Source organism: Spinacia oleracea, chromosome 1 (genome assembly GCF_020520425.1).
Source record: "Spinacia oleracea cultivar Varoflay chromosome 1, BTI_SOV_V1, whole genome shotgun sequence".
NCBI lineage: Eukaryota > Viridiplantae > Streptophyta > Magnoliopsida > Caryophyllales > Amaranthaceae > Spinacia > Spinacia oleracea.
The window spans coordinates 68,550,533-68,622,621 of record NC_079487.1 but is presented as its reverse complement, the minus strand read 5'-3'; positions in this window follow the sequence as shown (position 1 = coordinate 68,622,621).

The following is a 72,089-nucleotide window of genomic DNA, read 5'->3' as shown; positions in this document are numbered from 1 at the left end:
AGCCTATGATTCATCCGAGCACGGCCATGCATTTCACAGTTTCTAGCTCTCCGAGTGGCCTTGTACAACTTTTAAGCATCTCATCCCGATTTATGGGAGGACAATCCCAATCTTGCGATCTTGAGATTAGACTTCGTTTGATAGGTGATTACCTGAGCGTTGCCTTTATAGCCTCCTTTTACGGTGCGACGGTTGGTCAACGTCAAAGCAACCAGTTCTCAAACAAGCAATCTCAAATCACTCAGGTATTGAGGATTTAGTGTCTAATAATTTAATGAAATTTACTTATGACAGACTTTCATCTCTTACAGTAAAGTTTCATAGGTCTTGTCCGATACTAGTCTTCCCAAAGTAAGTATCTATGCAAATTATTATGACATTGCCATGTCCACATAGTTCAAGAAACAGAACTACTAGTCATCTTGCATTCTAATCGTCTAACGTTTTCTATGCGTCCAATTTTATAGAAAACTCCGATTAGGGACCATTTTCAACCTTTGACATTCAAGTTCACTTGATAGACATTTCTTAGTCACAGGACTGGTCCTGACAGTCTATCTTGAATATATCGTCAAGTTGAAGGGACTCATCATTTAATAAACCACAAATTAAATGGAAAAATGAATTCCTTTCATTTATTGTGAATGATTAACCAATAATGTTTTACAAAGATTTAAACTCTAAAACTTTAAAACATTAAACAGAGACATCAAAGCCATTCTCCAATATGCTTGATTCCCATAGCTGCAGTGTGCGAGTTGTGCTTCGCTTGCGGCAGAGGTTTAGTTAATGGATCTGATATGTTGTCATCAGTTCCAATTTTGCTTATCTCGACTTCTTTTCTTTCAACGAACTCTCGTAGAAGGTGAAATCTACGAAGTACATGCTTGACTCTCTGGTGGTGTCTAGGCTCTTTTGCCTGTGCAATAGCTCCGTTATTATCACAATACAGGGCTATTGGTCCTTTAATGGAGGGGACTACACCAAGTTCTCCTATGAACTTCCTTAGCCATATAGCTTCCTTTGCTGCTTCATGTGCAGCAATGTACTCCGCTTCAGTTGTAGAATCCGCAATGGTGCTTTGCTTAGCACTTTTCCAGCTTACTGCTCCTCCGTTGAGGCAGAAGACAAACCCAGACTGTGATCTGAAATCATCTTTGTCGGTTTGGAAACTTGCGTCCGTATAGCCTTTAACAATTAATTCATCATCTCCACCATAGACCAGGAAGTCATCTTTGTGCCTTTTCAGGTACTTCAGAATGTTCTTGGCAGCAGTCCAATGCGCCTCTCCTGGGTCTGACTGGTATCTGCTCGTAGCACTGAGTGCGTACGCAACATCCGGGCGTGTACATATCATAGCATACATTATTGAACCAATCAATGATGCATATGGAATCCCATTCATTCGTCTACGCTCATCAAGTGTTTTTGGGCACTGATTCTTGCTTAGAGTCATTCCATGAGACATGGGTAGGTAGCCTCGCTTGGAGTCCGCCATCTTGAACCTATCAAGCACCTTATTGATATAAGTGCTTTGACTAAGTCCAATCATCTTTTTAGATCTATCTCTGTAAATCTTGATGCCCAATATGTACTGTGCTTCTCCTAGATCCTTCATCGAAAAACATTTCCCAAGCCAAATCTTGACAGAGTTCAACATAGGAATGTCATTTCCGATAAGCAATATGTCGTCGACATATAATACTAGGAAAGCAATTTTGCTCCCACTGACCTTCTTGTATACACAAGATTCGTCCGCGTTCTTGATGAAACCAAAGTCACTGACTGCTTCATCAAAACGTATATTCCAGCTCCTGGATGCCTGCTTCAATCCGTAGATTGACTTCTTTAGCTTGCATACCTTTTTAGCATTCTTTGGATCCTCAAAACCTTCAGGCTGTGTCATAAACACAGTTTCTGTTAAAACGCCGTTTAAGAAAGCAGTTTTGACATCCATCTGCCATATTTCGTAATCGTAATATGCAGCGATTGCTAACATTATTCGAATAGACTTTAGCATTGCAACTGGTGAAAAGGTTTCATCGTAATCCACACCGTGGACTTGCCTGTAACCTTTTGCAACCAATCTAGCTTTGAAAACTTCAAGTTTCCCATCCTTGTCCTTTTTCAGTTTGAAAACCCATTTGCTTCCAATGGCTTGGTAGCCATCTGGCAAATCGACCAAATCCCATACTTGGTTTTCAGACATGGAGTCTAATTCAGATTGCATGGCTTCTTGCCATTGCTTGGAGCTAGGGCTCGTCATAGCTTGCTTGTAAGTCGCAGGTTCATCACTTTCAAGTAATAGAACGTCATAGCTCTCGTTCGTCAAAATACCTAAGTACCTTTCCGGTTGAGATCTATATCTTTGCGATCTACGCGGGGTAACATTTCTAGATTGACCATGATTCTCACCAGATTCTTCTAAAGATCTCTGAGTTTCATCTTGAATGTCATTTTGAGCATTCTCTAGAGTTTGTTGTTCGACTCGAATTTCTTCGAGGTCTACTTTTCTCCCACTTGTCATTTTGGAAATGTGATCCTTCTCCAAAAAGACACCATCTCGAGCAACAAACACTTTGTTCTCAGATGTATTGTAGAAGTAATACCCCTTTGTTTCCTTTGGATAGCCCACAAGGATACATTTGTCAGATTTTGGATGAAGTTTGTCTGAAATTAATCGTTTGACGTATACTTCACATCCCCAAATCTTAAGAAAAGACACATTTGGAGGCTTTCCAAACCATAATTCGTATGGAGTCTTTTCGACAACTTTAGACGGAGCTCTATTTATAGTGAGTGCAGCTGTATTTAGTGCATGTCCCCAAAATTCTAATGGAAGTTCGGCCTGACCCATCATTGACCTGACCATGTCTAGCAAGGTTCTGTTCCTCCGTTCTGACACACCGTTCCATTGTGGTGTTCCAGGAGGAGTCAATTCTGATAGAATTCCACATTCTTTCAGATGGTCATCAAATTCATAGCTCAGATATTCACCGCCTCTATCAGACCGCAGTGCCTTGATCTTCTTGCCTAATTGATTCTCTACTTCACTCTGAAATTCCTTGAATTTGTCAAAGGATTCAGACTTATGCTTCATTAGGTAGACATAACCATACCTACTGAAGTCATCAGTGAAAGTGATAAAGTAGCTGAAACCACCTCTAGCATTTGTACTCATTGGTCCACATACATCTGTATGGATTAAACCCAATAGTTCATTTGCTCTTTCTCCAACTTTAGAGAAAGGTTGCTTTGTCATTTTGCCAAGTAAACATGATTCGCATTTACCATAATCCTCTAAGTCAAATGGTTCTAGAATTCCTTCCCTTTGAAGTTTTTCTAAGCATTTCAAGTTTATATGGCCTAATCGACAATGCCACAGATAGGTGAGATCTGAATCATCCTTTTTGGCCTTTTTGGTATTTATGTTATATACTTGTTTGTCGTGATCTAATAAATAAAGTCCATTGACTAATCTAGCAGATCCATAAAACATCTCTTTAAAATAAAACGAACAACTATTGTCTTTTATTATAAAGGAAAATCCCTTAGCATCTAAGCAAGAAACTAAAATGATGTTTTTAGTAAGACTTGGAACATGGAAACATTCTTCCAGTTCCAAAACTAGCCCAGAGGGCAACGACAAATAGTAAGTTCCTACAGCTAATGCAGCAATCCGTGCTCCATTTCCCACTCGTAGGTCGACTTCACCCTTGCTTAACTTTCTACTTCTTCTTAGTCCCTGTGGATTGGAACATAAGTGTGAGCCACAACCTGTATCTAATACCCAAGAAGTTGAATTAGCAAGTATACAGTCTATAACGAAAATACCTGAAGATGGAACGACTGTTCCGTTCTTCTGATCTTCCTTTAGCTTCAAGCAATCTCTCTTCCAATGCCCCTTCTTCTTGCAGTAGAAGCATTCGGATTCAGAAGTGGGTTGACTGACCTTCCTCTTTGCAGATTTGGCGCCAGTTTGCTTAGTTGGGCTGGCCTTGTTGCCACCTTTCTTAGCATTCCTCTTCTTTCCAGATTTCTTGAACTTGCCCCCACGCACCATAAGCACATCCTGCTTATCACTTTTGAGCGTCTTTTCAGCGGTCTTCAGCATACCGTGAAGCTCAGTGAGCGTTTTGTCCAGACTATTCATACTGTAGTTCAGTTTGAACTGATCATACCCGTTATGAAGAGAATGGAGGATGGTGTCTATAGCCATTTCCTGAGAAAATTGCTGATCCAGCCGACTCATATTCTCAATGAGTCCAATCATTTTGAGAACATGTGGACTTACGGGCTCGCCTTTCTTAAGCTTGGTCTCAAGAATTTGCCTATGAGTCTCGAATCTTTCGACTCGAGCCAGATCTTGGAACATGTTCTTCAACTCACTGATGATTGTGAAAGCATCTGAGTTGATGAACGTTTTCTGCAGATCCGCACTCATGGTGGCGAGCATTAGACATTTCACATCCTTGTTGGCATCAATCCAACGATTGAGGGCTGCCTGAGTGACCCCGTCGCCTGGAGCTTCGGGCATCGCCTCATCTAGGACATACTCCTTTTCTTCCTGCATAAGAACTATTTGCAAGTTCCTTTGCCAGTCAAGGAAGTTTTTCCCGTTCAACTTCTCCTTTTCGAGAATTGATCGAATGTTGAATGAATTGTTGTTTGCCATATTAAAAAACTACAATTGAAAAGAATAAACAAATAAATAACCATTCACAGTTTCTCTTAATAAACTTAAATTCTAGCATACATGCATAATTCAATGTTTATTAAGCATTTTATTCAAGTTATGTGTTCCGGCAGGTGTGAATAAAATGATTCCAAGATCCTAAAATCATTGAAGAACTAAGCACAGTTTGTCGACTTAATCCTAGAACATCTTAGGTAAGCAAAAGCCTTTTGCTAATAGTCTAGAAACTATTCTTGGTTGATAGGTACGTCTAAGAACTTATTAGGTAAACCTATCGAATTTGCCACGACATAAAAGGACTCCTTACTTATATCGTTGAGTTTCACCAAAACTAACATGTACTCACAATTATTTGTGTACCTTGCCCCTTTAGGACCAATAAGTAACACCTCGCTGAGCGAAAACTATTACTAGATTGATGTAAAGGATATCCAAGCAAGTGTATATTTTGGCATGGCACCTTTTAACTCAATTTTTAAGTTTGGAACTTAAGGCTCTTACTATGTTGGTTAGATTTTAAGTGAACTAAAATCCTTAATCATGCAACATAACCAAGCTTTTGATCTCATGCATTTTAAGACATATTTAAAGCAATAAATAACTTAAAACATGCATAAGATATTTGTGATCTAGTATGGCCCGACTTCATCTTGAAGCTTTGACTTCAAAGTCCGTCTTGAAAATCTCCGTGGGAGGCACCATTTTCTTCAAATAGGATAAGCTATAACTAATTACAACTATTTGATGGTTCGCAGACCATATTTGAATTGAAAAATAACTTTGGTTCTTTAGACCAATTACATTCAAATTAATGGTACGCAGACCATATTTTCTATCCTATTTGGGCCATACTAGTCACTTCATAACCTGCAAAACAGTACATATACAATATATACCATTCACCCATTCATTATCATGAATCACTAGTGGAAAAACAATCATTTGCATCACCACATTTGCCTCGCACATTTAAACATGTGACGCAATTGACAGTTCTAAGCTTTAAAATTAGTCATTTGCGTCGCAGAATTATTAATCTGCGACGCAAATGACTCTAAAATGTTCTCAGAGTCATTTGCGTCGCAGATTAGTAATAATGCGACGCAAAATATTACCTCCTTTGCGTCGCAGAATTACTAATCTGCGACGCAAATGACTCTTTAAGTCACCTGCGTCGCAGATTAGTAATTCTGCGACGCAGAGGAGGTAAAAAAAATTCGGAAGTTTTTATATTCCTCACCCACGCGTACTGCACCCTAATTTGTAGAAGAACAAAACAAACAGGCGCAGCTACCTTCACGACTTCACCCTCATCCTCCATCGATCTTCGATCTTCTTCACCCTCATCCTCCATCGATCTTCTTCACCCTACACCAGGCGCAGCTACATTTAGAGAGAGTTTCGCTGGAACCGTAGGCCACAGCCGCCGCCGCCGCCGCCGCCTCCATTGGAGAATGCCCACTGAATAGGAATCGATCCCTGTCTCCATCAGGTACACTTACTTACCCTCAATTTCCATCTTCTTCACCCTAATTCTTCAATTGATTCCCTTATTTACTCAATCAGGTACACTTTCATTGAATTTTGTGGTTACTTTTTTGTTTAATTTGAAAGATTTAGGGTTTCTTTTTTTGGGTTTGGGATTTGGTGAGAAATTACGTGAATTAGGTCACTAATTTCCAATAATTTAGAACAATGAGGGGGTGAGTGTGCGTAATATTTTGCTAGGGATTATGAATTTGTTTTTGTTAATTTTGCGCAGATTTTTTTTGTTCTGACATTGTGTTCATTTGAATGTTCTGTTGCAGTGGTTTGGCTGAATTGAGTCTCGTTTGGGAGTAAGAAGATTTACTCCGATGGTAAGTTTCATTCCTCATGTTTCCAAAATGTATGAGACTATAGTAAGACTTTGAATTATTGTTGTTTGTTCTTGATTAAGCTATACATTTTGGCTTGCAAATGTTAATCAGCTTGAAGTTGTATGAATTCAGATAGAAGTTTGTATCTTTCTTCTTTACTTACTGACTTTGAATAACTCTCTTTGTTTCCTTTTTTTCTTCTTCTTAATTTTAGTTTTCATCCGAAATTTGCATTGTTTGTTTTAGAATGATTGATTGTTGTGATATATTGTGATTTCTTTGCTAGATTTTTTTACTCTTTCCCCCCTTAATTTCCTGGTATATTTCTTGTTGATTTCATAGATGTTTTTATTGATTTGGATTGGTTAGTTAGTGTTATAGTTGAGAATAATGGTTGGTTATTGATCTGGTTAGCGCTTTTAGAGTTTTGTTGGAAAGTTGAGAATTTTTGGTTTAATTTCTGAAGTAGACTAGAAATGTGTCATGAGGAAGGGGAATAAGGTGCAGTGATATACAATGTCCTCTTAATAGTATCAGTTAATGGCGACCAATTTGACCATAGACTGGTCGTTCCAGACTCCAGAACGAACTTGCTTAAAGTTATAGTAAAAAGCCTAGAACATCAGTTAGGACAGATTTGTGGCTTAGTGTCGCACGAACGCTGTAAATTCATAATTTAGTGTGCTTCAATTTTAATTTCTCGGCTTTTTTTTTCTCGGTTCAAATTTTTATTTTTATTTCATATTGTAATTTGTTTGATTTTGGTCTGACAATGGAGTTTTTTTATGTAACAGTCGAATATGCCGGAGAAATTGAACCAGTGTAAGCTTGATGCTCGCCGTGAACAATGCCTTTCGCAAGGTCCTGCATTCATTTTCTTTTCTTTTTTTGATTTTTACAGTTCTGTATTTTTCTTGCATAAATTAAATTGGAATCTTGCATCCACTAATTATCTAGAGCTTGCTCTTTTTTTTTCATTCACAATGAATTTCCTGGGCCCTTTGATTGTATTGGCATATCTTTCCTTTTATATATTGTGACTGTCAGGAAGACGTAGGATAACCTTGGTTATTATGGGTGCTTCATATGTAACCATATCTAACTTGGATGTTGGATAACCTTTATTTTTGGTTGTTTCTGGTTGGTAGTCTTTGTGATGATCAGTTGGGAAGTGTATATATGCCTGCTTGCTATGGTTGTTTTATTATTAATGAAACTTCCAAGTGTCCTGAGGTTTGTGATGATCAGTTGGGAAGTTGTTTATTCTAATGAAACAGAGAGCAGGTTGCGTAGGTTGTACTATGGCTATCATGAAGAATGTTTTAAGGTGTCTTTCGGTGAGTTTCTATTGCTTCAACTGTTGTAGGAGCTTACAACTCCAATGTAATACGGGCGAAGTTTATTAAACTAGACTTTAAATAAACTAAAATTGTGCAAAAGTATATTACATGTCTATAAAAGTAAATTGTATCTCTTGATGCAAACTAACACTCCTCTGTATCTTTCCTTTTAACCTTAACTTATACCCACCAACCTCCTTTCTGGAGGAAACGTTGTCACTAATGCAATAATTATCACTCCATGATAATGATTAGAGTAGGATATTATGTGAACAATGATTATAATGATGAGCAACTAAGGGAAGAACCACCTCAGAAGATGATTATTGACAAAGTTCAGATGAATTTGTATTATCCAGATTCATTGTTTAGATTAGGAATTTGGGATATGGCTTGCACACAAATTTACATTTTCCTCCTATGATTCTCCTATTTTTAAAATTAGATTAAAAACTTACTAGAAATGAATGAATTAGCTAGATTAAAATCTGTTAAAGGAAAATTATACAAAAGCAAACTTAATCTCTCTTAAAGTAAACTAAATTTCTAGATGCGTTGACTCAGGTTTTAGCTTATTAGTTTTTAGTATTTGGGATCCGAGTTAATGCCTCAAATTTCAGATTGTTTTTAGTAGTTTTGACTTGTTAGCCATGTACAGAGGGGTTGGTGATGCAGACTTGCTGCCACTGTTGTCCTGTGTGGACTGCTGGACAGGTGAACTATTTTGTACAATTCTGAAGGGCTGGTCAATGGTGATGCAGGCTTGTTGCTGGGTAGCTGAGTTGTTCTGTATGGTTGCGGTCCTTACCTTTTATGTCAGATTGCTGTGTAGGAAATCAGGTTGCTGGGTAGCCATTTCTTGGACTGGATTTGGCTGTTGATGAAATGACTCTGCATCATATTGTAGGATTGCATTAAGTGCTTCTTGTACTAACTTTATGGCTGCAGTCTGTTGCAGTCCAAGTTTCTCTGTCTTTGCAACTTGGTCATCAACTTCCTAGAGATTGTTGTTGTTTTTACTCAGCTCCATATTCAAGTTACTCATCTCATGGCTATTGTTTCCATCTCCACTTTCTTTTTCATCTGCTTGAATGATATCTTGGGCCTCATTCGTTTATGGTTCACTTAAACTTTTATGTTAAAAGTGTAGTTAGGTTATCAACATGTTGGGTGATCTATGGTGATTTTGCCTTTTATTGGGTTGTAACTAAAATATTAAAAAACGAATTTTTTTTTTTAAAAAAAAAGTCATTTGCAACGCACATTTAACTAATGTGCGTGGCAAATGACTTTTTTTTTTTCGCCTAAAAGTCATTTGCGTCGCACATTTAGCTAATGTGCGTTGCAAATGACTTTTCAGGCATGGTGCTGAAAAGTCATTTGCGTCGCACATTTAGCTAATGTGCGTTGCAAATGACTTTTCAGGCATGGTGCTGAAAAGTCATTTGCAACGCACATTTGCTAAATGTGCGTTGCAAATGAGGTTCATTTGCGTCGCACAAATGTGCGACGCAAATGACTTTTAGTCATTTGCGTCGAGAGCTTTTGCCACGCACGATGTGCGACGCAAATGTGCTTAAAAGTGCGATGCAAATGACCCTTTTTCCACTAGTGAATGGCCCACTTAGCTGGTTAGTAAAACACATTATGCATCACGTAAACATTTGCAGCAATTAATCAAGGGCACCAATAATCTACCAATTATTCAGTCCTTATTAATTCTAATCAAGTTGTTTTAACCTTAAGGATTTGTAGACCTAATCAAGAGTTTATGACTAAAAAGCGCTCCCACTTAAACCAATAAATTCATATGCTTTACCAATTTTAAACATAAAAATGTATTTCTAGTCCAACCGGAAACATACAAATTTAATTAAAATTTAAAGCTCATATCAATTTATAATTGAATCCAAAAATTTAATTTAATTTCAGTCGTATTTAAATTAATTCATGATTTTAATTTTAGTAAAATAATTAGAATAAATAACATTTATTATAATTATAATATTCAAAATTAAAATCCAAGAAAATAATTCAAATTATTAATTTTAAAATCAATTAAAATTACGTGAACTGAAATTTTCAAATTAAACATTCAAAACGATCTAATCGTAACGCAAACACCCTACGCGTTGCACGCCCATGGACCGTACGCACACAGCCATTGCTGGCCATGTGCGCGCAGCCCATGCGCTCGTCGCATAGCTGCTGCTTCCCTATCGCAAGCCTCCGCACACATTGTGCTTGCTGCGCGCGCCAGCGCTCATCGCACGCGAGCTATCGCTCGCAGTGCGCGCGCGCGACATCGCTCGCTGGGCGCGCGACATCGCTCGCTGGGCGCGCGAGCCATCGCTCGCTGGGCGCGCGACATCGCTCGCTGCGCGCGCGAGCCATCGCTCGCTGGGGCGCGACATCGCTCGCTGGGCGGGCGACATCGCGCGCTGTGCGCGCGAGAAATGCTGGGCGCAGCGCTCGTGGCACGCGAGCTTGCGCTCGCTGCGCGCGAGGCTGCGCGCTCTTGTGCGAGGCAGCGCGCGCTGTGGCGCAGCTCGCTTGCTGCCCACACGCGACTGCCTTGGCTCGCCCTTCGCCCATGCCCATTCGTTCATTGCTCGTGGCACACGACACAAGGCAGGGCTGCTGCCTTGTGCTCGTGCACTACGCCCTTGCTCATTGCATTCGTGCCGCACGGGCGACGAGCTCCCTTGCTCGTCGTCGCATGCCCGCATTATACAACACCCCTTAAGGGTAACACGAAGCGTCCATTGCTTCGTGCGTGCAAGTTATATGAACGAATCGCATAAAAATTTAAAATTTATATTTAAAATTAATGACAAATTAATAAATATTATTAATTTCATAATTTTAGGGCGAAAAATCGAAAATTTATTATCCAATTGATTTCCGATTGTTATGGATTCAAGTCTAGGTCATAAAAATTTAAAATTTATCGTAAATTTACAATTTTTATGGTGGTTTTTAATCATAGGTTTCTAATTAAATTACAATTAATTATGAAAATCAAATTAATTCTAAATTATTCTAATTTTCAACAAATTAATCATAATTACAAATTAGATTGCATAATTAACAAGACTAGGCATTCAAACTTGTTAAACATATGCAGTAGGTCAATCAAAAATTCAAGATTTATCAACAAGAATCGCAAATATTTAATTTAACATCTTAAATTTACGAAATTTTGCATTCGAAAAACTAAAACCTTCGAAAAGTCATAGTTAGGCTTCGAATTTGAGAATTCTGGGTTCGGTAGAAAAATACTATTTTTGTCCAAATTTTAGAATGCCTTTTACATGCGGAATTGACACAAAAATCACTCGATTTGGATGAGTAACGAAGAAACTGCCGAAAAACTGCGTACGTATAATTAAATAAACGCAATTTGCAATTAATTAACAATTACGAAAATTAATCACCCCTTTTAATTCTTGCAAATTTGTAATATTTAACCATGTTCGTGCAATTTAGATTATGAAAATAATAAGGGGCTCGTGATACCACTGTTAGGTTATGATTCATATGACAGTTCATAAATCATGCGGAAAAACCATAAAGCCAGGAAACATATTATTTACACATAATCATTTAGCATAGTTTAGATGCATACTCTTTGTTGCGTGCCTTCCCTAGCTGCGCCCGAACCGAACAAGAACAAGTCTTTAGGACTCCAAGTGTCGTCCCTCCGTAGATAGTCCACAGCACGTCCGGATCCGCCTTAAGATTGACCAACTAGAATCGCCCTTAAGGTTCTAATATTTTCGGTTAGGTAGGCAAGAATATTGGCTGATTTTTCTGCTTAAAAATCTTAGTTTTGAATACTTAAAACTTGTGTATAAATTATGACCCCTAGGCCTTTATTTATAGAGTTATGGAAAAGGAATCGTAATCCTAGTAGGATACGAATTAATTGAAATTAGAATCCTACATGAATTCTATTTAATTAATTTATCCAATTAGGAATAGAAATTTAATCATACACTAACACTTGTAGATTTAGGAATCACGCATGAGCACAAACTCACACACACACGGCAGCCACAAGGGCTGCCCATGCGCGTGCGAGCAGCAGCCCACGCAGCGCGGCCCACGCATCCGTGGCCTTGGCGCGCGCTGGGCCTGCCTTGCGGTAGGCCTGGGCGCTGCCTTGGCTGGGCTTGTGGCGCGCGTGCTTGCAGGGCGATGGCCCGGCTTCGTGCTGGGCCTTCGTCCGGCAGGCCTCGTCCGATGCTAATTCGTACGATACGCTTCCGACTAAATTTCCAGTTCCGGAATTTATTTCCGATACGAACAATATTTAATATTTCCGATTCCGGAATTAATTTCCGTTTCGAACAAATATTTAATATTTCCGTTTCCGGAATTATTTTCCGATTCCGGTAATATTTCCAATTCTGACAATATTTCCGTTTCCGGCAATATTTCCGATTCTGGTAATATTTCCATTTCCAATAATATTTTCCGATACGTACCATGTTTCCGTTTCCGGCAACATCTACGACTTGGATAATATTCATATTTCCGATACGATCCATATTTCCGTTTCCGGCAATATCATCGTTTCCGGAGTATTCATTTCTTGCCTGTGACGATCTTAGCTCCCACTGAAACCAAGATCCGTCGGTTCCGAATATTCATAGATGGAGTATTTAATGCCATTAAATACTTGATCCGTTTACGTACTATTTGTGTGACCCTACGGGTTCAGTCAAGAGTAAGCTGTGGATTAATATCATTAATTCCACTTGAACTGAAGCGGCCTCTAGCTAGGCATTCAGCTCACTTGATCTCACTGAATTATTAACTTGTTAATTAATACTGAACCGCATTTATTAGACTTAACATAGAATGCATACTTGGACCAAGGGCATTATTTCCTTCAAATTCGACCCTACACCAATTGGAGTCATGTTGCTCGAAGATATGCAAGCCCAAGTAGAAAAAATGGCTACCACTATGGAACATCTATGCTTGGAAAATTAGTCCTTGGCGGCCCTAAAATTCCAAAATGAGCTCGATAACGAAAAGAAAATCGAGAAACTGGTCCTTCAACAGACAATGGGAAGCAAGTACTTCTCTCTCGATCAAAAACCCTTTTCTGGCAAACTAACTGAAAAGTTCAAGTCATCGGACTTACCTAAGTTTAAGGTGACAGATAACCCTCGTAACCACCTTTTAGGCTTTGTAAATTCCATGAACCTCAAAGTTGTGGACAAGTCAATGTACATGCCCACCTTCCCCATGTCCTTGGAACCAACTCCGCTTCAGTGGTTTTATCACCAGGACCCCATAACCTTCCCCACCTAGGAAGATTTTGTTAATATCTTCATCCAACAATAATCGTCTAACATGGACTTCCAAGTAACCATGCGCGAGCTTGAAGTTCTTTCTCAAAAGAAGAATGAAGGTTTCACAACCTACTTTTGTAGATGGAGAGATCAGGCGGCCCAGTTAATCCAAAGGCCCCCTGAAGCTCAGTTAGTCCAAAAGTTCATTGGAAACTCGGACCTAGCATAAAAAAACATATAAGATGCTTGGGTTTGGATTCTTTCAAAAGAATCTATATGCATCAAAATAGAGGATGAACTCTTCAAGAGCACCCAAGCTAACTATTCTACGCCTACCTACGCACCTAAAAATAATGCGTACAAGAAGGGTGAATCTCCCCAAGCAAAGGAAGTTCATGCCGTTGAGGAAAATCCTCCTCAAAGGGTAAAAAGATGGACCAAATATAGGAAATTCACCCCACTCGGGCCAACTCTGACTCAAGCCTATGAAAGGTTAGTCTCCCAAGGTAAAATGGCTCCAATTGGACCAACGCGTGACCCCGCAGTCAAGAACATGTTCTGGGTTGACGTCGCCTACTTCAAATATCACAGGGGCAATGGTCACGACACGAAGGATTTTTGGCACTTAAAGAATACCATCCAAGATATGATAGAGGATGAAATAATCCCTCTACCCAATGCTAGAAAACCTAGCAACGAAAAGAAGAATGCATTAGGCTCTTGTCACATTTCTTTAGACCACCCTGAGAGCGCAACATTTGACCTTACGGTCTACATAACGCCTCAATGCGAGCCTCTCGACAAGTGCCCACAACAAGGCACTCTACCTAGTGGTTGGATGCAAAGGTCAGAACATTCCACTAGGACTCGTAGATAATGGTTAGGCTGTGAATGTCTGCCCACCACGAACCGCTATACCTGGAATTGAATAGCAGTCCGCGCGACCTTCAACCCAAGGCATACGAGCCTACGATAACTCTAGAAGACCAGTGCTTGGAAAAATTCACCTTACCATTCAAACAGGACATGTAGCACGAACTACAAAATTTCAAATAGCGGACATCAAACCGACTTTTAACCTCCTACTTGGACGACCATAATTCCATGAGTTAGGAGGGGCAGCATCAACTTTGCATCAAATGGTCAAGCTTAACCATAAAGGAGTGACCATGGCCTACACGCTTCGCCCTTCGATGTCAGCTACTTTATGGTTGAAATTACCGGAGCTGAAGAAGACTTGTATGGATTCCAAATGAACAAAGCAGTACAAGTCATCGAAGAATATGATCGAGCATTCCTGGATCCACATTCATCTGGGATCAATACGAACATACTATTATCTCAGGGCTGCTTCCCGGGGATCCCACTAGGCCTAAGGGAGAAGGATCGCTCTTACCTCCCTCTACCTAGCGTATCGACTTCCTTTGGTTTGGGTTATAAGCCAACGGAAGATGATATAATTTAACGCTTATCTCAAATACGCCTCAAAAAGGCCAAGGTTAAGAACGGACACGAAACTCTCTTGCCACCTTACCAAAGGACTCTAAATGGTATGTTGTCGTGAAGGAGAAAACCACCCTTGCTATAGCTTTCTCGAACCGCTCTTTCAGGAAGGCATACAAAGCCGGGGTTTGAATTTTTCTAGGACTGTGATATGTTGGACGAGGCACCTCATCTTACCAACACTAAATCTAACACCCAAGAAGCTTTGGATGGCCAAGCTTTACGAGTACTTTTCAAAGAATTGAGGCCAATAGGAGATGAAGCTGATGTCGCCACCCCTAGCCTTATAAGATGAAGGATTCGATCCAACCCAGCTAATCATCCGGTCACCCACTATAGCGGAAGAAGTCAAGCACGGATGGTACAAATCATTCCAATGGATCAACGCAACAGGGATTGAGTTTAAGATGGTCACCGGAGAAGGACCAAAATTCTTCGAGAACCAACCCAAAGTCTGAGTCAAAGTCTAAAAGTAGTTAGAATACTAATCCCATGTTCTTTATGTTTTCCCAATAAATCCCGGAGGTCATCATTCGGAGAATTTTAATTTCCTTTTTTCGATGTAGTTTTTTTTTTATATTTTAAATTCAATAAAGGCAACAATTCTAGTCTAAACTATTTGCATAAACTAACGACCATTTGAACGCTTGCGAAGTAAGAAAAATAGTTAAGGGTCCACTCTAGACCCACCAAACAGAGACTTATTTAGTCATCCGAAGTAATTTAAGACAGCAAAAAAGCCAAAAATATCCAAAAGCCAAAAGTAGTCAAAAGCCATAAATAGCCAAAAGTCAAAAATATAGCCAGAAAACCATAAAAAAGGGAGAGACCAAGAAAACAGAAAATCCATAACCCTAACCCGTACCAACCTTAAGTATGGAAATAGCCAAAAAAGAAACAAAAAGGAAAGAGAAAAGAAAAAGAGCCATAAACCGTTGCCCGTACCTTCCTCAAAGCACGAGATTAACCGAAAATGACAAAGAAAAAGAAAAAATATCGAGTTGATCCCATGCAAAGATATATAAGCAATGAAAATGGGCAACAAAAGAAAACACCTCTTATCGAAAGGTTTCAAAACAACCAATGAAATAGACCTCCCAAACACCTGTAGAAAGAAATCCCTAGCCTGCCCATACTAATTTCGTCTCTGAAACTGTCTTAAGTCACAAATAGATAAATCAAATGCGGAAAATTAAGCATTTCACCAATTAAGCATTTCACATTTAAGGCATAAAAAGCTCCGCAAAACGTCTAAAAAGATCGTTGAAAAGACATAGTGCACGACAATGTTTGCAAATTAAATCATACGAAGTAACATGAAAAATGTAAAGGAACAACGCGCAGTACCAACCAGTGTGCGAGAAAAACCTTGCGGCAAACAATGTGCGTGAGAATAATCTTGCGCCAATTATTGTGTGCGAAAAATTTCTCGCACCTAAACTCTAACGTGAGAAAAGTTTAACGCCTAGAGTTAAAGTGTTCAAAATTTTCCTGCATACTTACGAAAAAATTCTGAACACTTGGGGGGTACGTATATACGCTATTGTAATTTTTTCGTGCAATTTTAACTTAACCAATTTTAATAATAGTTTCATCCAATCTTATTTGTTAAAATTCGACCCTAGAAATTTATTTTCTAGCTAGAACTACGCGCGACCTGATTCTAAATTAAGTTTACTTAAGGCGGATACTTAGGCAATTCAACCCGGATGCGGTCCAAATAGTTTGCAAATTTTTGTAAGTCAGCAAGCAAGAATAAAAATGAAAATTTTATTTAAGTATGCAAACGATGACTAAAATAAAAAATAACCCCTTTATTGAATTTAAATAAGTTTGCAAAACCAAACAAAAAAAACACTAAGTGCAAAAAAAAAAAAATAGCCAACATCGAAAAATTAAAAGGGCACATACACCCTACAAGTGCCTAAAATTACATTACTCTAATTCTTCGGTGTCCAAAAACAAAGTCTTGTAGAAATCAGCACTTGTAGAAGTCATCTCAGTTGGCTTCTCTACCGCTCGTACATCAATGTCCATGGAAATTATAGGCTCATTTGTACTTACTTCCATGGCCGGCAAGGCCTCAGTCACACTAGCAGCTTGGAGATTGATCACCAACTCAGTCTCGGGAACAAGGGTAGTAACTAAAACATGTGCAACCGCAATCAGAGTCTCAACCACCTTAGCAACAAGATCTTGAGCCTTCTTCGCCTACGCCTATTTCTTACTTTTCTCACGACGACAACTTTTAGCAGAATCTGTCACAACCTTCTTAGGCGCAGGTACACCACGCTCAACGGGCGCCCTTCGGGGCCTAGATTCAGAACGCCGATGGTCACCCTTACTCTTACGATTAGAATAGCCTGTGGGAGGCATAGAGTTAGCCTCTCGAGGCCTAGAAGTACTAGCACGTTCATATTAGGGTCTGCCCCTTGAGCAGAGTAACTCAACCGGTTCAACATTACGAGCTATATTCCTCTTAGCAACATCATCATAACGCATCCATATCTAGTAGCTCTTAGAAAGAGAAGGATTCCCATACACGGTAACAATCCAACGGGGTAAGTCATCATAATACTTTGCTCACGCAAGGATACGTTTCTGTGGGAAAACCATTGTAAGTGGTGGTGTAGTGTCCGAAAAAGGTATAGTCAGCCTCATACAGTATTGTCTCAAGACTTGATATGGAAAAATATAGGTACGATGTGTCAACCCGAGCAATCTGTTGTAAATGATGGTCTCTGAACCACCTACCATAGATCGCAGATTCCACCACGGTATCAACCACTTAATGGAGCAAATGCCATGGGTAAAATAAGAAGTCCACTCGGCCTCATTTTCCCCTTAGTGCAAGCATTTTTTACTGCCAAGAACCTTAGGACAGTAAACTTGGGGATTCGCGGGAACCTCCGACAATATCAAACGCTCCATAAGCTATATCTGAAAAAGGGTACACAGGAATTAATCGCACTATTCGCTAATCCCGTAAAAAGTAAATCAAATGATTACGAAAAAAAGAAAGCGAGCAGAGCAGCGTGTGCCAATATTCTCACGCACAAAAGTTAGCGCAAGAAATTTCTCGCGCATAATTGCATATAGGAAGTCCCAGAATATGCAGAATACGCGCAACAAATTCCTGCGTCAAGTTTTAGGCGAAATATATAAAAAAAGAGAATTATGTTCAACGCCAAAAAAAGAAAGAAAAAAACGTATATTAAAGAGATTGATTACCTGCAACGGTAGGGGCTTCCTCCTAAACCTTCAGATTTGGCATCCTTTTCCAAAACATCTGCACAAAGTATGGTTTCAGCAACAACCATAATCTTTATAGAGTGGAAACTCTCTATCCGGCTAACAATCGGGATCAGTCTGATGTCTCCCACATACTATCATTAATGTGAAACAAATAACAATTCAACAAGCAAAAGTAGAGAGCCCGCACATTAAATTTCTGATGGGTTTTGTTATTTGTGGAGACATTACAACGTTTAATGAGTTTAGTGAGATTGACATTCTTCTCTCCTAATATGTAATTAACCGGATCATCATCTAGACCCATCAATTTCCCAATGGTAGCCCTACCCTCTTCAGCCATAGCAGGTGTGACAGGAATATGATTAACCAGGTAACCAAGTATTGTAGAAAATTCATCAGGCAAAGGGACTATCTCACTATTTCTAAAAATAATGACATGTGGATTAGGATCCCAAAAATTTACAGCAGCATGGAGAAAACTAAAGTCTATTTTTTTTATGTTGTGACCTAAGAATGTATCTTGATTATATTATTTTAGTAGATATTTCTCAATGGGACTAAGTGCACTTAACCACTTCCCTAAATTAGACCTAAGAGACATTGTAGGAGCAGACATGATGAAACTAAAAATTGGGGGCTTGGGATTACTCAAGTAAGCAAGAAAAAGGTGGAGAATAATAAGCATAGCAGGTCGTTATTTATACATTCGAGTCGAGTACCTCCTACATCAACCTAAAAAAGGGAAAGAATTCAAATTATGCGGAAATTAAAATACTATCACAAAAATTTTCTCGCGCTTGGATCTGTGCGCGAAGGATTTCTCACACTGGCACAGCCGCGCGAAGAAAATTCTTGCGCCAAGAAACTGTTTGGCACGGGATTTGTAGTACCAAACCATGATTCATTGGAATTGTTTTAATTCTTTTCCAATGCAAATTCTTATATAATTCGAATTATTTTAGGACAACTCAGATTGTATATACCTAAATTTACCTGGACCCGGATTATTTTTAAAAAAAATAATCCGGATTATTTCTGAATTAATAAAGTAAATTGTTGACTTTTCAAACTTAAGTGAGCATTTTTCATTTTCAATGTTTTTTTAAGTGGGTGAATCAAGGTACCTCCGTTTGAATAAAGCAATTTAAGGCCCACGAAAACAGGCCTAAGTTTTCGCAGGATTGTGATTTAAGTCACACAAAGTGTAAATAAGTATATGTCTGACGGGCGAATACACATACAAAAATATAAAATACAAAATACACTCCACGTGTCCCGGGAGACCAAGTATCGGGTGCCGCGAGTTTCTAAATACTCCGATCATTCTACTGCAGCAAACATGCATGGCAATGAGTCCGTATAAGGCTATTCGCACAGTTTAATCATTGCTCCAAAAGAAAATGAAAGGAAAAAAATTAATTTGAGCAAGGAAACGAGCAAGAAATATTAAGGGAAAATATTGAGGAAAGCAGAAATAGAAATGACAAGAATTCAAACACAAAAGAAATCTTATGCCCGCCAAGTGAGCACGAAAACGCTTGCGCATAACTGTTAAGCATTGGAAAATGCTTGCGCATAAAGTAGTGCATTGGAGACTGCGCATAATGGAAAACCGAGGAACATTATGGAAAAGTGAGTACAATTTATTACTAACTTAAGTTTTTATAAGTTCTAATAAGTTCTGAAATGTTTAAATAAAGTCAGATAAGATATGTTCAGGGAAAAATACGTCAAAATCACATGAATAGACCGCACCATATCAAGTCCAATGAGTTCAAATAAATTAATAAAGAAGACAACAAAGTTCTTTTTTTCTTATGAGTTTCCTTATATATTACTACTCCCTCCGTTCCTCTAAGTTCTTCCCGGTTGGAATGGGGGGGAGAGAATTAAGAAAATTATTATCTTGGTTTGTTTGGGTATATGTATAATGATTGGGTGTAAGAGTAATGATTGTGTGTAAGATATTGGAATAAATAAGGGAGAGAGAAAATAATAAAGAAATAAGGTAAATGGGTGATATTTATGGGAAAAGAGCAAAGGGGGTGATAAGGAGAGGAAGTACAAATACATATCAGATATGTATGGGCAAATACATATCAGAACAAAAGACAAAATAGGAAAAAAGACAAAAAAAAATTAAATGGTACTTTTCTAAACACAAATGGTACTTTTTTTTACAGAATGGTACGTTTTTTTACAGAATGATACTTTTTTTTATATGAATGGTACTTCCTTTTTTGTCTTTTAGCTATTTGTCTTTTAGTTGATATGTGTGTTTCCACACATATCAGATATGCAAAAAAACGACCCCTGATAAGGAAGGGTTAAAAAGGAGGTGAGAGGGTAGTTTATGGGGAAGGGTTAACGAATTTAATATTGAGGGTTGGGAATTTATGTTAGAATATGGGTAGAATCTTTTGGTTTTTTGGTAAATAGAATAGAATATAAGGGTATTTTGGGAAAAAAAGTATGGCCAAAATAGTATAGATTCAAACTGGGAAGAACATTTGGGAACCCAAAATAGAAACGGGAAGAATATTTAGGAACAAAGGGAGTAGTATTTTACGCAAGCGATGAATGCTAATATTTTCAAAAATCTGATATGATATATATACGCAAGTAATGTTCCAACGTTTTATAAAAAAAATTAACAATTTTTTGTAAAGGGTATTGTCGATATCTTACGTGGACACCTAAGTACTAAGTTACTAAACTAAAGTTGATGAGAATAAACTAAAATAATACTTCAATGATCTTCTTCTCTAATTTGTTAATTAAAACATAGTATTGTATACACGCTATTAGACCTGTCAAACGGGTCGGTCGGGTCGGGTTGTAAAAATTTATTTTCGGGTTCGGGTTGAATCGGGTCGGTCACTTTCGGGTTCGGGTTTACAAATGCTTGTTCAAGACCCAGAACTTTCGGGTTCGGGTCGACCCAACGGGTTGAGAGATTTTAAAACGCGCATTATATTTTCATTAATTTAGGTGAAAAATATACAAAATATTGGCACAAGTTAACAAATTTTCCTACGAAAGTTTATATTTTGTCAAATTCAATCATAAAATGGCGTATAATTCAAATTAAAATCATATTACACAGAACAATAGTAAAAACAACGTGTCTTTTATGCTTAAATTTTCTCATAATCTCATTTATTACTATAAATACAATGATTTTCAATCGGTCGGGTCTAAAACGGGTTCGGTCGGGTTTTGACCCATTCCTTTTCGGGTTGTTCGGGTTCGGATAAAATCGGGTTACGGGTCACAAAATCTTGTTCAGGACCCAGTATTTTCGGGTCGGGTTCGGGTCGGTTTTCGGGTCGGGTCGATTTTTGACAGCTCTACACGCTATACATGCTTAAAAGTATGCACATTTGCTAAAACATGTAAGAAAATTTATTTAAAACAAAAAAAAAATTAAACATATTTATATATAACATAATCTATTAGAAATTAATGTAATAACAAATTAACTAAAATAAACGTAAAAGATTGTACTTATTTATTTATTTTTCTTTTTTTTCCGCAATGTCCATATAAAATTAGGGTGTGGTTAAGAGTAATACTAAGTTTAATTTGTAATAAAAAAAATTGAGATTAAAGGGATGAATTCCTTTTTTTAACTGCCTTTATACTTGCTTTAATGTTTGATAGAAGAATTCAATTAAATTGTTGTTGACTTTTGGTTGTCATATACATTTGGAATTTTTATTTTGCAATACGACATTTAATAATCAGTTTTTAGATTTATTACAATGAAGTTTTTAATTAATTAAACTAAATATAAACTTATTAAGGGTATTATAGTTTATTCCATAGAGGGACACCAAAAGACCATTTACTAAAATGATCTCAGGAGTTCCCTTATATAATAGAGATGCGTTCTTTAATAAAATGAAGATGCATATAATATCCATAAAATTAGTTGTGTATATATATATATATATATATATATATATATATATATATATATATATATATATATATATATATATATATATATATTGAATCTCAAAAACTAGTTCATAATAATCTAATCTTGTGAGGGGGTCGAAAAAGCACGAGGCTAATGCGTGACCTCGTCCCTCGTGGGTGTGACGCTTCTTTTTGTCAAATCAAGTGTAATTGGATTTCCTGTGAGTTTACACCCAATTGACTAGTAATATAGGAGTCGCCATTCAGTTTTTAACGACAATGAGAAAAACTGACAAAACCCGGTTATCGTGACATAAAGGGAGTGCAATTATGTTTGACCACGACGGTCGTAGGTTCCCTTGTGATCCCTGGTGGTGGGGATCGCTCAACGTACACCCGCAGGGTAGAGATTGAGGGTTCGGGGGACTGTAACTACCGAGAGGAGTACTCGCTCTTCGATAACTCCAGAGGCAGGATATCCTTACTAGCTCAGCATAAATAATTGAAGGGACATGCGTTAACTATTAAACTAATCTGAGTTGATTTTATCAATATGCAACATATAGTACTAGATCGAACGCGATTATCTGATTTAGATTGTTTTAAGGGACCTAGCATGATAATCCAATTTCCCAAAAATATCATATTTATTAAGCGTGATCGAACAATCAGATTTTAGTTAGTTTAACAGGTCATAAAAGGGCGAGGAAAGCAATTAAACCATGGAAAAGGGACACATTACGACGCACCCTTGAGAGGTGCGTCACGGTTCTCAGAAAACTAACCACTTTGACTTTGCTATTTCTCCTTTTATTTAACGAATCTCAAATTATGGGACGGGATACGTTCTGTTCGATTTATGGATCGATTGCGACAGAACGCGTGATCAGTTTTGCAGCGTGAGGCTTAGGCTTAGGGGTTTAGAGTCAATACTCAGAATATAATTGTGTGGTGTTGTTTTCACGTCGAACTTAAGGCCCTATTTATAGAAAAGAGTTCGTGGAAAGATAGAATTGCAGAACTCTAATCCACGAGGAATTAGGAAAAAACACGTACCAGGTATTTTCAGCGCCCAGGCCTGGGCGCCGAAGATTTCGGCGCCCAGAGCCAGGCGTTGGAAATAGGGCCTGGGCTGTTTTTCTTAGTCAGATTCGGATTCCTAGAATCCGGAGTATTTGAGATTTAATTGAGTCCTTTAGTGCGTATTAACCTTGTGACGGGATGCGTCTGGGCCCGTTACGAACTCTAGGCTCGTTAGGATTTTAATTAATACGTGACTCTTACTTTCGAATCATATTAAGAATAGGATTCTCTCGCAATTTCTATCTCATTTAGGATTTATGTTGGAGTGCAACACCTAATTCTGACAGGTTTCTATCTTTTATGACTTGCCACTTTTAACAACTACCCATTACGGCAGTTACTATTTTTAGCAGGTTTCCATAAATAGCAGGTTTCTATAAATAGCAGGTTTCGGGTGAAATGAAAAGGGGTAATGAGATTCGTTATTTTATAGGAGATGCGTTGTCCAGTGGAGATTTACGTTTTCATCAACAAACCTTCCCTTTCGGGAATGGGGACAAAAGTAGGTGTCTACAGTTAGCCCCCACTTTGACTGAGTCTTGGAATAAGACGATGGTCAAAGTACTAGACGGAGTGCGTCATACAAGCCAAGGTGACCTGTTTTTGCGAGGGTCTCACGAGCCCCCGAGTGATAACATTTGACTTAAGGGTCATCACTTGGAGTGTCGACATATCCCTCACGTGTCATTGGGATTTGTCAACGGATAGTATAGAAACTTCCTCACTTTGTCATTGGAAGGATCTAAAGAAGTGTAGAAACTCCCTCACTTTGTCATTGGGAGTAGCTACAGATGTTTTCGAAATCAAAGCTATAAAGTGTAATTGGGCCTGGCCAAGCCCAACCACGAGGTAAAAATGTTTTTAAAGATTCTCATTTTCAAGGCTAGTTAAACGAGAAAACCCCCTTGTTTTTATGGGACGTAAAACGAAGGAAAATCCAGCACATCGCTCTTTTTTGGAAAAAACGGAAAACCAATCACATCGTTCTTTTTTGGAAAAACGGAAAACCAATCCTTTAATTTTTGCAAAAAGGGAAAACCGATCCTTTAATTTTTGGAAAAAAGGGAAAACCGATCCTTTAATTTTTGGAAAAAGGGAAAACCGATCCTTTAATTTTTGGAAAAGGGAAAACCGATCCTTTAATTTTTGGAAAAAGAAAAAACCGATCCTTTAATTTTTGGAAAAAGGGAAAACCGATCCTTTAATTTTTGGAAAAAGGGAAAATCGATCCTTTAATTTTTGGAAAAAGGGAAAACCGAAAAAGTTATCGCTGCAACGACTAAGGACCTACGCGGCTTGTGACGTAGACCCCGCCGGCTAAAGATGGCGAGCCTGTCCGCTAAGGGTGGACGCCCCGTCCGAAAAAGTGGACGAATCTTGTTTTTTGAAATTTGAAAATAAGGACCTACGCGGCTAGTGACGTAGACCCCGGCGGCTAAAGATGGCGAGCCTGTTTTATTTTGAACTTTGAAAATTTCATTTTTGGAAAACTGAGGACCTGCGCGGCTAGTGACGCAGACCCCGCCCGTTGAAGGTGGGCGAGCCCTGTCCGCTAAGGGTGGACATCCCTGAATTCGTTTTTTCGATTTGGGAACTCGCGTGGTTTGTGACGCGATCTTGCCAACTTGAAGATGGGCAAGTTCCTATTTCTTTTGTTCTTTGTGATTTCTTTTGAGAATTTCTTTTTATTCATTCTTGAAAGAGCGAATTCTTTCGAGGGATGCTCGAATTTAGTTGTAACCTGAACGTGGGCTGACAACGTGTTCAGACGGATCTTTGTCTTGCGACCGTCCGCTTTTGTGATTTTGAGCTAGTCTTTATGGCTCGATTTTTGCCACTACTTGGTCTTTGATCAGAGGACCATGTACAAATATCAATGACGACCCTTTTCTGAGGTCGAACCTGTTCTTTTGAGATCATCCAAACATGGAGCGGCGTAAAGCGCAGCCCGGGAATGTGATTTTGATTGCGCGCTCTCTGTTGGAGTATACTTTTCGCGAGCCCCCAAGCACTCGGGCTTTGGTGGTAATTTTTCGCGTACTTCATAACGTCTTTTAATCATGTTTGGGGTCGAGCTCGTATGTGCGAGCGACCTTTCATAGTGGTGTGCTACTTTGGCGAAGTCATGGGGTGCGACTTCAGTCTTCGGGCGACAAGGTTTAATATCATTCGGTTTAGCTTGGCCCGATTTAATCCTTTGACAGACAAATTTTTTTTATTTGATAAACCAACAACTTAACAACGTTTTTTGGTGTTTCGAAGAATGACCTTGATATTTCATATTTGTTTTGAAAAGTGTACATATATGTTTCTTGAGACAAGTCTAAGTTTCGACCAAGTTTTACCATTCATTTTTGCTAATTGGGAGCTTAAAGGTGCTTTTGGGCTTGATCTTAATTGTACATAGGGCCTCGTGTCTAGCAACACGGTTTTAAGTCTTTTCCTGCTCCGCGTTTTGTGAAATCTGGGCCTTGGGCTGCATTTTCGGCGCCCAAGGCTGGGCGTTAAATATTTCGGCGCCCAGCTTCGGGCGCTGAAAGTCATTTCCTGGCGAATTTTGACTTTCGGATTTCTTAACGCGTTTCCGAATGGGATCAGGATGTCACTTGATGCGTTCAGCTATATATAGGGGCTAGATACGTCCCTATTTTCCATCACTCTCAATTTCCTTCTTTCTTTGCTGTGTTTTAATTACTCCTTGCTTTTGTCATGTCGATTCCCACTTTCTCACTCCAACGGGCTGTTAGGCGTTGGCTACGGGCCCTTAATCCTACAGAAAAGGCTTTGTTGAAAGAATACCACTTAGAGGCACTTTTAGGCTTACAACAAATTAACATTGACTATAATTTTCTGCACGCAGCCCTAAGCTTTTGGGATTCCGATCATCATGTTTTTGTCTTTCGGGGCAACGAAATATGTCCTTTGCCAGATGAATTTGCTGCGATCCTTGGTTATCCTACTAATGCTACCCCTGCCACTCCTGGCACTATTGAAGAGAGTAAAACAACCATAGGGGCTTTCCTAGGACTAGATGCTAATATGCTTGCTGAAGTTGTTGTAGGTGATGAGGTTAATTTGGCAAAACTTGTAAAACATCACTTTAGGCCTAGTAAGAATATGACCAAACAAAAATTGAATATTCGAGCCCTTGTATTTTGCTTGTTGAATCATTATTTGCTGTCCAATAACAATGGTGAGTTCGGTGACATAAGGTTGATCCCCTTGATTAGCCAGATGGAAAGTTGCTATTCTATTATGCCGTTGGTCGTTGCCGAGACTTTGCTGAGTGCGGATGAGCTGAAGAAGGATGCAAAATCTGAATATTTTAAGGGAAGCCCCCTATTACTGCAGGTAATCGATTTTTTTCTTGCGCACGTACACATTTTTTGCATACACATTTTTTATTCGTCCCGCCTTGGGGCTGAGTTTCAGCGCCCAGGGCTGGGCGCTAGAATTTTCGACGCCTGGTCCTGGGCGTTGAAACTGCGCCCCAGGAACCGTTTTCTTTTTATTATTATTATTTTTTGATCGTACCCGTTTTTTGCAGATTTGGCTCGTGGAACGGCTTAGACTCTTGGAAGCTCCTGCCGATCCTAAACATTATCGCCCTATAGCCTTGGGTAACCGAAAATACTTGCACCAAGGCCAGGACGAGGCCGAATGGGCCTCCTTTTTTACTTACGGCATTTTTTCTATGAAGTGGGTGGTACCATGGTGGGGTTTGACTACTATGACGGGGGGTTCTGATGTATCGGTTTATGTTTCTTTGTTGGGGCTATCTCGGCCCATTTATATTTTCCCTTACCGAGTCATGCGTCAATACAGTTTAAGGCAGACTATCCCCTTTTCTGATACGGTACCACCTAAGGTAGCGGCCTTTTCACAAGCACGGGTTCTAGCGTGGGCTAAGTATTATGATGGTCTCCCGCGTTGGGCCGTAGCTACAAATGGCTTTGTGGGTCTTTCTGAAAACTACAAGTTGTGGATGAGCTCCGATGATAAAGCTGTGAGGACCGAGGCTCGAAATGGGGAGCCGGCTGAGCTTTTGATACCTCGTATTCGTGTTAAGTATGAGGGTCCTGATTTTGCCAAACCTCGTACCCATGGTATTAAGACTGTGAAAGCTCGTCCTGATCGAAAGCGAAAGGAAGTTCCTCCCCGTTCCAGTTTCAGGCCTAAAAAGATGCCTAACATGAAGGGGCCTGCTGTTGTTAAAAGAAATGCAAGCTCTCGCGGAGATCGTTGCCGGAACAACGTATGGGTTAGGAAGGCTCAGCCGCCTGTAGAAGCAGTGACTAGTCTAGTTGATGATAATAATCCTTCTCCCACCATTGTCTGTGCCCTTGAGGCTGAGCGGGCTATAACTGAGAATGTTTCTGAAGCCCTGGCATCTTTGGTAGTTAGTGTCCAGGAGCCGGTTCTTATGGAGATTGATATTGGGGCAGCGCAGAAGACTGTGGGGGTGGATCCTGCGAACATTGCCCTCTACAAGACTTTATTTGATGATCCGGAAGAACCAGAGTAGTGTAGTTCTTGCTAGGGTGTAGGTGCCCTTTATTTATTTCAATTGTGTTTGTTTTTTCATTTCTTAGCACTTTGTTTTCCTTCTTATTATTTTTTAATAAAGGCGTATTCTATTTTTCATTTTTTGTTTCTCCCTCATTTTTTTTATATTTTTATATGTCTAACACTTTTTGCACAATTTATATACGTTTTTTTTTATTGGATCGAATCCTTGGTAAGGATTGCCTACGTATCTTGTCGGAATCAGGTCGCGCGTAGTTCTAGCTAGAATAAGTTCTAGGATGCCGGATTTTAATAGATATGCCCTGAGGTGGTAGCATATTACTTAATCGGTCAAATGAGTGAAGTATTATCATTATGTTCGCCTCGTCTACCGTTTTTTGCCGTAAGTATTTATGTAAAAACGAAATTTGACTTTTTTTGTATGGCTATATTTTTTGGTAAGCTTGTTTGGATACGTGCTATACCCCCCAAGTGTTCTTTATTTTTCCGTTATGTGAGGATAAAATGACGAGCACTTCTAAAAATTAGGCAGGCAGAGAGTTTCAACGCCCAGGCTGGGGCATCAAAGATTTCGGCGCCCAGCCCTGGGCGCTGAAAATGATTTGGCCGGTCAATTTTGACGCTTTGCTTCACGTGTTCTTGCATTTTTGTTTTTCTTTTTTTTTTGTTTTAGTGCTTTGATTTTTACTCGTATTTAAAATCAATTTTGAGGCTACTTCGGAGACTTTTTTGACTGTTAGCGAGAGATGCATTTTTGTCCGGATTATTTTTTTCTATTCGTGACTCGAAACAGTTTTGAGAATCGAGTTAGTGTGTGGAAGATATGAAGATTCTTGTATAGGCTTTTGGATGGGCTGAGGTGCGTGTTGATGCGGGGGGCGGTGTCTATTTTTTATGAGTTTTTTTCTTGAGCAAACTTTGTATTGTTTGAATTTGATTTCTTTTTTATTTCTTTGGGTTGCGTGGGTTAGACCCTCATGTTTTGGTAATATGATAATGTGGTTCTCTTTTGGGGTTTGATGAATTTCGATGTCACGATTCAAGGCCGAGTGGGCCTTGTTTTATTGGGCCTAGAGTGGGCCGCCTCTTTGCAAGTACGTTTGGTGCTTTTTTAGTGTTAGAAATAAAGTTTTTTAGGAGGAATATTACGCCTTTGGAAAGTAAGGAAAACACACTGAAATAAACTTGACCTATATTCTAAGGGGTCTTAGGACCATCTAAAGTCTTTATTATTTTTCTACCAATCTAAAGAACTACTAGGCGCTTTTTATCAAGGTGCTCTAGGTGGCTCAAGCCTTGGGTTTAGTCTCGTAAAACTTTAATTGGTCCTTCACCGGTACTCATCTTGAATTCTATTCCTTTTGCATTGACCCGCTGATATGTCTTCACCCATCCGTTCTCGATCTCTCCTAGTGTTGATGTTGGAGCGATTAACCGGGTTGGATCGAAACCTCCATCTTGTAAAGCAAGGGTAGTCATCACAGTCTCGTCCTCCATAGGCCTCGATTCGTTAAACAATGTCCATAAAGCATGGTTGTCCAATATTTCAGCTGTTTTGGTCTTGGTGAGGTGAGGTGCCTCATCCAAAGTATGACAATCATGGGAAATTTCAGATCTGGGCCAAGTCTCAGTAAAGAGGTCCTGGCCCGATATTTGAGACAGGTAGACATCTTCAGCATTATCATCCCACACACTGCACACTTCTCTCTCGATTTGATCCATAGGGACCACAGCGAGTGGTGCACCTTGAGGTGTAATGTACACCGTAGGGTCGAAGTTCTCATTTTCTGGTAGGTCGAGAGAGATGTGACAAGAGTCGAGTGGGCTCTTGTTGTTGTTGGGTTTGCCAACGTTGGGGAGAGGTGTTATTTCATCCTCTATCATATCCTGGATTGTGTTTTTTAGATTCCAGCAGTTTTCAGTATCATGCCCATTCCCTTGATGGAACTCGCAGCGAGCGCCCTCGACCCAGTATTTATTTTTGACTGGAGGGTCGGGTGTGGGGCCTATGGGCCTTAGTTTTCCCTGATTGGTTAGTCTTTGGAAAGCTTGTACTAGAGTCGACCCGAGTGGGGCAAACTTTCGACTTCGGGTCCACCTTCCCGGGCTCCTTCGGGTTACAGCATGGACCTTTTGGGCTTGGGGCATGGGGCCCCTGTGGTAGGTGCTACTCTTGTATGCAGGTTTGCTTTGTACTATTTTTGTGGGGACATCCTCGATCTTTATTCCCATATCATAAATTCTCTTGAAGGTATCAAGGCTCAAGTATCTAAGATGTTGTTTGTAAGTTGGGTCCAGATTGTCAATGAATTTTTGGGCTAATTCGGTTTCAGGAGGCCAAATGACCAGTAATGCAAAATGTTTGGCTTGCGCAGCCGCTAAGGATTCATTTTCCATTTTTAGTTGGTTCACGAGCAGGGTCATTTGGGTTATTTGGTTTTGTAGCTCTTCTATAGACATGTTTGAGGGTGCGAATCGAGTTTGGGGGAGCGGAGGTTCTTGAAATGGGGAATGACGGACGGAGCTTGGAGTCATTAAACCTGGTGTTGGCGATATATCTTCGAGACGTACTAACCTTTGATTTCCCGATCGGCACCAAGTGGCAGGACCAGTCCTATGCATAAGATAAGCTAAAGTTTAGGCCCCAAAGTTTCAAGTATTACTTAGTCTAGACTTCGACTCTCTCTATTGGTTTTTCACTCTTTCTTTTATTGGTACACTTTTTAGTTCTTTCTTTGGTCATTCTTTGGATTTTCGAAACACTTGCCCGTGTGACATTCATAATTATTAGCATGTTCGGTTTTGGTGCCGAACATTGTCGTCGTAGGAGGCCTAACAACGACGCAAAGAGTTATTCTTTTTTTTGAGTCGCTTTTAGAATCGAGTGCTTTTCTTACGCCCTCGTAGCAATTCTTTTTACGAACGGTTTTTTTTGCTACGTATTTTCCTTTTGCGCGGGCACCGAGGCTGCTCCGCCTGACCAGAAGGCCAAGCAGTAACTTCAGCGCCCAGCGAAGGGCGTGAGAAATTCTGGCGCCCAGCCAGGGGCGTTGAAAATGCGTCCCTGGCTGGTTCTCGTTTTCTGTTTGCGTCTACTTTGTTTATGCGACTTCGATTTAGCGTGCTTGCCTAGTAACGTCCTTGCGCGTTGTGCAGCGTTTGTGGGATTCGTTACAGGCCATCCCGAGCGTCGCTTATTTTTGTGGCGATCGTTCGGGTTTGCGGAACACGTATTTCGGTATAACTCTTTGGCAAATTGGTTTATGATTGTTTGGGCAATTTTTAAGGTCGTTGGTTTTTCTAGGATAGTTTGTCACACATAATCATATATTTCGCTACACATAACTAACATTCCATCATGAGCCAATAATAACATGTCATGTAGTTTATGATAGGCTTCTATGGGTAGTTATTTGCGCCTGGCTTGGTACCGCTTCTATCGTAGATCCAACACATGCCCCAGCCGAGGTAGTGTCTTCAGCAGACGAATTTCGCTCAAGAGGCCAACCCGCAAGTGCAAGCAAAGGGGGCATGCAGGCGAGAGGGACCTAATGAGTGAGCGATTGGGTTTGGGACGGGTGTACTACTAGCGAAAGTGCCGAGTGGACAACATTCGAAGCGTATGCACCCCCCGGTTGGCGATGGGTATCCTTAGTCCCAACTCCCAAGATGAAACACCAAGGGAGCCAAGATTCGTTATGCGGTTCTGTCCGTTAACATTAATATGCTGATTTTCAGGTCGTCCCAACTTGATTGGGAAATAAACGCGGGGTAGGATCGTTTCACCCTTCGTCTATTTTGATTACCTACAAGCACGAGTATTTCCTTCACTATCCCCAACGGAGTCACCACTGTGAGGGGGTCGAAAAAGCACGAGGCTAATGCGTGACCTCGTCCCTCGTGGGTGTGACGCTTCTTTTTGTCAAATCAAGTGTAACTGGATTTCCTGTGAGTTTACACCCAATTGACTAGTAATATAGGAGTCGCCATTCAGTTTTTAACGACAATGAGAAAAACTGACAAAACCCGGTTATCGTGACATAAAGGGAGTGCAATTATGTTTGACCACGACGGCCGTAGGTTCCCTTGTGATCCCTGGTGGTGGGGATCGCTCAACGTACACCCGCAGGGTAGAGATTGAGGGTTCGGGGGACTGTAACTACCGAGAGGAGTACTCGCTCTTCGATAACTCCAGAGGCAGGATATCCTTACTAGCTCAGCATAAATAATTGAAGGGACATGCGTTAACTATTAAAATAATATGAGTTGATTTTATCAATATGCAACATATAGTACTAGATCGAACGCGATTATCTGATTTAGATTGTTTTAAGGGACCTAGCATGATAATCCAATTTCCCAAAAATATCATATTTATTAAGCGTGATCGAACAATCAGATTTTAGTTAGTTTAACAGTTCATAAAAGGGCGAGGAAAGCAATTAAACCATGGAAAAAGGACACATTACGACGCACCCTTGAGAGGTGCGTCACAGTTCTTAGAAAACTAACCACTTTGACTTTGCTATTTCTCCTTTTATTTAACGAATCTCAAATTATGGGACGGGATACGTTCTGTTCGATTTATGGATCGATTGCGATAGAACGCGTGATCAGTTTTGCAGCGTGAGGCTTAGGCTTAGGGGTTTAGAGTCAATACTCAGAATATAATTGTGTGGTGTTGTTTTCACGTCGAACTTAAGGCCCTATTTATAGAAAAGAGTTCGTGGAAAGATAGAATTGCAGAACTCTAATCCACGAGGAATTAGGAAAAAACACGTACCAGGTATTTTCAGCGCCCAGGTCTGGGCGCCGAAGATTTCGGTGCCCAGAGCCAGGCGTTGGAAATAGGGTCTTGGCTGTTTTTCTTAGTCAGATTCGGATTCCTAGAATCCGGAGTATTTGAGATTTAATTGAGTCCTTTAGTGCGTATTAACCTTGTGACGGGATGCGTCTGGGCCCGTTACGAACTCTAGGCTCGTTAGGATTTTAATTAATACATGACTCTTACTTTCGAATCATATTAGCAATAGGATTCTCTCGCAATTTCTATCTCATTTAGGATTTATGTTGGAGTGCAACACCTAATTCTGACAGGTTTCTATCTTTTATGACTTGCCACTTTTAACAACTACCCATTACGGCAGTTACTATTTTTAGCAGGTTTCCATAAATAGCAGGTTTCTATAAATAGCAGATTTCGGGTGAAATGAAAGGGGTAATGAGATTCGTTATTTTATAGGAGATGCGTTGTCAAATGGAGATTTACGTTTTCATCATCGAACCTTCCCTTTCGAGAATGGGGACAAAAGTAGGTGTCTACAAATCTATTAGCATTTTTTTTCCAATATCATTTTATGGTTAGCAATATAGAGAAATTGATTTTTCAATTTTTAAAAGTAAATTACAGGAGGATATAAAAGGAAGCTAGTTAACCTTTTTTACATTGTTTCAAGTGTTTCCTTATATATTTCTTAATCTACACTATTTGTATGTCACGTGCATGTAATTCATACAACACGAACTTGGGAGATTTCCAAATCATTGGATAGTAGGTGCCATGTTATATAGTAGGAGCCTAGGACGGATTGACATGTGCCATGCTAAAATGAACTGAGGAATCTATACTAATAAATTAAAAGGCGTTTATAATAATGTATATGTGCCACATAGAACTCTCCTTATTACGCCACGTCATATCACCACTAATAAGTATAAGTATTATGACATGTCATTGACAACCAAAAAACATGTAACAAGGATTAAACAGTAGACCTCATGAATTAAAGGGTACTTTTTCTACCATCTTAGCTAACCACAATGTAAGTTATATCTTTCCATATAAATAAAATATAGTATTATTAAAATGAATAATGGTAAATTAAAGAAAAATGATAGCAAAAATATTAAAGGGAATAAATTATGTAACTTATAAATGTACAATTCTTCCCTTCTCATCTTAAGCTTAAAAAAAAAATCCTTGTGGTTATGGAGTGTAATTATGAGTGAAGTTGGGATACATTGGTGGAGGTATAATCGTGAAGAAGAGTATTCTACTTTATTTTGAGTTTTGGATATTGGGATTCAGATTGGAAGTTTGATCGGCCGCTGATCTTGCGTCACCACGGCGAGCCGATAATACAAAAAGTAAAACCCAGAGCAACGCCCGAGCCACACACTAGTTACATATTTAGATTAGGTTTTAATAAATCTCAATTCTATAAGGGAACTATTGAGCTCATTTTAGTAATTTATTTTTGGTGTCCCCTTATAGAATACGAAGTAGTTTAAAGTACCCTCATTCACAAATTGAATTAATCAAATTGTATTAAATAATATAATTAATGCCAAGATTTATGAAAAGTTTAATGCAAATTTGTAACATGTGCTATTTTTCTAAGAAAAACAATTTGATTGGATTTTTTTTCAAAATATGATTATTTATTGACAATAATTATTTGGTAAAAGAAAATAATTTCAAGATTCAGAGTAAATACAAAGTACTAAATGAATCAAATAATACACTAAAATTAAATGTAATATTCACTTTTCAAGATTAGCTCTCCCTCTGTCCCATATTAGTTTTTATACTTTTCATTTTCATCCATCTAAGATTAATTTTTACACTTCTATAGGAAAGACCCTATAATTATTTTAATACCTCTCTCTTTCCACTACAAAAAAGTAAAGGCCCACACCCTCTCAAATTCAATTAAAATAATACACCACTATCTCATTTCACATCTACTTTTTCAAAAATTTAATACTTAATAACTAAACAACAACTTATCTCCTAAAATTTTGTGTCATGATAAGTGTAAAAACTAATTTGGGATGGAGGGAGTAACAAACAATATGAGTACTAATTATACACAAGAGATTAGCTAGGAAAAAAACTAAGAGTTACTCGGTGGAAGATCAATCTTCAGTACAAAGTACTAAAAAGTATAAAATCATGCTCTATATAGTTATACACTAATTAAAGATGTAGTACCAATAAGAAAATATAGTAATAAGGTTGATTAATAATGTTGGAAGAATAATGAGTAGTTTAAAGTTCTATATTATACCAAAACGAAAATCAAAATACGCATGATGTAAGGTCAATACTAATATCTGATTTTTTAAGGGAAAATCAATATCTCATTTGGTTTTATAGGTTGGACACAGGTAAACTACATATTTAGATTGGACACGACCTTCAACCCATTTATCCCTTCCAGCTATGACTTGATGGTGTTGTTTATTGTGCTTTCTTTGGTAAACTACATGTTGTCTGTGCTTATCAATTGCATGTTGGCTGAGTGGTGATTGGGGCTGAACTTGGTAGGGAGAACCCGTGTTTGATCCCCCGCGAAAAAAATTGGGTGGAGACTGGAACCTAACCACCCAGAACTCGTCCCGAATCCGGATTAGCCCTAAGGGTGAACCAGGTGCTAACACCAAAAAAAACATGTTGTCTGTGTTTTCTTTGCTAGAGTACGTCTCCATAATGTTCAACTTGTTTTGACTTATTCAGACAAAATAAGTTCAGTTAAGTTCAGTTAAGTTCAAATAAATTCAGTTAAGTTCAAATAAGTTCAGTTCAGTTCAGATAAGTTCAGTTAAGTTTATATAAGTTTAGTTAAGTTCAGATAATATAAGTTCAACAAAAATAAGTTTTTTTTTCAGAGATTTTCACCCACAAATAAATTTATTTCAAACAAAATAAGTTTTTCAGATAAAATAAATTCAGATAAATCATTAAGTTCAGATAAATTAAGATAAGTTTAGTTAGTTTCAGATGAATTCATATAATATAACAGTAAAAATAAGTCGAATAAGTCAAAATATGTACCTAAAAATTAATAAAACTAAAAAAATACACACCTAAAAAGTTCGTAGGTAATAAAATTAAGGAAAATTCACATGATCACTCACAATTGTTCATAATATACTTTAAAAAGGTGTCAAATTTTGATTAACCAGGGATATGATGATCCTAACTTTAGCGAGTCTCTTCCCAAGATAGTCATCACTCATCAACCCTAGTTAATGGGCTAAACCGGTCAATAATATCATGTGTGGGGTATAGTCGTTAAATGTTATTAATCTCCATTAATGTATTGTATATTTGTATTCCCTTCCACGCCTTGCCAACGTGCTATTAGTCTATCTCTCTAATCAATAAATGTCCATAATTGTTTTGAATTCTCTGCCATGAACACCGTTACTCTCTAATGCATTTTCTTCATTGTTGCACTAATACCACAAGTTACTTCTTACGCATTTTAATGCATGTACTGCGTAGATGTTATATAGAGTGCGCGCGGGATTGTATCCTCAATCCTGACGTTTCAATACGGAAGACACAACCATTGTCCATTGAGCTACTTAATATTATGCGTAGTATGTCATCATTTCACAAAAAAATTATGACAATGTTAATATGATACAGAAAAGTTAATGGAAAAATAAATAAATTAATCATTAAATTCAACCATAATTTATAATAGGAAAAATTGACAATGACAGTCTGTTGTACACATTTTAAAACCTATCCTTAACAAGGGTGTGTGGTAGGCCAAGTGCCCTAAACAAACAAAGGCCCAATAATAAAGTTAGGCCCAATCGAGTCATAAGAACAAGAAGAGAAGAAGGAGCATCCGCAATAAAGGAAAAGCCCAAGAGATACGGAAGCCCATTAAGGTCAAATCTCCAGCGGCAGATGCAAGGAAGTTGAGAAGCGTGGAACAAGTCAAGGCTGACGTGGCCACGATCACCCGTTTTCTCTCCTCTGTTCAAGCAGTTATGGGGGTAACTCCCACTCTCCTACAAACCGCTCTTCATCCGCCTCTTACCAGTGGTATGTATACAACAAAAACTTACATTTAGAAAGACATCATCAACACACAAACAAAGCATTTCATATTGTTGTAGCTTTCTGTAGCTTTAGCCCTAGCGCTTCGTGTAGCCGTAGGCTTAGTATCCTAGCAGTAGCGTAGTGTAGCAGTAGTTCGTAATATTTCCCCCGTGTATTGAAGAATTTCCTGCAATTACGTTAGTGTATTTTCCAAGCATTCAACGATGGAGGTACATATCTTCATGATTTAATGTTTGTCCGGTTGTTTATTTTATTACATATCAATCAATATATGATATTTATTTAACTTTATGTGCCGTTTTCTTAAGTATTTCATTTCACATTAACTTTGTCATAAAAAGTGTTGCATTTAGTTATTTCTTACAAATTACACGTTCACGAGCGAGGCTTCTGCATAATAAGGTCAACCGTCATTTACGGGAAGTAGTACCCATAGGCACCTTTATTCTCCCTATATAATAAGGTGTTATTGCTTGTTCGCATATAGCGTCAACAACTTTTTGGCGACCACAGCGGGAGAGATATTCAACAATTTGATAAATCTCTTGTAATTATAACTACATAATTTCTCATCTAAAATTATGCCACCTAAGACTACGAGAAACTGTAGACACCTAATTTGTGTCTCCCCTTAGAGCCGATGACGAAACCATTAACCTAGCTTCAAGGTTGGTGCAACTCCGAACGGAAGTCCCAATTGCTAAAATATAATGAAATTATTCCAAGTCCAGATATCCAAAATCCAATCTCCAAGTCGGTTCCCATCCCGAAACTTGGTAAAAAAATTCAATTTCCCAAATAAAATTCCAAAATCCAAACACAAACTCTCGAAGCGGATATCTCCATTGGCCTCCGAATCATGTTTCCAATCAAAATGACCTTACGAAATCCAAATTCGATCGCCGACCCACAAAACCGAGCATCCCAGTCTCCGACCCGTAAAACCGAGTTCAAACAGTGCAAAAGCGCGAAGCGACGCATTCAAAATCGTGCAAATCACCTCCCCAAGCAAAGCATATTCCCACTACAATCCAAATAGCACAAATTGTACAAACATTACGCTACCAAGACACGCCTAAGGGGCGACACCTCGTCTTTTATTGGCAGCACTCGCTGTGCTAGGCGCCAGCAAGGCATATGCGCCAAACGCAAACCTTTTGGCATTTTCCCAACCATTTTTCTATATAAACCCCTCATGTTTCCAGAAATGAGGGGGAGGAAAAAATCAGAAATAATATAACGTCGTAATGCTAAAATCAATTCTCACTTCCTAAATTCTCCAAAATTCAATCTTTCAAAAATCACTTACAATTTCTAGTATTTAAGCAATTGGGAAATCATCTTGGAGGCTTCAACCTAGCAAATCTAGGTAATTCGAGTCCCTAAAATCTCATACTTATGCATTAATCTTCAATATTTTCTAATAAACCAATGATGTTTAGTGAGTTCAAATCTCAATAAAAACTAAGTTTCAACCTAGCAAACCTTCCTCAAACGTCCATCAAAGGTTCTGCAGTCTCTAACTTTCTGGAAGATTGCCCTTCCGAAGTCGAGGAAGAAAGTTATGACTTTCCAGACGAGTAGAGTGATGATAGTTGGTCACTACACTTTGACGGTGCTTCCAATCAGAATGGATGTGGTGTTGAGGTGATCCTTATAGCTCCTGACGGCACTCACACTCCAATCTCTGCAAAATTCAATTTCTATGTTACAAATAACGCAGCTGAGTATGAAGCCTGTATAATAGGTCTGGAAGCCGTCATAGCTCTTGGTATTCAGAAACTTCGAGTGTACGAGGATTCTTGCCTAATCATCAATCAAATTACCAACAAATGGAAGGTCAGAAGTGAAAGTCTGGCCCTTTACCAGTCATATACCGAAAATCTATCAGAGCAAGTCGAGGAATTTCGTTAAACATACCTTCCAAGGGAAGAGAATCAATTCGGCGACACACTTGAAAAACTGGCTTCAATGATCAATATTCTAAGAGGCTTGACTGAAATGCCCCTTATCATTAAACTCGCCAAGAAGAAGCATATGTCTATGATATTGACGGAGGAGAACTTGAAGAAGAGAGACCTAGCTTGGTTCACAGACATCCTAAAATATTTACAAACTTCCGAATATTCGCCTCACTTTTCAAGCAAGAACCAAAGAGCTTTGCGCCTCCAAGCGGCCAACTTTGTCAGTGAGAGACGTATTTTGTGCAAAAGGGCTCCTGACAGACTAAACCTTTGATGTGTTGATAAGTACGAAGCTTAAAGGTCATGAAAACTGTACATGCTGAGGTATGTGGTACTCACATGAATAGGAGGATGTTAGCTCTCAATTTCATAAGGGCTCGGTATTTCTGTACCACACACGAAAGGGACTGTCACTTCTTTGTCAAAAAGTGTCCCACATATCAAATGTGCGCTAATTTGAGACACATTCCATCATCCCTTCTATACTTGCACTCTTCGCCTTGGCCCTTTTAAGCCTGGGGTATCGATGTCATCGAAAGATCACTCTAACATGTATCAGAGGTCATTAATTCATACTAGTTGCTATCGACTACTTCACCAAATGGGCCGAAGCCAAATCCTTTAAAATACAGGGATCCAAACAGGTGGTTCAATTTATCGAAGAAAACATCATATGTAGACACGACGTTCCTCATGAATTCATCAGTGATCAAGGAACCCACTTTCAAGGTGAGTGTGAGGACTTATTCACGCAATGCAATATTTGAAGGAAATAATGCCCTTGGTCCAAGTTTGCATTTAATGCTAATTCTAATAAATGCGGTTCAGTATTAATTAATAAGTTAATAATTCATTGAGATTAAGTGAATCGAATGCCTAGCTAGAGGCCGCTTCAGTTCAAGTGGAATTAATAATATTAATCCACAACTTACTCTTGACTGAACCCGTAGGGTCACACAAATAATACGTGAACGGATCAAGTATTTAAGTGAATATATCGTTCATTAAAATACTCTATTTATGATCATTCGGAGATGACGGATCTTGGTTCCAGTGGGAGCTGAAATCGTCAAAAGGTAAAGTAAAGAATATTCCGGAAATGAAGATATTGCCGGAAACGAAAATATGGTTCATGAAGGAAATACAAATATTATCCAAGTCGTAGATGTTGCCGGAAAAGGAAACATGGTTCGTATCGGAACATATTATCGGAAATAGAAATATTGCTAGAATCGGAAATATTGCCGGAAACGGAAATATTACCGTAATCGGAAATATTGTCGGAATAGGAAATTATTTCCGGAATCGGAAATATTAACGGAAACGTAAATATTTGTTCGAAACGGAAATAGATTTCGGAATCGGAAAAGGAATCGGAAGCTCGACGAGCGAGAAGCCGGCAAGCGAGCCGACCCATCTCTCGACAAGCAAAAGGCCGAGCGCACAACCACTGGGCGCGAAGCCCAGCACCAAACTCCCAGCCTTGTGCGATGGGCCAGGCGAGCAATTGGCCGCGGCAGGCCGTGGGCAAGCAGCGACCAAGCCGCACCAAGCAACGGGCCAAAGGCCAACTGCAAGGTGCGCTTGAGCCTGGTCAGGCGCGCACCAAACGTGGGCCTTGTGGCTGCGTAGGGGCGTGCGTCTTAGCCTTGTCCGTTTACTTAGCCGCCAAGTAACTTGGGTGTTAAGTTTAGTTTTCCTAGTCCTACTAGAATTGGATTATTAGGAGTTTAATTATTCCTATAACTCTAATTGATTAATAACTACAATCCTAATAAGATTGGTAATTCTTTTCCGATTGGGATTCTAATTCTTATTTCCTATTCTATAAATATGAGGCTAGCCCTCATAATTTAAAAACCCATATCATATTCTTTACTTAGATTGTGTTCAAGGGAGAACATAGTTTATAGCCTAACCCGAGTGCATAAAACCTTAGTGAATATCCTAGTTGGGTTAACCTAAGGCGGACCCGAACGTGCTGTGGACTTTCTACGGAGGGGCGAAACTTGGAGCTCTAAAGACTTGTTCTTGTTCCGTTCGGGAGCAGCTAGGGAAGGCACGTATCACATTGTATGTAACCTAAATTATGCTAATTGACTATGTGGAAATTAATTTGGATTCCTGGCTTTATGGTTTTTCCGCATGAATTATATTGTTTGTATTATTCATAACCTAACAATGGTATCACAAGCCTCTAATTAATTCCATAATCAATTATGGTTAACATGGATTAAATTTTATAAATTTGCAATGAATTAAAGGGGTGATTAATTTCGTGATTGTAATTGATTGCAAATTCGTGCGATTATTTGATTATATGTTCGCAGGATTTTCGGCAGTTTTGTCAATAATGGTCGAAATCTTATGTTTTAATAGTGAATTTCGCATGTAATGGCGTTTTAAAATTTTGACAAAAATCAAAGATTTGATGTCGAACCCAGAATTTCCAAATTCGAAGCCTAACTATGACTTTTCGGAGGTTTTAGTTTTTCGAATGCAAAATTTGTAATTTTTATGATGTTAAATTAAATATTTGCGAATCTTGTATGTAAGTCTTGAATTTATGATTGACCTACTGTATATGTTTAACAATTTTATGGTCTAATTTTGTTAATTATACAACCTAATTTGTAATTATAATTAATTTGTTGAATTTCAAATAATTTAGAATTTGTTTTGATTTTCATAATTAATTGATAATTTAATTAGGATCTGTTAGGTTACATGAACAACACAAGAGGGGGGGGGGGGGGGTGAATTAGTGTTTGTAGATGTTGGATCTACTTTTTCGCGGAATTAAAAACATTAAGAGATTGCAAGAGAGATTTTAGCGTGGAAACTTCTCTACCCTAATAGAGAGGAAAAACCACGGCCCCTTGGGGACTTAAACCCTTTTACTAGTTAGGAAAAACACAGTTCCCTAAATACAGTTCCTTAGGAACAGTCCCTCAGCTGTTCCTTCTCACTGATCTCTCTACAGATCTTCTCTCTGATCTCTCTAGAGATCTTCTCTCTCAACTCTTCAGCCTGACTCAAGCTGATTCTCTCAATTACAAGGTTCACTCAAACCCCTTCCCAACTCTCAAGTATAAAAGATAGAATAACAAATAGAATCTAGAATTCTGCTGGAACAAGAACTACGTATGTGAAGCAGGAACTGACGGTACTGACGTGGGTTATAATGTAGATTTAACTTAAGCACGTAACACCACTAAGTCAGATAATCTTCCTAGACTTATGAATGCAGTATATATAGTGATGCATGCTACCTATTAACCCTAGAAGATATATTTTATGTTTATCTTTTATTTAGGAATCCTAGACCTAATAGAACTCTATCATGATACACTTTTATCCTAAGACTCTAACAACCATATGATCGAATAATAACTCTTATGCAGTAGATATATTAATGAAAACTCTATCTAAACGACACTCCTTTCCTATCATGACTCTTAAACAAGATAAACATTATTTAACCATTAATTAATGCAATCCTAATTACTATCAAACACATAATCCTAACTATACTAAAACTCCTTAGTACATGACTTAGTATTATTATGTTTAGACTTCTATTAGGACACAAACTCTAAGGTAACGTGATCTAAAAACTATACTCATGCAATCCTATATACTACGCGCAGACTAGGACCAGTACCCTCGTCATTGACACTGTTCCACGTACGTTGTTCCACCAGCTCCGAACTTTTAGTTTCTAAAACAAATCTATTAAGCACACTAATGCTACTAGATTTTCTTCTCTTCTCTTTCTCTGTACTTGTACTCTTAATTCTCCTTGAGTCCAAGTTCCTCTTCTCTTGGATTCTCTAACTCTTGAATCCTCGTTCTTCCTGTAAGTCTTTGGGTCTTCTTCAAAGTCTTACCTACACACGTCATTTATCATTTATTTGCATGCATAATAAACCACGTTAGATATTGAGTCAAGTATGATAAATATACATAAATCATATATTATAATATTTGCTTAACTAAAATACACATAGGATAATATGGAATATAATATACTAGTTGATAAATACTATTCCTATCCTAATATGAACTTAATATTTACGGCAAGTATTATGTGACTCAAATACCTAAAATACATTGAATCTAGATAGTCCTATATTATGCATAATACTAATTAATTATGCAAGCTTAAACTCTAAACATTTAATCTTTCCTAAAATGCTTATGCAAACTAAAACTCTTAGACTCCTAAACCGTCTACAATGCACCATAATATATGATAAATGAGACCAGCTATGATATGCATTCCTAGAAGACTCCTAATGCATATCTAACTATATGAAGAGTCCTAATCGCACACAACTATATGTACTTATGATAGGATATTATAAGATACCTAGACTAATGCAAAATCCTAAGTCTAATAAACAACTTATCCCAATATGGACTCTTAATTACACATATAACGAACATATTAGGATGCAAATATGAAAGAATTATATGCACTCCTAAACTCTATTAATGCACGCATGCGTATCTCGTACAGGTGACTAGGAACAGGAACAGTCAGACAACTAGGAACTCTGTTAAACTGTTTCTGATCTCTTTCTTGTTGTTCCTGCTGGACCATATAAAGTATCATTTCGTTCCTCCTTTGTCACTTTACTTACCACATGAAGTTTACCAATGTAAATGCTAATTTAAATATAAACAACATGTATAACGTAGCCATCTCCGCTCTCGTCAACAATAGCTTATCATTGCTCATGTCCCTTGTCTCTTGGTTTAATAATAGCTTGTTCTTCCTATGCACATCTTAGCACACATGTTAAATAGATAATCATCATTAGTTTATAATCATCAAAACCTCACTACTCAACAATTTCCCCCTTTTTGATGATGACAAACTAATGATGCTTATCAATATTTAAGCAATAAATCGAGTACACTTATTCCCCCTTAATTTTGTAAACCAACAACTTATGAACAAGTATAATGACATAGTAAGAGCAATACTAATAAACACCATATAGATAAGAATTTAGATTGTATTATATCAAACAATAAGAATCATACATACTCTTCCCCCTTTTGGCATTATCGAAAAGGGTTATTTTGCACACAATCTTTTTAGGTTAACCATACACACCCTGAGTTTGTATGTCACACACACTACCTTATAGGTTAGGCACTTGTTTGTCCCAAAAGTCACCGAGTTCCCAATTTTGAACTAAGGATGTCGTTGCTACATAATTCCAGTTCACAATCCAAAGACCAATGTTAGAAGCAATGAAGTAATTTGACAAATAAAAAAATAATAAGAAAATGGTTCAATGTTAATTGCCAAGGGCGATATGGATTAAGTAGAAATGATGTGAAGAAAAGGCTTGGTGAATAATTGAGTAGAGGGAACCAAGGGTAGATAATGTGTTTGTGGTTTCTTCTTTTAAATGAGGTCCTCAACAATCATTAGAGCTTTTTAATGAATATGAAACCAAACCCAACACACCTCTCTCTTTGTATGTAGCACCTTATCGTACCAAGTTCCCATATATCACCAATCTCCCATAAGGAACTGACATCATAGTGAAACGTGGACTGACTGCTTAAATCAGTGCCTGCAGTGGCTGTACAACTTACCAAGTTTAGTGGAACAGGAACTAAAATTAGTGTTGCTTCCTTTTCCTGTTCCTGGTCCTAGAACCATCTGTTCCTTTACTGCTCAACGAGTGTATGAGTTTAAATTTTTGTAACTCATTGATATTCTTCATAATAATTGAATTCTAGGAGAAAATAATAAAGTAGAAGAATTGATCACCTTTGCTTCAATTTTTTTTGAATTTTTTTTTTGAATTTTTTTTTTGATTTTTTTTTTTGAATTTTTTTTTTGATTTGTTTTTTTTTTGAAACAAAGGCATCATTACAAAATTTTGAGCTTTCTTAGAGTATAAGATCATATAATAAAATAGAAAGGACTTACCATTAAATATAAGTTCCACCATCGAATATAAAAATCATGTTCAATGTTCCCTACCTTATTCCCCCTGAGTTCCTTACCATCTTCTTTCATGCGGAACCTTGTAGAAGTAAAGTTCCATATGATACCCAGTAAATTTCTATGTGATACGTACATCATACGTTGATTTTCCTCCAAAGCTTTTATTGATAAATAATAACCCGTTGCTTCTACTTCATCTTTGACTTCCCTCTCAAAACATATTCATAATTATTACTCTTCATGCATCGTCGAACCATAGGAAAGAAGAATATATTTTTGGAGCTCAAGGGTAGTGAGAATATCAAGTGGTAGAGTACATGTGAGGGGGTCGAAAAAGCACGAGGCTAATGCGTGACCTCGTCCCTCGTGGGTGTGACGCTTCTTTTTGTCAAATCAAGTGTAATTGGATTTCCTGTGAGTTTACACCCAATTGACTAGTAATATAGGAGTCGCCATTCAGTTTTTAACGACAATGAGAAAAACTGACAAAACCCGGTTGTCGTGACATAAAGGGAGTGCAATTATGTTTGACCATGATGGCCGTAGGTTCCCTTGTGATCCCTGGTGGTGGGGATCGCTCAACGTACACCCGCAGGGTAGAGATTGAGGGTTCGGGGGTCTGTAACTACCGAGAGGAGTACTCGCTCTTCGATAACTCCAGAGGCAGGATATCCTTACTAGCTCAGCATAAATAATTGAAGGGACATGCGTTAACTATTAAACTAATTTGAGTTGATTTTAACAATATGCAACATATAGTACTAGATCGAACGCGATTATCTGATTTAGATTGTTTTAAGGGACCTAGCATGATAATCCAATTTCCCAAAAATATCATATTTATTAAGCGTGATCGAACAATCAGATTTAGTTAGTTTAACAGTTCATAAAAGGGCGAGGAAAGCAATTAAACCATGGAAAAGGGACACATTACGACGCACCCTTGAGAGGTGCGTCACGGTTCTCAGAAAACTAACCACTTTGACTTTGCTATTTCTCCTTTTATTTAACGAATCTCAAATTATGTGACGGGATACGTTCTGTTCGATTTATGGATCGATTGCGACAGAACGCGTGATCAGTTTTGCAGCGTGAGGCTTAGGCTTAGGGGTTTAGAATCAATACTCAGAATAATAATTGTGTGTTGTTGTGTCCTTTTCACGTCGAACTTAAGGCCCTATTTATAGAAAAGAGTTCGTGGAAAGATAGAATTGCAGAACTCTAATCCACGAGGAATTAGGAAAAAACACGTACCAGGTATTTTCAGCGCCCAGGCCAGGGCGCCGAAGATTTTGGCGCCCAAAGCCAGGCGTTGAAAATAGGATCTGGGCTGTTTTTCTTAGTCAGATTCGGATTCCTAGAATCCGGAATATTTGAGATTTAATTGAGTCTTTTAGTGCGTATTAACCTTGTGACGGGATGCGTCTGGGCCCGTTACGAACTCTAGGCTCGTTAGGATTTTAATTAATACGTAACTCTTACTTTCGAATCATATTAGGAATAGGATTCTCTCGCAATTTCTATCTCATTTAGGATTTATGTTGGAGTGCAACACCTAATTCTGACAGGTTTCTATCTTTTATGACTTGCCACTTTTAACAACTACCCATTACGGCAGTTACTATTTTAGCAGGTTTCCATAAATAGCAGGTTTCTATAAATAACAGGTTTTGGGTGAAATGAAAAGGGGAATTGAGATTCGTTATTTTATAGGAGATGCGTTGTCAAGTGGAGATTTACGTTTTCATCATCGAACCTTCCCTTTCGGGAATGGGGACAAAAGTAGGTGTCTACAGTTAGCCCCCACTTTGACTGAGTCTTGGAGTAAGACGATGGTCAAAGTATTAGACGGAGTGCGCCACACAAGTCATGGTGACCTGCTTTTGCGAGGGTCTCACGAGCCCCCGAGTGATAACATTTGACTTAAGGGTCATCACTTGGAGTGTCGACGTATCCCTCACGTTTCATTGGGATTTGTCAACGGATAGTATAGAATACTCCCTCACTTTGTCATTGGAAGTATCTAAAGAGGCGTAGGAACTCCCTCACTTTGTCATTGGGAGTAGCTACAGATGTTTTCGAAATCAAAGCTATAAAGTGTAATTGGGCCTGGCCAAGCCCAACCACGAGGTAAAAAATGTTTTTAAAGATTCTCATTTTCAGGGTTAGCTAAACGAGAAAACCCCCTTGTTTTTATGGGACGTAAAACGAAGGAAAATCCAGCACATCGTTCTTTTTTGGAAAAAACGGAAAACCAATCTTTGGAAAAAGGGAAAAGCTACTCACATCGTTCTTTTTTGGAAAAACGGAAAACCAATCTTTGGAAAAAGGGAAAGCTACTCACATCGTTCTTTTTTTTGGAAAAACGGAAAACCAATCTTTGGAAAAAGGAAAAGCTATCACATCGTTCTTTTTTTTTTTGGAAAACCGGAAAACCAGAAAAAGTTATCGCTGCAGCGACTAAGGACCTGCGCGGTTAGTGACGCAGACCCCGCCGGCTAAAGATGGCGAGCCTGTCCGCTAAGGGTGGACACCCCGTCCGATAGAAGTGGACGAATCTATTTTGAAATTTGTTTTGGTGTTCATTTTTTTTTTTGAAAATAAGGACCTACGTGGTTTGTGCCGTAGACCCCGCCGGCTGAAGATGGCGAGCCTGTTTCATTTTGAATTTTGAAAATTTCATTTTTGTAAAACTGAGGACCTGCGCGGCTAGTGACGCAGACCCCGCCCTGTTAGGTTATGATACATATGACAATTCATAAATCATGCGGAAAAACCATAAAGCCAGGAAAACATATTATTTAGACATAATCATTTAGCATAGTTTAGATGCACACTCTTTGTTGCGTGCCTTCCCTAGCTGCGCCCGAACTGAACAAGAACAAGTCTTTAGGACTCCAAGTGTCGTCCCTCCGTAGATAGTCCACAGCACGTCCGGATCCGCCTTAAGATTGACCAACTAGAATCGCCCTTAAGGTACTACTTATTTTCAGCTAAATGGGCAAGAGTTATGGCTGATTTTTCTGCTTAAAAATCCTAGCTTTGAATACTTAAAAACTTGTATATAAATTTATGACCCTAGGCATATATTTATAGAACCTTGGAAAGGATTTCGAATCCTGTTAGAATACTAATTAATTAATTAGAATCCTATTAGAACTCTAAATAATTAATTTAATCTTTTAGGATTAGGATTTAATCTATGCACGAATTCCGATAGCTTTAGGATTCGTATAGCACGTACACACGCACCGCACGAGCATCGCACGCCCATGCGCAAGCCTTGCGGCCCACGCTGTGCGCACGGCGCACATGCCCACTGCCCGCAGCCCATTTGTGCGCGCGCGCCAGCCTTGGCTGGGACTGGCCTTGCGCTGGGCCTGGTCGAGGCATTGGCGTGTTGTTGCATGCGTGTGGCTTGCTGGGCGATGGCCTGGCTTCGTGCTGGGCCCTCGTCCGGCAGGCCTCGTCCGATGCTTATTCGTACGATACGCTTCCGATTAATTTCCCGGTTCCGGAATTCATTTCCGATACGAACAATATTTAACATTTCCGATTCCGGAATCAATTTCCGTTTCGAACAAATATTTAATATTTCCGTTTCCGGAATTATTTTCTGATTCCGATAATATTTCCGATTCTGACAATATTTCCGTTTCCGGCAATATTTCCATTTCCGATAATATTTTCCGATACGTACCATGTTTCCGTTTCCGGCAACATCTACGACTTGGATAATATTTATATTTCCGATACGATCCATATTTCCGTTTCCGGCAATATCATCGTTTCCGGAGTATTCATTTCTTGCCTGTGACGATCTCAGCTCCCACTGAAACCAAGATCCGTCGATTCCGAATATCCATAGATGGAGTATTTAATGCCATTAAATACTTGATCCGTTTACGTACTATTTGTGTGACCCTACGGGTTCAGTCAAGAGTAAGCTGTGGATTAATATCATTTATTCCACTTGAACTGAAGCGGCCTCTAGCTAGGCATTCAGCTCACTTGATCTCACTGAATTATTAACTTGTTAATTAATACTGAACCGCATTTATTAGACTTAACATAGAATGCATACTTGGACCAAGGGCATTATTTCCTTCAGTCTCCCACTTGTTCTTAGGGACAAGTGTGCATTTCCTAATTCCTTTGTCGCTCGATGCTTGGTCTTGAACATAAGGTAAGAGTTGTCATCCTTATTATGTCCAGAGGTGTTCCTCGGTTTCAGAGTTCAACTGATCAAATAAACAGATAATCATAGCCTATGATTCATCCGAGCACGACCATGCATTTCACAGTTTCTAGCTCTCCGAGTGGCCTTGTACAACTTTTAAGCATCTCATCCCGATTTATGAGAGGACAATCCCAATCTTCCAATCTTGAGATTAGACTTCGTTTGATAGGTGATTACCTGAGCGTTGCCTTTATAGCCTCCTTTTACGGTGCGACGGTTGGTCAACGTCAAAGTAACCAGTTCTCAAACAAGTAATCTCAAATCACTCAGGTATTGAGGATTTAGTGTCTAATAATTTTAATGAAATTTACTTATGACAGATTTTCATCTCTTACAGTAAAGTTTCATAGGTCTTGTCCGATACTAGTCTTCCCAAAGTAAGTATCTATGCAAATGATTATGACATTGCCATGTCCACATAGTTCAAGAAACAGAACTACTAGTCATCTTGCATTCTAATCGTCTAACGTTTTCTATGCGTCCAATGTTATAGAAAACTCCGACTAGGGACCATTTTCAACCTTTGACATTCAAGTTCACTTGATAGACATTTCTTAGTCACAGGACTGGTCCTGACAGTCTATCTTGAATATATTGTCAAATTGAAGGGACTCATCATTTAATAAACCACAAATTAAATGGAAAAATGAATTCTTTTCATTTATTGTGAATGATTAACCAATAATGTTTTACAAAGATTGAAACTCTAAAACTTTAAAACATTAAACAGGGATATCAAAGCCATTCTCCAATATCCTTGATTCCCATAGCTGCAGTGTGCGAGTTGTGCTTCGCCTGCGGCAGAGGTTTAGTTAATGGATCTGATATGTTGTCATCAGTTCCAATCTTGTTTATCTCGACTTCTTTTCTTTCAACGAACTCTCGTAGAAGGTGAAATCAACGAAGTACATGCTTGACTCTCTGGTGGTGTCTAGGCTCCTTTGCCTGTGCAATAGCTCCGTTATTATCACAATACAGGGCTATTGGTCCTTTAATGGAGGGGACTACACCAAGTTCACCTATGAACTTCCTTAGCCATATAGCTTCCTTTGCTGCTTCATGTGCAGCAATGTACTCCGCTTCAGTTGTAGAATCCGCAATGGTGCTTTGCTTAGCACTTTTCCAGCTTACTGCACCCCCGTTGAGGCAGAAGACAAACCCAGACTGTGATCTGAAATCATCTTTGTCGGTTTGGAAACTTGCGTCCGTATAGCCTTTAACAATTAATTCATCATCTCCACCATAGACCAGGAAGTCATCTTTGTGCCTTTTCAGGTACTTCAGAATATTCTTGGCAGCAGTCCAATGCGCCTCTCCTGGGTCTGACTGGTATCTCCTCGTAGCATTGAGTGCGTACGCAACATCCGGGCGTGTACATATCATAGCATACATTATTGAACCAATCAATGATGCATATGGAATCCCATTCATTCGTCTACGCTCATCAAGTGTTTTTGGGCACTGATTCTTGCTTAGAGTTATTCCATGAGACATGGGTAGGTAGCCTCGCTTGGAGTCCGCCATCTTGAACCTATCAAGCACCTTATTGATATAAGTGCTTTGACTAAGTCCAATCATCCTTTTAGATCTATCTCTGTAAATCTTGATGCCCAATATGTACTGTGCTTCTCCTAGATCTTTCATCGAAAAACATTTCCCAAGCCAAATCTTGACAGAGTTCAACATAGGAATGTCATTTCCGATAAGTAATATGTCGTCGACATATAATACTAGGAAAGCAATCTTGCTCCCACTGACCTTCTTGTATACACAAGATTCGTCTGCGTTCTTGATGAAACCAAAGTCACTGACTGCCTCATCAAAACGTATATTCCAGCTCCTGGATGCCTGCTTCAATCCGTAGATTGACTTCTTTAGCTTGCATACCTTTTTAGCATTCTTTGGATCCTCAAAACCTTCAGGCTGTGTCATAAACACAGTTTCTGTTAAAATGCCGTTTAAGAAAGCAGTTTTGACATCCATCTGCCATATTTCGTAATCATAATATGCAGCGATTGCTAACATTATCCGAATAGACTTTAACATTGCAACTGGTGAAAAGGTTTCATCGTAATCCACACCGTGGACTTGCCTGTAACCTTTTGCAACCAATATAGCTTTGAAAACTTCAAGTTTCCCATCCTTGTCCTTTTTCAGTTTGAAAACCCATTTGCTTCCAATGGCTTGGTAGCCATCAGGCAAATCGACCAAATCCCATACTTGGTTTTCAGACATGGAGTCTAATTCAGATTGCATGGCTTCCTGCCATAGCTTGGAGCTAGGGCTCGTCATAGCTTGTTTGTAAGTCGCAGGTTCATCACTTTCAAGTAATAGAACGTCATAGCTCTCGTTCGTCAAAATACCTAAGTACCTTTCCGGTTGAGATCTATATCTTTGCGATCTACGCGGGGTAACATTTCTAGATTGACCATGATTCTCACCAGATTCTTCTAAAGATCTCTGAGTTTCATCCTGAATGTCATCTTGAGCATTCTCTAGAGTTTGTTGTTCGACTCGAATTTCTTCGAGGTCTACTTTTCTCCCACTTGTCATTTTGGAAATGTGATCTTTCTCCAAAAAGACACCATCTCGAGCAACAAACACCTTGTTCTCAGATGTATTGTAGAAGTAATACCCCTTTGTTTCCTTTGGATAGCCCACAAGGATACATTTGTCAGATTTTGGATGAAGTTTGTCTGAAATTAATCGTTTGACGTATACTTCACATCCCCAAATCTTCAGAAAAGACACATTTGGAGGCTTTCCAAACCATAATTCGTATGGAGTCTTTTCGACAGCTTTAGACGGAGCTCTATTTATAGTGAGTGCAGCTGTATTTGGTGCATGTCCCCAAAATTCTAATGGAAGTTTGGCCTGACCCATCATTGACCTGACCATGTCTAGCAAGGTTCTGTTCCTCCGTTCCGACACACCGTTCCATTGTGGTGTTCCAGGAGGAGTCAATTCTGATAGAATTCCACATTCTTTCAGATGGTCATCAAATTCATAGCTCAGATATTCACCGCCTCTATCAGACCGCAGTGCCTTAATCTTCTTGCCTAATTGATTCTCTACTTCACTCTGAAATTCCTTGAATTTGTCAAAGGATTCAGACTTATGTTTCATTAGGTAGACATAACCATATCTACTGAAGTCATCAGTGAAAGTGATAAAGTAGCTGAAACCACCTCTAGCATTTGTACTCATTGGTCCACATACATCTGTATGGATTAAACCCAATAGTTCATTTGCTCTTTCTCCAACTTTAGAGAAAGGTTGCTTTGTCATTTTGCCAAGTAAACATGATTCACATTTACCATAATCCTCTAAGTCAAATGGTTCTAGAATTCCTTCCTTTTGAAGTTTTTCTAAGCGTTTCAAGTTTATATGGCCTAATCGACAATGCCACAGATAGGTGAGATCTGAATCATCCTTTTTGGCCTTTTTGGTATTTATGTTATATACTTGTTTGTCGTGATCTAATAAATAAAGTCCATTGACTAATCTAGCAGATCCATAAAACATCTCTTTAAAATAAAACGAACAACTATCGTCTTCTATTAAAAAGGAAAATCCCTTAGCATCTAAGCAAGAAACTGAAATGATGTTTTTAGTAAGACTTGGAACATGGAAACATTCTTCCAGTTCCAAAACTAGCCCGGAGGACAACGACAAATAATAAGTTCCTACAGCTAATGCAGCAATCCGTGCTCCATTTCCCACTCGTAGGTCGACTTCACCCTTGCTTAACTTTCTACTTCTTCTTAGTCCCTGTGGATTGGAACATAAGTGTGAGCCACAACCTGTATCTAATACCCAAGAAGTTGAATTAGCAAGTATACAGTCTATAACTAAAATACCTGAAGATGGAACGACTGTTCCGTTCTTCTGATCTTCCTTTAGCTTCAAGCAATCTCTCTTCCAATGCCCCTTCTTCTTGCAGTAGAAGCATTCGGATTCAGAAGTGGGTTGACTGACCTTCCTCTTTACAGATTTGGCGCCAGTTTGCTTAGCTGGACTGGCCTTGTTGCCACCTTTCTTAGCATTCCTCTTCTTTCCAGATTTCTTGAACTTGCCCCCACGCACCATAAGCACATCCTGCTTATCACTTTTGAGCGTCTTTTCAGCGGTCTTCAGCATACCGTGAAGCTCAGTGAGCGTTTTGTCCAGACCATTCATACTGTAGTTCAGTTTGAACTGATCATACCCGCTATGAAGAGAATGGAGGATGGTGTCTATAGCCATTTCCTGAGAAAATTGCTGATCCAGCCGACTCATATTCTCAATGAGTCCAATCATTTTGACAACATGTGGACTTACGGGCTCGCCTTTCTTAAGCTTGGTCTCAAGAATTTGCCTATGAGTCTCGAATCTTTCGACTCGAGCCAGATCTTGGAACATGTTCTTCAAATCACTGATGATTGTGAAAGCATCTGAGTTGATGAACGTTTTCTGCAGATCTGCACTCATGGTGGCGAGCATTAGACATTTCACATCCTTGTTGGCATCAATCCAACGATTGAGGGCTGCCTGAGTGACCCCGTCGCCTGCGGCTTCGGGCATCGCCTCTTCTAGGACATACTCCTTTCCTTCCTGCATAAGAACTATTTGCAAGTTCCTTTGCCAGTCAAGGAAGTTTTTCCCGTTCAACTTCTCCTTTTCGAGAATTGATCGAATGTTGAATGAATTGTTGTTTGCCATATTTAAAACTACAATTGAAAAGAATAAACAAATAAATAACCATTCACAGTTTCTCTTAATAAACTTAAATTCTAGCATACATGCATAATTCAATGTTCATTAAGCATTTTATTCAAGTTATGTGTTCCGGCAGGTGTGAATAAAATGATTCCAAGATCCTAAAATCATTGAAGAACTAAGCACAGTTTGTCGACTTAATCCTAAAACATCTTAGGTAAGCAAAAGCCTTTTGCTAATAGTCTAGGAACTATTCTTGGTTGATAGGTACGTCTAAGAACTTATTAGGTAAACCTATCGATTTTGCCACGACATAAAAGGACTCCTTACTTATATCGTTGAGTTTCACCAAAACTAACATGTACTCACAATTATTTGTGTACCTTGCCCCTTTAGGACCAATAAGTAACACCTCGCTGAGCGAAAACTATTACTAGATTGATGTAAAGGATATCCAAGCAAGTGTATATTTTGGCATGGAACCTTTTAACTCAATTTTTAAGTTTGGAACTTAAGGCTCTTACTATGTTGGTTAGATTTTAAGTGAACTAAAATCCTTAATCATGCAACATAATCAAGCTTTTGATCTCATGCATTTTAAGACATATTTAAAAGCAATAAATAACTTAAAACATGCATAAGATAAATGTGATCTAGTATGGCCCGACTTCATCTTGAAGCTTTAACTTCAAAGTCCGTCTTGAAAATCTCCGTGGGAGGCACCATTTTCTTCAAATAGGATAAGCTATAATTAAAACTATTTACAACTATTTGATGGTACGCAGACCATATTTGAATTGAAAAACAACTTTGGTACTTTAGACCAATTACATTCAAATTAATGGTACCAAACCATATTTTCTATCCTATTTGGGCCATACTAGTCACTTCATAACCTGCAAAACAGTACATATACAATATATACCATTCACCCATTCATTATCATGAATGGCCCACATAGCTGGTTAGTAAAACACATTATGCATCACATGAACATTTGCAGCAATTAATCAAGGGCACCAATAATCTACAAATTATTCAGTCCTTATTAATTCTAATCAAGTTGTTTTAACCTTAAGGATTTGTAGACCTAATCAAGAGTTTATGACTAAAAAGGGCTCCCACTTAAACCAATAAATTCATATGCTTTACTAATTTTAAACATAAAAATGTATTTCTAGTCTAACCGGAAACATACAAATTTAATTAAAATTTAAAGCTCATATAAATTTATAATTGAATCCATAAAGTTTAATTTAATTTCAGTCGTATTTAAATTAATTCATGATTTTAATTTTAGTAAAATAATTAGAATAAATAAAATTTATTATAATTACAATATTCAAAATTAAAATCCAAGAAAATAATTTAAATTATCAATTTTAAAATTAATTAAAATTATGTAAACTGAAAATTTCAAATTAAAATTTCAAAACGATCTAATCGCAACGCAACAACCTCACGCATCGCACGCCCATGGGCCACACGCACACAGCCATCGCTGGCCATGTGCGCGCAGCCCATGCGCTCTGTCGCATTGCTGCTGCTCAACATCGCAAGGCATCACGCATGGTGCTCGCTGCGCGCGCCAGCGCTCGACGCACGAGCATGCTGCCGCAGCCCATCGTTGGGCGCAGCACTCGTCGCACGTCGCAACACGCACTCGCACGCCATCGCTGGGCGCAGCGCTCGTCGCACGCGCAACAAGCGCTCGCACGCCATCGCTGGGCGCAGCGCTCGTCGCACGCACAACAAGCACTCGCACGCCATCGCTGGGCGCAGTGCTCGTCGCACACACAATAGCGCTCGCTGCGCACGAGCGATTGATGCTTGGCGCAGCACTCGTGGCACGCGAGCTTGCGCTCGCTGCACGCGAGGCTACGCCCGCTTGCGCGAGGCAGTGCGCGCTATGGCGCAGCTCGCTTGCTGCCCACACGCGACTACTCGTGCCTTGCTCTCGCCCTCGCCCATTCGCCCATTGCACACAGCCCACGACACAAGGCAGGGCTGCTGCCTTGTGCTCGTGCACCATGGCCTTGCTCATTGCTTTCGTACCGCATGGGCGACGAGCTCCCTTGCTCGTCGTCATATGCCCGCACTATGCAACACCCCTTAAGGGTAACACGTAGCGTCCATTGCTTTGTGCGTGCAAGTTATATGAGCGAATCGCATAAAATTTTAAAATTTATATTCAAAATCAATGACAAATTAATAAATAATATTAATTTCATAATTTTAGGGCGAAAAAATCGAAAATTTATTATTCAATTGATTTCCGATTAACATGGATTCAAGTCTAGGTCATAAAAATTTAAAATTTAACATAAATTTACAATTTTTATGGTGGTTTTTAATCATAGGTATCTAATTAAATTATAACTAATTATGAAAATCAAATTAATTCTAAATTATTCCAATTTTCAACAAATTAATCATAATTACAAATTAGATTTCATAATTAACAAGGCTAGGCATTCAAACTTGTTAAACATATACAGTAGGTCAATCAAAAATTCAAGATTTATCAACAAGAATCGCAAATATTTAATTTAACATCTTAAATTTACGAAATTTTGCATTCGAAAAACTAAAACCTCCGAAAAGTCATAGTTAGGCTTCGAATTTGAGAATTCTGGGTTCGGCCGAAAAATACTTATTTTTGTCAAAATTTTAGAATGCCTTTTACATGCGGAATTGACACAAAAATCACTCGATTTGGATGAGTAATGAAGAAACTGCCGAAAAACTGCGTACGTATAATTAAATAAACGCAATTTGCAATTAATAAACAATTACGAAAATTAATCACCCCTTTTAATTCTTGCAAATTTTTAATATTTAACCATGTTCATGCAATTTAGATTATGAAAATAATAAGAGGCTCGTGATACCACTGTTAGGTTATGATACATATGACAATTCATAAATCATGCGGAAAAACCATAAAGCCAGGAAAACATATTATTTACACATAATCATTTAGCATAGTTTAGATGCATACTCTTTGTTGCGTGCCTTCCCTAGCTGCGCCCGAACCGAACAAGAACAAGTCTTTAGGACTCCAAGTGTCGTCCCTCCGTAGATAGTCCACAGCACGTCCGGATCCGCCTTAAGATTGACCAACTAGAATCGCCCTTAAGGTGCTACTTATTTTCGGCTAAATGGGCAAGAGTTATGGCTGATTTTTCTTCTTAAAAATCCTAGCTTTGAATACTTGAAAACTTATGTATAAATTTATGACCCTGGGCATATATTTATAGAACCTTGGAAAGGATTTCGAATCCTGTTAGAATACTAATTAATTAATTAGAATCCTATTAGAACTCTAAATAATTAATTTAATCTTTTAGGATTAGGATTTAATCTATGCACGAATTCCGATAGCTTTAGGATTCGTATAGCACGTACACACGCACCGCACGAGCATCGCACGCCCATGCGCAAGCCTTGCGGCCCACGCTGTGCGCACGGCGCACAGGCCCACTGCCCGCAGCCCATTTGTCCGCGCGCGCCAGCCTTGGCTGGGACTGGCCTTGCGCTGGGCCTGGTCGAGGCATTGGCGTGTTGTTGGATGCGTGTGGCTTGCTGGGCGATGGCCTGGCTTCGTGCTGGGCCCTCGTCCGGCAGGCCTCGTCCGATGCTTATTCGTACGATACGCTTCCGATTAAATTCCCGGTTCCGGAATTCGTTTCCGATACGAACAATATTTAACATTTCCGATTCCGGAATCAATTTCCGTTTCGAACAAATATTTAATATTTCCGTTTCCGGAATTATTTTCCGATTCCGATAATATTTCCGATTCTGACAATATTCCCATTTCCGATAATATTTTCCGATACGTACCATGTTTCCGTTTCCGACAACATCTACGACTTGGATAATATTTATATTTCCGATACGATCCGTATTTCCGTTTTCGGCAATATCATCGTTTCCGGAGTATTCATTTCTTGCCTGTGACGATCTCAGCTCCCACTGAAACCAAGATCCGTCGATTCCGAATATCCATAGATGGAGTATTTAATGCCATTAAATACTTGATCCGTTTACGTACTATTTGTGTGACCCTACGGGTTCAGTCAAGAGTAAGCTGTGGATTAATATCATTAATTCCACTTGAACTGAAGCGGCCTCTAGCTAGGCATTCAGCTCACTTGATCTCACTGAATTATTAACTTGTTAATTAATACTGAACCGCATTTATTAGACTTAACATAGAATGCATACTTGGACCAAGGGCATTATTTCCTTCACGCCCGCTGAGGGTGGGCGAACCCTGTCCGCTGAGGGTGGACGTCCCTGAATTCGTTTTTCGTTTTGGAACTCGCGTGGTTCGTGACGTGATCTTTGCCAACTGAGATGGGCAAGTTTCCTATTTTTTCATCGTGATTTGAGAATTTCTTTTGTTCATTCTTGCAAGAGAGAATTCTTTCGAGAGATGCTCGAATTTAGTTGTAACCTGAACGTGGGTTGACAACGAGTTCAGACGGACCTTTTGTCTTGCGACCGTCTGCTTTCGTGGTTTTGAGCTAGTCTTTATGGCTCGATTTTTGCCACCACTTGGTCTTTGATCAGAGGACCATGTACAAGTGTCAATGACGACCCTTTTTAGAGGTTGAACCTGTTCTTTTGAGATCATCCAAACATGGGACGGCGTATAGCGCAGTCCGGGAATGTGATTTTGATTGCGCGCTTTTTTGTTGGAGCATACTTTTCGCGAGCCCCCAAGCACTCGTGCTTTGGTGGTCATTTTTCGCATACTTCATAACGTCTTTTATTCATGTTTGGGGTCGAGCTCGTATGTGCGAGTGACCTTTCATAGTGGTGTGCTATTTTGGCGAAGTCATGGGGTGCGACTTCAGTCTTCGGGCGACAAGGTTTAATATCATCCGGTTTATCTTGGCCCGGATTAATCTTTTGACAGACAAACATTTTTTTTATTCGAGAAACCAACGACTTAACAACATTTTTTGGTGTTTCGAAGAATGACTTTGATATTTCACATTTGTTTTGAAAAGTGTACATATATGTTCCTGGAGACAAGTCTAAGTTTCGACCAAGTTTTACCATTCATTTTTTTGTCTATTTGGGAGCTCAAAGGTGCTTTTGGGCTTGATCTTAATTGCTCATAGGGGCTCGTGTCTAGCAACACGATTTTAAGTCTTTTCCTGTTCCGCGTTTTGTGAAATCTGGGCCTTGGGCTGCATTTTCGGCGCCCACGGCTGGGCGTTAATTATTCCGGCGCCCAGCTTCGGGCGCTGAAAGTCCTTTCCTGGCGAATTTTGACTTTCGGATTTCTTAACGCGTTTCCGAATGGGATCAGGATGTCACTTGATGCGTTCAGCTATATATAGGGGCTAGATACGTCCCTATTTTCCATCACTCTCAATTTCCTTCTTTCTTTGCTGTGTTTTAATTACTCCTTGCTTTCATCATGTCGATTCCTACTTTCTCACTCCAACGGACTGTCAGGCGTTGGCTACGGGCCCTTAATTCTACAGAAAAGGCTTTGTTGAAAGAATACCACTTAGAGGCACTTTTAGGCTTACAACAAATTAACATTGACTATAATTTTCTGCACGCAGCCCTAAGCTTTTGGGATTCCGATTATCATGTTTTTGTCTTTCGGGGCAACGAAATATGTCCTTTGCCAGATGAATTTGCTGCGATCCTTGGCTATCCTACTAATGCTACCCCTGCCACTCCTGGCACTATTGAAGAGAGTAAAACAACCATAGGGGCTTTCCTAGGACTAGATGCTAACATGCTTGCTGAAGTTGTTGTAGGTGATGCGGTTAATTTGACAAAACTTGTAAAACATCATTTTAGGCCTAGTAAGAATATGACCGAACAGAAATTGAATATTCGAGCCCTTGTATTTTGCTTGTTGAATTATTATTTGCTGTCGAATAACAATGGTGAGTTCAGTGACATAAGGTTGATCCCCTTGATTAGCCAGATGGAAAGTTGCTATTCTATTATGCCGTTGGTTGTTGCCGAGACTTTGCTGAGTGCGGATGAGCTGAAGAAGGACGCCAAATCTGAATATTTTAAGGGAAGCCCCCTATTACTGCAGGTAATCAATTTTTTTTTGCGCACGTATACGTTTTTTTTGCATATATATTTTTTATTCGTCCTGCCTTGGGGCCGAGTTTCAGCGCCCAGGGCTGGGCGCTGGAATTTTCGGCCCTAGTCCTGGGCGTTGAAACTGCGCCCCAGGAACCGTTTTCTTTTTATTATTATTTTTTTATCGTACCCGTTTTTTGCAGATTTGGCTCGTGGAACAGCTTAGGGTCTTGGAAGCTCCTTCCGATCCTAAACATTATCGCCCTATAGCCTTGGGTAACCGAAAATATTTGCACCAAGGCCAGGACGAGGCCGAATAGGCCTCCTTTTTTACTTATGGCATCTGTTCTATTAAGTGGGTGGTACCATGGTGGGGTTTGACTACTATGACGGGGGGTTCTGACGTATCGGTTTATGTTTCTTTGTTGGGGATATCTCGGCCCATTTATATTTTCCCTTAAAGAGTCATGCGTCAATACGGTTTAAGGCAGACTATCCCCTTTTCTGATACGGTACCACCTAAAGTAGCGGCCTTTTCAAAAGCACGAGTTCTGCGTGGGCTAAGTATTATGATGGTCTCCCGCGTTGGGCCGTAGCTGCAAATGGCTTTGTGGGTCTTTCTGAAAACTACAAGTTGTGGATGAGCTCCGATGATAAAGCTGTGAGGACCGAGGCTCGAAATGGCGAGCCGGCTGAGCTTTTGATACCTCGTATTCGTGTTAAATATGAGGGTCCTGATTCTGCCAAACCTCGTACCCATGGTATTAAGATTGTGAAAGCTCGTCCTGATCGAAAGCGAAAGGAAGTTCCTCCCCGTTCCAGTTTCAGGCCTAAAAAGATGCCTAACATGAAGGGGCCTGCTGTTCTTAAAAGAAATGCAAGCTCTCGCGAAGATCGTCGCCGGAACAATGTATGGGTTAGGAAGGCTCAGCCGCCTGTAGAAACAACGACTAGTCTAGTTGATGATAATAATCCTTCTCCCACCATTGTCTGTGCCCTTGAGGCTGAGCGGGCTATAACTGAGAATGTTTCTGAAGCCTTGGCATCTTTGGAAGTTAGTGTCCAGGAGCCGGTTCTTATGGAGATTGATATTGGGGCAGCGCAGAAGACTGTGGGGGTGGATCCTGCGAACATTGCCCTCTATAAGACTTTATTTGATGATCCGGAAGAACTAGAGTAGTGTAGTTTTTGCTAGGGTGTAGGTGCCCTTTATTTATTTCAGTTGTGTTTGTTTTTTCATTTCTTAGCACTTTGTTTTCCTTCTTATTATCTTTCAATAAAGGCGTATTTTATTTTTTCATTTTCATTTTTTTGTTTCTCCTCCTTTTTTATATTTTTATATGTCTAACACTTTTTGCACAATTTATGTATGTTTTTTTTTTATTGGACCGAATCCTTGGTAAGGATTGCTTACGTATCTTGTCAGAATCAGGTCGCGCGTAGTTCCGGCTAGAATAAGTTCTAGGATGCCAGATTTTAATAGATATGCCCTGAGGTGGTAGCATATTACTTAATCGGTCAAATGAGTGAAGTATTATCATTATTTTCGTCTGCCGTTTTTTGTTTGCCGTAAGTCGCGTAAAAAATGAAATTCGACTACTTTTTGTATGGCTATATTTTTTGGTGAGCCTATTTGGATACGTGCTGTACCCCCCAAGTGTTCGTTATTTTTCCGTTATGTGCGGATAAAATGACGAGCACTTCTAAACAAATTTAGGCAGGCAGAGAGTTTCAACGCCCAGGCTGGGGCGTTAAAGATTTCGGCGCCCAGCCATGGGCGCTGAAAATGATTTATGGCGGTCGTTTTTGACGCTTTGCTTCACATGTTCTTGCATTTATTTCTTTTTTTCGTTTTAGTGCTATGCCTTTTTTTTACTTGTATAAAAATTGATTTTGAGGCTATTTCGGAGGCTTTTTTGACTGTTAGCGTGAGATGCATTTTTGTCCGGATTATTTTTTTCTATCCGTGACTCGAGACGGCTTTGAAAATGGGGTTAGGGTGCGCAAGATGTGAAGATCTTTGTGTAGGCTTTTTGGGTGGATTGAGGTGCGCGTTGTTAGTGAAGGGTATGATGGAATTATGTTTTATGAATCTGTTTTTTTTGGTTACATTTGCATTGTTTGTATTTGATTTTTTTTTGGTTTCTTTGGGTTGCACGGGTTAGACCCTTATGTTTTGGAGATATGATGGGAATGGTGTGGTTTATTTTGTGGGTTTTCGGGAACTGGTTCCCATGGCACTATTTCAAGACCGAATGGGCCTCGTTTGTTGGGTCTAGAGTGGGCCGCCTCTTTATTTTTGTATTTTGCAAGTACATTTGGTGTTTACTTAGTGTTAGAATAAAATTTTAGGAGAAATATTACGCCTTTATTAATTTGGAAAATAAGGAAAACACACTGAAACAAACTTAACCTATGTTCTAAGGGGTCTTAGGACCATCTAAAATCTTTATTATTTTTCTACCAATCTAAAGAACTACTAGGCGCTTTTTACTACGGTGCTCTATGTGGCTCAAGCCTTGGGTTTAGTCTCGTAAAACTTTGGTCCTTCACCGGTACTCATCTTGAATTCTATTCCTTTTGCATTGACCCACTGATATGTCTTCACCCATCTGTTCTCGATCTCTTCTAGTGTTGATGCAGGAACGATTAACCGGGTTGGATCGAAACCTTCATCTTGTAAAGCTAGGGTAGTCGTCACAGTCTCGTCCTCCATAGGCCTCGATTCGTTAAACAATGTCCACAGAGCCTGGTCGTCCAATATTTCAGCTGTTTTAGTCTTGGTGAGGTGGTGCCTCATCCAAGGTGTGGCAGTCATGGAAGATTTCAAATCCTGGTTTTAGCAAGCCATCCTGAACGAAGGGTTCAGGGAAATCACAGCGAGGGTGTCCTTCTCCTTCCCGAACGAACATCCCGTTAAGGGTTCTTTGATTTGGGGGAAGGAGGGTGGTTTGTTTGGCCTTGTTAAGGCGTAGCCCAGACAGGCGGTCAGCCATATCTTCCTCCGTTGGTTCATAGCCTAAGCCAAAGGGAGTAGATTTGTTGGGTAAAGGATGGAATGTGCATTCCTTCTTCCTTATGCCCAATGGGGTTCCAGGGAAATAACCTTGAGCTAACAGCATTATAGGGATGACTCGGAATGCGTGCGGGTCTAGGAATGCTGGATCATAATCTTCGATGAACTGGATTGTTTCTTCCATTTGAAACCCGTAAAGGTCGTCTGCAGTTTCGGCCGTTCCAACCATAGTACAACTGACGTCGAGAGGAGGGGCGCGGATTTCTAGTATTACCCCGTTATGGTTAAGTTTAACCATTTGGTGCAAGGTAGAAGCCACACCTCCTAAGTAATGGAACCAAGGTCGCCCCAAGAGGAGGTTGAAAGTGGGCTTGATGTCAATTATTTGAAACTCCGTGGTGCGTGCCACAGGCCCGGTTTGTATGGTAAGGTTGATTTTTCCCAACACAGGCCTTCGGGAGTTATCATAAGCTCGTACGAAGTCTTCCCAAGTGGGGAAGAGCTTAGGGTCCTGGCGATAGTACCATTTGAGCGGCACAGGTTCCAAGGACAAAGGAAAGGCTGGTAAATACATGGACTTGTCCACGCCTTTCAAGTTCATGGCATTCACAAAGCTCAATAGATGATCACGGGGATTGTCCATGGCTTTAAACTTTGGTAAGTCAGATGAACTAAACTTTTCTGGTAGTTTGCCAGGAAAAGGTTCAGGATCGAGGGAGAAGTACTTGCTCCCCATGGTTTGCTGTAGGACCATTTTTTCAATCCTCTTCTCGTTATCGAGGTCATTTTTGGCTTGTGCAGCCGCTAAGGCTTCGTTTTCCATTTTCAGTTGGCCCATGAGTTGGGTCATTTGAGCCATCTGGTCTTGTAATTCTTCGATGGACATGTTTGAGGGTGCGAATCGAGGTTGGGGAAGCGAAGATCCTTGAAATGAGGGATGACGGACGGAGCTTGGAGTCACTAAACCTGGTGTTGGCGATGTATCTTCGAGGCGCACTAACCGTTGATTTCCTGATCGGCACCAAGTGGCAGGACCAGTCCTATGCATAAGATAAGCTAAAGTTTAGGTCCCAAAGTTTCAAGTATTACTTAGTCTAGACTTCGACTCTCTCTATTGGTTTTTCACTCTTTCTTTTGTTGGTACACTTTTTAGTTCTTTCTTTTGGTCATTCTTTGGATTTTCGAAACACTTACCCGTGTGACATTCATAATTATTAGCATGTTCGGTTTTGGTGCCGAGCATTGTCGTCGTAGGAGGCCTGACAACGACGCAAAGAGTTATTCTTTTTTATGAGTCGCTTTTAGAATCGAGTGCTTTTCTTACGCCCTCGTAGCAATTCTTTTTACGAACGGTTTTTTTTTTGTGCAACGTATTTTCCTTTTGCGCGGGCACCGAGGCTGTTGCGCCTGACCAGAAGGCCAAGCAGCAACTTCAGCGCCCAGCGTAGGGCGTGAGAAATTCTGGCGCCCAGCCAGGGGCGTTGAAAATGCGTCCCTGGCTGATTCTCGTTTTCTGTTTGCGTCTACTTTTATTTATGCGACTTCGATTTTGCGTGCATGCCTAATAACGTCCTTTACGCGTCGTGCAGCGTTTGTGGGATTCGTTACAGGCCATCCCAAGCGTCGCTTATTTTTGTGGCGATCGTTCGGGTTTGCGGAACACGTATTTCGGTATAACTCTTTGGCAAATTGGTTTATGAATGTTTGGGCAATTTTTAAGGTCGTTGGTTTTTCTAGGATAGTTTGTCACACACAATCATATATTTCGCTACACATAACTAACATTCCATCATGAGGCAATAATAATATGTCATGTAGTTTATGATAGGCTTCTATGCGTAGTTATTTGCGCCTGGCTTGGTACCGCTTCTATCGCAGATCTAACACATGCCCCGGTCGAGGTAGTGTCTTCAACAGACGAATTTCGTCCCAGAAGGCCAACCCGCAAGTGCAAGCCAAGGGGGCATGCAGGCGAGAGGGACCTAATGAGCGAGCGATTGGGTTTGGGACGGGTGTACTACTAGCGAAACTGCCGAGTGGACAACATTCGAAGCGTATGCACCCCCCGGTTGGCGATGGGTATCCTTAGTCCCAACTTCCGAGGTGAAACACCAAGGGAGCCAAGATTCGTTATGCGGTTCTGTCCGTTCACATTAATATGCTGATTTTCAGGTCGTCCCAACTTGATGGGGAAACAAACGCAGGGTAGGATCGTTTCACCCTTTGGCTATTTTGATTACCTACAAGCATGAGTATTTCCTTCACTGTCCCCAGTGGAGTCGCCACTGTGAGGGGGTCGAAAAAGCACGAGGCTAATGCGTGACCTCGTCCCTCGTGGGTGTGACGCTTCTTTTTGTCAAATCAAGTGTAATTGGATTTCCTGTGAGTTTACACCCAATTGACTAGTAATATATGAAGGAAATAATGCCCTTGGTCCAAGTATGCATTCTATGTTAAGTCTAATAAATGCGGTTCAGTATTAATTAACAAGTTAATAATTCAGTGAGATCAAGTGAGCTGAATGCCTAGCTAGAGGCCGCTTCAGTTCAAGTGGAATTAATGATATTAATCCACATCTTACTCTTGACTGAACCCGTAGGGTCACACAAATAGTACGTAAACGGATCAAGTATTTAATGGCATTAAATACTCCATCTATGAATATTCGGAACCGACGGATCTTGGTTTCAGTGGGAGCTAAGATCGTCACAGGCAAGAAATGAATACTCCGGAAACGATGATATTGCCGGAAACGGAAATATGGATCGTATCGGAAATATGAATATTATCCAAGTCGTAGATGTTGCCGGAAACGGAAACATGGTACGTATCGGAAAATATTATTGGAAATGGAAATATTACCAGAATCGGAAATATTGCCGGAAACGGAAATATTGTCAGAATCGGAAATATTACCGGAATCGGAAAATAATTCCGGAAACGGAAATATTAAATATTTGTTCGAAACGGAAATTAATTCCGGAATCGGAAATATTAAATATTGTTCGTATCGGAAATAAATTCCGGAACTGGAAATTTAATCGGAAGCGTATCGTACGAATTAGCATCGGACGAGGCCTGCCGGACGAAGGCCCAGCACGAAGCCGGGCCATCGCCCAGCAAGCACGCGCGCCACAAGCCCAGCCAAGGCAGCGCCCAGACCTACCGCAAGGCAGGCCCAGCGCGCGCCAAGGCCACGGATGCGTGGGCCGCGCTGCGTGGGCTGCTGCTCGCACGCGCATGGGCAGCCCTTGTGGCTGCCGTGTGTGTGTGAGTTTGTGCTCATGCGTGATTCCTAAATCTACAAGAGTCAGTGTATGATTAAATTTCTATTCCTAATTGGATAAATTAATTAAATAGAATTCATGTAGGATTCTAATTTCAATTAATTCGTATCCTACTAGGATTACGATTCCTTTTCCATAACTCTATAAATAAAGGCCTAGGGGTCATTATTTATACAACAAGTTTTAAGTATTCAAAACTAAGATTTTTAAGCAGAAAAATCAGCCAATATTCTTGCCTACCTAACCGAAAATATTAGAACCTTAAGGGCGATTCTAGTTGGTCAATCTTAAGGCGGATCCGGACGTGCTGTGGACTATCTACGGAGGGACGACACTTGGAGTCCTAAAGACTTGTTCTTGTTCGGTTCGGGCGCAGCTAGGGAAGGCACGCAACAAAGAGTATGCATCTAAACTATGCTAAATGATTATGTGTAAATAATATGTTTCCTGGCTTTATGGTTTTTCCGCATGATTTATGAACTGTCATATGAATCATAACCTAACAGTGGTATCACGAGCCCCTTATTATTTTCATAATCTAAATTGCATGAACATGGTTAAATATTACAAATTTGCAAGAATTAAAAGGGGTGATTAATTTTCGTAATTGTTAATTAATTGCAAATTGCGTTTATTTAATTATACGTACGCAGTTTTTCGGCAGTTTCTTCGTTACTCATCCAAATCGAGTGATTTTTGTGTCAATTCCGCATGTAAAAGGCATTCTAAAATTTTGACAAAAATAGTATTTTTCTGCCGAACCCAGAATTCTCAAATTCGAAGCATAACTATGACTTTTCGAAGGTTTTAGTTTTTCGAATGCAAAATTTCGTAAATTTAAGATGTTAAATTAAATATTTGCGATTCTTGTTGATAAATCTTGAATTTTTGATTGACCTACTGCATATGTTTAACAAGTTTGAATGCCTAGTCTTGTTAATTATGCAATCTAATTTGTAATTATGATTAATTTGTTGAAAATTAGAATAATTTAGAATTAATTTGATTTTCGCCCTAAAATTATGAAATTAATAATATTTATTAATTTGTCATTAATTTTAAATATAAATTTTAAATTTTTATGCGATTCGTTCATATAACTTGCACGCACGAAGCAATGGACGCTTCGTGTTACCCTTGAGGGGTGTTATATAATGCGGGCATGCGACGACGAGCAAGGGAGCTCGTCGCCCGTGCGGCACGAATGCAATGAGCAAGGGCGTAGTGCACGAGCACAAGGCAGCAGCCCTGCCTTGTGTCGTGTGCCACGAGCAATGAACGAATGGGCATGGGCGAAGGGCGAGCCAAGGCAGTCGCGTGTGGGCAGCAAGCGAGCTGCGCCACAGCGCGCGCTGCCTCGCACAAGAGCGCGCAGCCTCGCGCGCAGCGAGCGCAAGCTCGCGTGCCACGAGCGCTGCGCCCAGCATTTCTCGCGCGCACAGCGCGCGATGTCGCCCGCCCAGCGAGCGATGTCGCGCCCCAGCGAGCGATGGCTCGCGCCAGCGAGCGATGGCTCGCGCCAGCGAGCGATGGCTCGCGCCAGCGAGCGATGGCTCGCGCGCGCAGCGAGCGATGTCGCGCGCCCAGCGAGCGATGGCTCGCGCGCGCAGCGAGCGATGTCGCGCGCCCAGCGAGCGATGGCTCGCGCGCCCAGCGAGCGATGGCTCGCGCGCCCAGCGAGCGATGTCGCGCGCCCAGCGAGCGATGTCGCGCGCGCGCACTGCGAGCGATAGCTCGCGTGCGATGAGCGCTGGCGCGCGCAGCGAGCACAATGTGTGCGCAGGCTTGCGATAGGGAAGCAGCAGCTATGCGACGAGCGCATGGGCTGCGCGCACATGGCCAGCAATGGCTGTGTGCGTACGGTCCATGGGCGTGCAACGCGTAGGGTGTTTGCGTTACGATTAGATCGTTTTGAATGTTTAATTTGAAAATTTCAGTTCACGTAATTTTAATTGATTTTAAAATTAATAATTTGAATTATTTTCTTGGATTTTAATTTTGAATATTATAATTATAATAAATGTTATTTATTCTAATTATTTTACTAAAATTAAAATCATGAATTAATTTAAATACGACTGAAATTAAATTAAATTTTTGGATTCAATTATAAATTGATATGAGCTTTAAATTTTAATTAAATTTGTATGTTTCCGGTTGGACTAGAAATACATTTTTATGTTTAAAATTGGTAAAGCATATGAATTTATTGGTTTAAGTGGGAGCGCTTTTTAGTCATAAACTCTTGATTAGGTCTACAAATCCTTAAGGTTAAAACAACTTGATTAGAATTAATAAGGACTGAATAATTGGTAGATTATTGGTGCCCTTGATTAATTGCTGCAAATGTTTACGTGATGCATAATGTGTTTTACTAACCAGCTATGTGGGCCATTCATGATAATGAATGGGTGAATGGTATATATTGTATATGTACTGTTTTGCAGGTTATGAAGTGACTAGTATGGCCCAAATAGGATAGAAAATATGGTCTGCGTACCATTAATTTGAATGTAATTGGTCTAAAGTACCAAAGTTATTTTTCAATTCAAATATGGTCTGCGAACCATCAAATAGTTGTAATTAGTTATAGCTTATCCTATTTGAAGAAAATGGTGCCTCCCACGGAGATTTTCAAGACGGACTTTGAAGTCAAAGCTTCAAGATGAAGTCGGGCCATACTAGATCACAAATATCTTATGCATGTTTTAAGTTATTTATTGCTTTAAATATGTCTTAAAATGCATGAGATCAAAAGCTTGATTATGTTGCATGATTAAGGATTTTAGTTCACTTAAAATCTAACCAACATAGTAAGAGCCTTAAGTTCCAAACTTAAAAATTGAGTTAAAAGGTGCCATGCCAAAATATACACTTGCTTGGATATCCTTTACATCAATCTAGTAATAGTTTTCGCTCAGCGAGGTGTTACTTATTGGTCCTAAAGGGGCAAGGTACACAAATAATTGTGAGTACATGTTAGTTTTGGTGAAACTCAACGATATAAGTAAGGAGTCCTTTTATGTCATGGCAAATTCGATAGGTTTACCTAATAAGTTCTTAGACGTACCTATCAACCAAGAATAGTTTCTAGACTATTAGCAAAAGGCTTTTGCTTACCTAAGATGTTCTAGGATTAAGTCGACAAACTGTGCTTAGTTCTTCAATGATTTTAGGATCTTGGAATCATTTTATTCACACCTGCCGGAACACATAACTTGAATAAAATGCTTAATAAACATTGAATTATGCATGTATGCTAGAATTTAAGTTTATTAAGAGAAACTGTGAATGGTTATTTATTTGTTTATTCTTTTCAATTGTAGTTTTTAATATGGCAAACAACAATTCATTCAACATTCGATCAATTCTCGAAAAGGAGAAGTTGAACGGGAAAAACTTCCTTGACTGGCAAAGGAACTTGCAAATAGTTCTTATGCAGGAAGAAAAGGAGTATGTCCTAGATGAGGCGATGCCCGAAGCTCCAGGCGACGGGGTCACTCAGGCAGCCCTCAATCGTTGGATTGATGCCAACAAGGATGTGAAATGTCTAATGCTCGCCACCATGAGTGCAGATCTGCAGAAAACGTTCATCAACTCAGATGCTTTCACAATCATCAGTGAGTTAAAGAACATGTTCCAAGATCTGGCTCGAGTCGAAAGATTCGAGACTCATAGGCAAATTCTTGAGACCAAGCTTAAGAAAGGCGAGCCCGTAAGTCCACATGTTCTCAAAATGATTGGACTCATTGAGAATATGAGTCGGCTGGATCAGCAATTTTCTCAGGAAATGGCTATAGACACCATCCTCCATTCTCTTCATAGCGGGTATGATCAGTTCAAACTGAACTACAGTATGAATAGTCTGGACAAAACGCTCACTGAGCTTCACGGTATGCTGAAGACCGCTGAAAAGACGCTCAAAAGTGATAAGCAGGATGTGCTTATGGTGCGTGGGGGCAAGTTCAAGAAATCTGGAAAGAAGAGGAATGCTAAGAAAGGTGGCAACAAGGCCAGCCCAACTAAGCAAACTGGCGCCAAATCTGCAAAGAGGAAGGTCAGTCAACCCACTTCTGAATCCGAATGCTTCTACTGCAAGAAGAAGGGGCATTGGAAGAGAGATTGCTTGAAGCTAAAGGAAGATCAGAAGAACGGAACAGTCGTTCCATCTTCAGGTATTTTCGTTATAGACTGTATACTTGCTAATTCAACTTCTTGGGTATTAGATACAGGTTGTGGCTCACACTTATGTTCCAATCCACAGGGACTAAGAAGAAGTAGAAAGTTAAGCAAGGGTGAAGTCGACCTACGAGTGGGAAATGGAGCACGGATTGCTGCATTAGCTGTAGGAACTTACTATTTGTCGTTGCCCTCCGGGCTAGTTTTGGAACTGGAAGAATGTTTCCATGTTCCAAGTCTTACTAAAAACATCATTTCAGTTTCTTGCTTAGATGCTAAGGGATTTTCCTTTATAATAAAAGACAATAGTTGTTCGTTTTATTTTAAAGAGATGTTTTATGGATCTGCTAGATTAGTCAATGGACTTTATTTATTAGATCACGACAAACAAGTATATAACATAAATACCAAAAAGGCCAAAAAGGATGATTCAGATCTCACCTATCTGTGGCATTGTAGATTAGGCCATATAAACTTGAAACGCTTAGAAAAAACTTCAAAGAGAAGGAATTCTAGAACCATTTGACTTAGAGGATTATGGTAAATGCGAATCATGTTTACTTGGCAAAATGACAAAGCAACCTTTCTCTAAAGTTGGAGAAAGAGCAAATGAACTATTGGGTTTAATCCATACAGATGTATGTGGACCAATGAGTACATATGCTAGAGGTGGTTTCAGCTACTTTATCACTTTCACTGATGACTTCAGTAGGTATGGTTATGTCTACCTAATGAAGCATAAGTCTGAATCCTTTGACAAATTCAAGGAATTTCAGAGTGAAGTAGAGAATCAATTAGGCAAGAAGATCAAGGCACTGCGGTCTGATAGAGGCGGTGAATATCTGAGCTATAAATTTGATGACCATCTGAAAGAATGTGGAATTCTATCAGAATTGACTCCTCCTGGAACACCACAATGGAACGGTGTGTCAGAACGGAGGAACAGAACCTTGCTAGACATGGTCAGGTCAATGATGGGTCAGGCCGAACTTCCATTAGAATTTTGGGGACATGCACTAAATACAGCTGCACTCACTATAAATAGAGCTCCGTCTAAAGCTGTCGAAAAGACTCCATACGAATTATGGTTTGGAAAGCCTCCAAATGTGTCTTTTCTTAAGATTTGGGGATGTGAAGTATACGTCAAACGATTAATTTCAGACAAACTTCATCCAAAATCTGACAAATGTATCCTTGTGGGCTATCCAAAGGAAACAAAGGGGTATTACTTCTACAATACATCTGAGAACAAAGTGTTTGTTGCTCGAGATGGTGTCTTTTTGGAGAAGGATCACATTTCCAAAATGACAAGTGGGAGAAAAGTAGACCTCGAAGAAATTCGAGTCGAACAACAAACTCTAGAGAATGCTCAAGATGACATTCAGGATGAAACTCAGAGATCTTTAGAAGAATCTGGTGAGAATCATGGTCAATCTAGAAATGTTACCCCGCGTAGATCGCAAAGATATAGATCTCAACCGGAAAGGTACTTAGGTATTTTGACGAACGAGAGCTATGACGTTCTATTACTTGAAAGTGATGAACCTGCGACTTACAAACAAGCTATGACGAGCCCTAGCTCCAAGCAATGGCAAGAAGCCATGCAATCTGAATTAGACTCCATGTCTGAAAACCAAGTATGGGATTTGGTCGATTTGCCAGATGGCTACCAAGCCATTGGAAGCAAATGGGTTTTCAAACTGAAAAAGGACAAGGATGGGAAACTTGAAGTTTTCAAAGCTAGATTGGTCGCAAAAGGTTACAGGCAAGTCCACGGTGTGGATTACGATGAAACCTTTTCACCAGTTGCAATGCTAAAGTCTATTCGAATAATGTTAGCAATCGCTGCATATTACGATTACGAAATATGGCAGATGGATGTCAAAACTGCTTTCTTAAACGGCGTTTTAACAGAAACTGTGTTTATGACACAGCCTGAAGGTTTTGAGGATCCAAAGAATGCTAAAAAGGTATGCAAGCTAAAGAAGTCAATCTACGGATTGAAGCAGGCATCCAGGAGCTGGAATATACGTTTTGATGAAGCAGTCAGTGACTTTGGTTTCATCAAGAACGCGGACGAATCTTGTGTATACAAGAAGGTCAGTGGGAGCAAAATTGCTTTCCTAGTATTATATGTCGACGACATATTGCTTATCGGAAATGACATTCCTATGTTGAACTCTGTCAAGATTTGGCTTGGGAAATGTTTTTCGATGAAGGATCTAGGAGAAGCACAGTACATATTGGGCATCAAGATTTACAGAGATAGATCTAAAAAGATGATTGGACTTAGTCAAAGCACTTAT